The 62,483-nt window shown below is 40.9% G+C and overlaps 1 protein-coding gene across 3 annotated transcripts; it reads left to right on the top strand.

Moving 5' to 3' along the window:
* Nucleotides 1-8,001: 8,001 nt before the first annotated feature.
* On the top strand, nucleotides 8,002-33,236 carry DNAJC15 (DnaJ heat shock protein family (Hsp40) member C15). Of its 3 annotated transcripts, none has more exons than XM_059821185.1 (6): nucleotides 8,002-8,137; nucleotides 15,152-15,203; nucleotides 17,141-17,214; nucleotides 23,880-23,956; nucleotides 28,520-28,590; nucleotides 31,751-33,236. In XM_059821185.1, exons 1-6 carry the CDS (start codon nucleotides 8,036-8,038, stop codon nucleotides 31,819-31,821), a joined length of 447 nt encoding a protein of 148 aa, XP_059677168.1. In that variant the 5' UTR covers nucleotides 8,002-8,035; the 3' UTR covers nucleotides 31,822-33,236. The 3 variants fall into 3 exon arrangements, with proteins under 3 accessions (XP_059677168.1, XP_059677182.1, XP_059677176.1); XM_059821199.1 differs by lacking the exon at nucleotides 8,002-8,137 and adding an exon at nucleotides 8,363-8,403; XM_059821193.1 differs by lacking the exon at nucleotides 8,002-8,137 and adding an exon at nucleotides 8,993-9,009.
* Nucleotides 33,237-62,483: the final 29,247 nt, after the last annotated feature.

Raw genomic sequence — 62,483 nt, 5'->3', positions numbered from 1 at the left:
CCCTTCTCTGGACACGCTCCAGCACCTCAATGTCCTTCTTGTAGTGAGGGGCCCAAAACTGAACACAGGATTCGAGGTGCGGCCTCACCAGCACCGAGTACAGGGGCACGATCACCTCCCTACTCCTGCTGGCCACACCATTTCTGATACAGGCCAGAATGCCGTTGGCCTTCTTGGCCACCTGGGCACACTGCTGGCTCATATTCAGCTGGCTGTCAATCAACACCCCAGGTCCTTTTCTGCCGGGCAGCTTTCCAGCCACTCATCCCCAAGCCTGTAGCGTTGCATGGGGTTGTTGTGACCAAAGTGCAGGACCAGGGACTTGGCCTTGTTGAACCTCATACAATTGGCCTCGGCCCATCGATCCAGCCTGTCCAGATCCCTCTGCAGAGCCTTCCAACCCTCAAGCAGATCAACACTCCCACCCAACTTGGTGTCATCTGCAAACTTGCTGAGGGTGCACTCTATCCCTGTTGGCAGTGCAGTCTTTCTTTTTAGTTTCTTAGGGGACGAATTGGTCTCTGGGACATTTTTTAAGGAGCTGGCTCAGTTGGGGGGATGGATGCCAGCTGCCTTTTAGCTGCCTGGGCCATTAATCAAGAGCACTTGCTCACACAGCCCTTGTCTTTGTTTGGAAACTGCCCAGGAGGCCAGAGCAGGTTATAGTCCTCTTTGACCCATGTTGTTTAAAGCTATACGCTGTGGGCAAAGGAATATGTCTAGTTTGTAAGACACTGCTGGGTCACAGCTGCAAGGCAACTCTTGATGTTGCCAACATAGGCAATTTCTTGCTTCAGAGTGTTCCAGGCTGGTGGGAGAGAGCATCTTCTTTGCCAGATGCCTTCAGGAATTGCTAAAAGAGCAAAGCGCCTCACAGCCTTGGAGCAATTGTGCGGCCTTATTCTTTACCTCTGGTCTCTGCAGAGAACACAGACATTTTGTCCTGGAGAGTGATTGGGCTCTTATGCGAAATCAAATGCATGGCACTTGACAATCTGAGTCATCCCCTAAGTTGTCCGAGAAGGTGTTCAGGTAGGCCAGAAGGCTCGAGGTTTGCTGTCCTGCTTCATGTGGGCTGCCGCCTGCTAAAGGCAGGCCCTGGGGAAGATCTCTTAACCCAGGTTCCCCTTGCTCTTCACAAATACATTTTGGTTTTTTGTACAAAGTGCTGGCAAATGAAAGTAAGTATCAAGCTTAGTCCCTTATGTAGGACTGCGGGGTAAATACATAAGGTGTCGAGAGACTAGAGAGCACAAGTGACAGAAAAGTCATGTCTGAGGACTGCAAAGATTTGTGGGATAACAGCTGTGCCTACGGGCACCCTATTTGGTAAAAAAACAGCTTCGACATCTGAATTCTTCTTAACCCATACAGATTGATGTCTTAATAACTCATATTTAGTTATGAAAATGGATTATAATTAATGTGGCCACTGCTGCTGTATCTTCAATCCCACATTGTTATGTAAAATTCAGATCTAATATCTGTTTCCTGTTGAAATTTAGAAAGTTTTGGCTGCAGAGAATAACTGTAGAATCTAAGTAGTTTATGTCTACATTGCTCAAAAAAGAGGGATGTAAAATGAACCCAAGCACTAGAAGCTCAATTACTTACACCGCTTCAATGCTCTGTTTTAAACAATCCAAACTAACTCGCTCCAGGACAACGTCCAGGCCTGGCTCTGAGGATGCTTTATGTCACACATAACCCCCAGAAAGTCAGTGTGGATACGACTGTACCAGGTTTAGTTTCCTCCACCCTAAACATCCCTCCAGCACTGTCCCAGCAATCTCTGCATCTCAAACACATCCAATGTACCTCTGTGTCGTACTCCACAGTATGTCATTCATCAGCCCTTCAGTTTCACGCTACTAAAACACAACTTTTGATGGGCTGCAACACATCCCTTCATATTACTTCAGACACATTGAGCTGAAATATTCCCCAAAATAATAATTAAGTTTTAGGGTCACAGCAGTACCACCTGGGGCTCTCGGCACACTTGGAGCTTCAGTGTTAGGTAGGAAGGACACACATATTGCCTTCACTAGGCTTCTCCCAGCCACTTAGGCTCCTCCTAGCCTAGTAGAGGCCAGTCTTAGGCAGCATATATAGGAGCAAGTCTGTGCTAGCTGGATTTAGGACAAAGGATCAGTCTCTGGCCCTATTTTATCTAGCTTTGTAGATGCTAAAGAGTCTGTGCTTCCTAAGTATCAGAATGCCAATGTATTCAGCCTCTTGAAACATGCAAAGCCCCACCAAATCTCAACCCTTCCCAAATCCTCCATAAGAATTTTAACTCAGAACTTATATTTTTCTAGACGTACCAAATATTGGCTGTCTATTTTATCTGACAGTTCATGTTCATAGTTGTCTTACATCCCTAACTGGGTCAGATGCTGTGGTGCATTGGCCCCTGCTAGCAGCCAAGCACCCACACAGCTGGTGGCTCCCTCCCTCCCTGCCAGTGGGACAGGGGAGAAAACAGGGAAAGGGGTAAGAAAATTCATCTCTCAAAATAAAGCTTTTTTCTCTGTAAAGCTCTGTTGCCTCCAGCTATTAACAACATTTTTTTTAATTTTGTGGGAGGAAAATCCTTGATAGAAAATTATCTTTCTTTTGCTTTGAGAAAATCCTTCAGTGGACATATGAAATATTAAGAATCACCATACTCCCTCCCTCACCTGTGTTTTTCATGAAATTACAATAATAAACCAAAATAACTTCTGTAGAGGAACATTCTATATTGAACCTTTATTTCCAACTCAGCAGCACCATGAACTATACCAAAAATGAGAGCTATCAGACATCCTTTCCCACTATAAAGGATACTCAGAATTCCGGTCAGCCACCTCATCCTTTCTTTGGGAATGTCGGGTGGGATAAAACTCTCTCCTACGAAAGAAATACTATTAAAAAAGAGAAAGAAAATAAGTATTTAAAACAATGTCATGTCCCCCACCTCTCCTTCCCTGAAAACACCTGCTCATTCTTCATTATTTCACTGTTGGTTTATGGATTTTAAGGTTTTGCATTTTTAAGTTTTTTCCACAACCACAGACACTTTTCATTAAAAGCTAAGATTTTAATTTAATTCAAGGAGACTAGAAGCCTAAACCCTGAAGAACAGCATCAAACTGCAGAAGAGTTTTGAGAAAGACAGCCAGGACAGGCAGGCTAGCTTTCCTACAGCCCACTCTCTGTTTTTCCCAGGAGCCAGCAAATGGTATCAGAAGGCCTTGACTGCTCGAGAACTGCCTTTCCTTTTGCCGTCAGCTAAAATACTTAGTCCTACAGCTGAGTATGATGCTCAAGGGCTCACATGCATAGTTTTTTCCCTAGATACCTTGGCTAAGTAAGTAAGACACACAGCTGAATACACTACCGAGCATGTATGTGTAATTGATCAGTAGGAATATCTCCCTGTCTTTTAGGGCAATGACAAGGGATGGCAAATATACCTAAAAGCATATCTATAATTAGCACTGCATATAGTGTTTTTATACCATGATGGCACAGTAAAAATTTAATTTTTAAAGATGCATTTTACTTTACCAAGGATTTTCTGGCTGAGTACTCTAGCTTGCTGTACAACTAATTGTGAACAGAAAACCTTAGACTGGCCAACAAGTAACGTTCAGCTCGACTTTTAAAATACTTGATCTGAAACACACTTATGGTAAGCAAAACATCTGAGCTCACCGTATACCAAACCCACAAAGTGTTACTACGAATGAATGCTGTAGTATCACTTTTAGTTTTGTGCACTTCACATAAAATGTTCCATTAGGAACAAGATTGCTCTGTTTTAAGGACAGTGCATTCTGCAGGGTTGATAGCACTAATTGTTACAGCTCAGGATGCTGAAGAAGAGAAATTTCTCTGCTCCCTAGAGAGTTAGGCCCAGAAGGAGGGTGAAATGTCAACATTTGGCCAAGATTTATTCTTGTTTAGATCTAGGACTGGAATTTGTCAAGCTCAGCAGAAAGAATGCCATTAGCTTTGACAAGTGCGTGTGTGTCTGTGCTGGGTAATCTATTTAGGAGATGTAAAATGCTGCACACACTTCCCATTTTATTGCAAAAAGCTGAAATTGACGGTACCTGTCAAAAACTATCATCTTCCACTCTCCAAAAGAAAATTGACCCTTGCTTTCTCTGCAATATCCTTCAGCATTAGAGCGGGTCCACCTCTCCTTTAGCTAATACTACTTCAGTAAAAGAAAGTGGAGATTGAAAATATAATTGACCTGATGTCCAGAACTTGCTATATTGAGGTCCTGAAGTAGTGCCTGAAAATTATTGCTACATTTTAGGAGTATTCTTATGCCTGGAGAGTGCCATGCATATCTATATTGCTATATAAATAATACTAAATAATAAAGCAGGGCTATTTTAAAGGTCTGATGATACAAAACCAATCAGGACTACAAATGAAAGTTTTATACCATTAAAAATGTCTGCAACAAATCTATTGGAAAAGGCAAAATTAACTGGTAAACTATGCAAATACTATCAGAAACAAACTCCTCTTACAGCTACTGCTCCAGCATTGTGACCAGAAGGAAAAAGTCATTGAGAAGTCTGACAATATTAAAATAGTATTTGTAAAATTCCTGAATATATCTTTTTCTTAACAGTTTTTAAAGCAGAGGAGATTTACTTGCAATTAAATTATTTTAACATTCTTATTCACAACAGATACTTGAGTCTTTTGCTGTATATACCTTCTTCTTCAAGGAATAATTGTACTCTTGTGATTCCTGAAAGCCATGATTAGTTCCAGTTTAGTATTTTGTATAATACACTTCCCTGTGGTACCTGGTCAACCAAAGGTGTCATACAGATTATTATAGTATCTAGAAAGAACATTACATTCTTTATTATTTAATGTTTCAGAATACATTACTTAAATTAGCAGAAGTCCACAGCTCATGCCTCTTTTTGCTTTTATAGTATATTGTGGTAATTAAAGAAACATACAAATGCTTTTAGGAGCAATGAACTCTTCCAATGTCTAATCCTTGTGCAGTGGCTGCAAAGATTTATTCTTTATTCATTTGTATGCACGTGACAATTCAGCAAGGCTCAAGTACTGACTCTACCAATTTTGTATGATACGCCTTATGATTTCCTCGGTAACTCTCAGTTATACTCTCTTCTCTGCCTGACCTCAGAAACTTTAATCTTTGGCATGAAACTTTAGTCCCTGTCATTCTAATGTCATTGGTCAGGTGCCACACTTACAGGTACGTTGGAAATAATTGTCAGTGGTAAAGAGTAAATCCAAAAGGCTCCCCTCCTTGTTAACAATTTCACAAGCTTTACTCTGGTACCTGTTTCTAGATTCTCCTTCCTTCCTGACACAGACTCTTGCCAGCATTGATCCTGACTGCAATATGGAATACCGTTGCACAGACTGTTTAGGAAAGTCATTTACAGGAGAAGTATGCAGACAATTAACTTAAATGGCATAACAAATATGGACAACATTGCTACACATTAATAGCGACAATATGCTGGAACATACCAGTGTTTAGGATTAAATTAAAATGGTAATGGACAGACTGTCTCTACCAGCACCATCCCATGCATAGCGCAGCACACAGCTGTGCCATGCTGAGAGGAGCTTTGCGAGAGAACCACAACCAAAGACCCAGATGCTTTCATTCCTCCCCTCCCTGCTTCCAAGGGAAACAACCTACAGTCTTTCACTTCCAGCAAAAGATTTCTTTTCCTTGTATTGATTATCTGTTTGGCTCTGCTTAATCTATATTCTTCCTGAGTCTCACTGTCCAGAAAGTGGTACTAGTAGCATAGCTGGTGATATGAGGAAGACATTCAGAGCAATGCTTTCCATCTCAGAGCTTGCCTAGATGTATTTGGATGGACCATAGTATGGCCCAGTAAAGGCCAAATTTTGCTACCCTTACAATGACGTGTTTCCTGAGTGCATTGATGATAACTTCCTTGCAAAGGTGATCACAGAGCTGACAAGGGGAGATGCTTTTCCAATCTGATACTTACAAATGGGGAAGAACTTGGCTGCAGTGATCATGAGATAGTAGAATTAGGGCAAAATAGCAGATTCACAACCCTGGATTTAAGGAGAGCAGACCTGTTTGGGGGACTCAGGGATTTGCTTGAAAGGATCCCATGGGATATAGTACTGAAGAGGAGTCCAGGAGAGTTGTTTGATTTTCAAGGATCCCTACCTAAAAGCTTAAGAACAATCCATCCTGTCAGCAGGAAGTCAAACAGAAGCGGCAGGAAGGCAGCATGGATGAACAAGTTGCTCTTGACTGAACTCAAATATAAAAAGGAAGTGTACAAGAGGTGGGAGCAGAGGCACGTGACCCGGGAAGAATATAGAGCCGCTTCTTTTTATTTGCTGCCATTTCAGTTTTCTCCCCAAAACAAATAGAATGTTTCTTCTCTTACAGTTGATCATCTTTTAACAAAGAGCATTATGTCAACAGCAGAGACCTAGATTTTCTAAACAAGTTGCAATAACACGCAGAAGAGGAAAATCATGGAAAAACCCCTAAATTCCAATACTTTCAATTTATTATTTTTTAATCTGAGTTTGCTAATCAAAAAAGTAGTAAGTGACATGCCGTTCTTCATTACTTCTATGCAAAAAAATGAACAAAAAATGATTAGTTGGGGACATTTTTATTGATTTTAAAATAGGTTTTAAGATTACAAGAAATTCAGTTCCACTGAAGGTTTAAAAAATTAACCATATATGATTGTATGTTAAATGAAGAAGTAAAAAGGAATGCATTTCTTCCCAAATGGATCATCATTCCAATGACTTCTGTGCTGTAGAAAGTTCAATTTCTACATCTGCCTAAGATTAATGAAATGCTACATATGGTCAACTCACCTTTATGGTTAATAGCAGCTGTACTTTAAAAAGATACTTAGAGGTGAATTAAAGGTATTGCCTTTCAGTGTTATAGAATTGATGAGTATCAATCAGATATACAAAACCAGGACACGTGATCGGAACAATACCTCAGAAGAGCAATTGTTTGAAATAGGAGATGGTCACACCGCTTAGCAACCTGCAGATAATTCAATTCCATTGCCAGTACTACCAGGTAGAAGGAAAACCAGCATAATGGCAAAATAAGAGCTGTTAGGCTGCTGTACTACAAAGAGATTGAGCATTTTACATTTTGTGATACAGGACTAATGGTGATTGACAACTTCTCCATATAAGGTCTCACTTGAAGAAGATTTTCCGAAGGGTGAACTATGACCCTAAGTGTCAGCATTGTCAGGAAATCAAAATATAAATATACTGAAACATATATAGACATCAACCAAGGTGCAAAATACTAAAAAGTATTTTTAGTGGTTTTGCTTGGGTTTTTTTCTCCAGATGAATTTTGCTTTATCCTTTCCTTTACATATGTTCTCCCCCCTTCTTAAATCCTATATCCTTCCTTAAAATGGCAGGAATCATCTCCGTGTGGCCTTGCCTTCTCCCAAGTGATTTCTCTCCTTGTTCTTACCCTATCTTTGATGCATGAATCATCTCTTATCCCTTCACCTCTCCCTCGCCACCCCCCCGCCCCTTTCCTTCTTGGCTGTCTTGGGATTTAGAGCAAGCAGCCACCACCAGACTTCCAGCTCCTCAAACCAGTCAGGAGGTCAAACGAAGGAAACATCGGTCTCCGACCCAGCGTTAAGCCGGTGGGCTGGGAGGGCCTCTCTCAGGATCTGGCTCCTTCCCCGCCGTGGGGGCCTCGCCTCGCCCGTGGCAGATTCCGCCCCCTGCCACCGCCCCGCCCGGCCCGGCCCGGCCCGGCCCCTCACGCCGCCGGGGGCACCCCCGCCCTCGCCCGTCCCCCGTCGCACCGAGGCCATGACGCGCGAAGGAGGCGGCGGGGCAGGGAGAATGACGCGCCAGCGTTGGCCCCGCCCCTCGCGCGGAAGACTGGCCAGGGGAGGAGCTTCGGAGCCCGTCCTTCCAACGCGTTTGTCCCTCCGGACGACCTGTAGCGCTTTTCCTTCCCCCCTCCATCATGGAAGGCTCCGCGGCCTCCTCCGAGGGCCTGCGCTATGCCGAGTACGCCAGGATCCCTACGGGCGCCGGCAGGGGCCAAGCCGAGCTGGACCGAGGGCTGGTGAGCGCGCCGGGGGCTGGGTGGGGGAGGCAGCGCATCCCGCGAGTGGCGGCCGAGGAGAGGGGAGGACAACAGCCGGCTCTGCCCCTCCTCCTTCTCCCCACCCCCCCGCTGCCCGCGGAGCCGGGGCTGGGGTCGCGCCCGCCCTTCGGCCTGGTGCCGCCCAGGGGTGTGCCCCGTGGGCTCGGGTAGCGATTGGGCCTCCCCGGGCCGTGAGGCCGCCACCTGCCCTGCCTCCCAGCCCAGCGCTTCCACACCCCCGCGGGGTAACGTGTGTGAGCACCGGGGCAGCGGGTCGGGGGGTGGGGCTCCAGGGGCAGGCGTTCTCCGTCTCCTGCGGGGTGGGCAGGGAGGTCGGGGTGCTGGTGCCCGGGGTGAGAGGGCTTGTGCCCCCTCGCCTCGGGCCGTGCCTGTCCCTGGTGGCGCGGGTGGAGCTACGGCGTGGGCAGCGGGATACACGGGAGCGCCTCAGCCCCCGCGTGAAGCGCTGTGCTGCTCCGGCGTTCACAGGCATGAGCGGACAAGGCCTAAAATTTCGTCCCCCCGCCGTAAAGAGATGATGCCTGTGAAATTTTCACCTACTGTGCGAGTTTCCTTACCGGAGGCTTGAGCGTTAATGGTTGTGTAGGGCTCTCTTTCGGAGAAGTAATTCCCATCTCACAGTTCGTCGTGTGGGGGAGGCTGGATGGGTCTGGAGCAGAGGCAAAATGCCTCTAAAGTTTCCTATGCCGTACCGTGCTCTAGTGGGAAGGGTGCTGCAACTATATCCCGTTCCTTCGTCCTGGTCACTTCGGCTAGTTCATGGGACAGTGAGTTCTCTTTGGAAAAAAAGTTGGGAAAAATACATGGATCACTGCTTAAAGGACTGGATGGTGAGGATTTCACCATTTAAAAAAGCCTTTAAATATCTATTTGCCATACTTTATTGTGTGCATGCTGTTGCCTCTACAACATTTCTTTTTCTTTTCTAAAAAAAAAAAAAATACAATTTTTAAAATAATAATTTTCTAAGTTACTTATTCATTGTTACTACAGTCTAGGACTTTTTTTTTTTTCTCCCCAGGAGAGTCTTTCTGTGTATTTAGCAGCAAGCTGGGTAATCTTAAGACGTTTACTCTGAAACTCATTATTGTCACATCCATGTACTCTCTCCGTGGAATTCTAGCAAGGAAATTCCTAGTGAATTTTGTGGAGTCTTTGGGTCTTCCTACTTGCCTGGCATAAAAATTGCATCTGGGGTTAGTATGGCTTCCTTTGTTGGTGTGAGTTGTTTTGTCAGGTTCTTACTAAGGTCCAGAGACTGTGGTAGGTTTTTAGAGGACTGGACTCTGGATTGCTGCAATTGTCTATTGAAATTTATTCTTTAGCCAGGCCTTTCAATGGAGAATACAGTATTTTTCAGTCATATATACGTTGTAAACTGTTGGCATGTGGTTGGCAGTAGAAGCTATTTCAGAGTTTCTCTAGATGGTATTATGTAGATAGTTGGTGGAAAAAGGGACAGTGCCCTTGCTTATTGGATTCCCAACTAAGGAATTCAGAAGGAGGTCAAGTTGCATGTAACCAAATTCTAAAATTTTGCCAGAGAGAAATGGCAAGATCAACTGTAGTGCTGTGCATCTGTTCCTCTGACGTCATACAGGGTTAACGAGGCCTTCTTTCCACAGTGGAAGGGGAAAGGAGTAGGAGAAGAAAAGTCTAACAGCAGCATACATCTCTCTGGGCTGAAAGAGTTCTTCTGTTCAATATCCTACCCTGAATCTTGGTTGTGAGCTGCCCAGGATGTTAGCTGAAGTCACTTGATCTTGGTCACTTTTACTCTTGTAGTTGTGTTACAAAAGCATTTGGAGTTTGTAGTGACAGAAGAACAACAGTAGAAGCATAGTCTGTTCTCAAAGATACTCGTGAGAGACCTTTGTTAATTAATACATACCTAAGAAGATTGATTTGAATGCCTTATGGTAATGGTTCTATTAGTGAATCTGTTGCTCAGGTACTATTTCCTATGAAAAACTGTCAGAAACTTTAGGCATAGTTTTATATACAAACCGAAAGGCTGCTGTAAAATAAATGACACAAATTGACGTGGGGCTTGGGTGAGTACAGAGAACAGAATCTAGCTGAAATTACTTTTAATTCACTATTGGAAAATAAATTATATTTCATAGGAAGGTAGGACTGGAAGGAAAACATTAGATTATGAAATCAAAGCTGTTGCAGATAGCTTATAATATAATCCCACTTCAAAATGTATTTGGCTTCATATAGAGTTAATTAGGTAGTTTGCTCTGAAACAGTCTTCCAATAAGCTGTAGTACCTACTCTTCTGAGGAACAGAAGCCTTATTCTAGCTTCCATACCAAACAATGATTTATCTCAGGTCAAGAGTTTTTATTTAAGGGAAAAGGTAGTTTCAGAAATATTTTTGTACACTTGGTTAATATACTTGTGTATCGTACTTCTTAGCGGCGTATGGCACCTAAAAAAACAGCAGACCAAACCTTCCTAAAGCAAAGTTTTTAGTTAAGCAAGCAATTTACACTTGTGTACTTATTTCAGTGTAAGTATGTATTTCCTGTTTTACTGATCCATGATTAAGCATGGACTAATAACAAAATGCTATCTAACCCATCAGAACAAACTATTATTTTCTCTGTGCTTTTTATTCCATTACACTGTAGCTTTCTGAGGCAGAAGACAATAGAGCTCTTGCTGTGTGTCTGAAAGCTAGTCGTGAGAAGAGCAAAATATTTTCCATTTGACCAAGAAGGGTGTTTTCACTGATTGTGTTAGAAGAACCACTGTATAAAATACTAATCCTGTGCAAGCAGGTATGTTTTAACATTGATAAAGGTGGTTCTTGTAGCCTGTGGTCAGATGTAATAGTGTTGTGCTGGAATTCTAAAATTATACATTTGAAATTATTTTTAAGTTTAACTTTTTTCTACTTCATGGAAGGAGAAGCTGAAATGCCAGGAATTACAGAAGTTGTTATTTTTTTTACTGTGGCTAAGTTAGCAGAGACAGTGGATTAGAAATTTGCAGAAAGAAAATCTCATTCTTCCCTGTTTCTTCTGCTACAAAATTAAGGCTACTGGAAAATTGCCTGTTAAAGGATTAGGGCACAGATCTCTGTATGCTAACATGTATATGATGTATACCTCTAAACATACTGCATGTTAATTAATATGCTTTATCCTCTTTTGTTTGCCAAACACTTTGGTAAATCAGGTCTTGCAGTTGCCTTTCCAATGTGTGTGCTTTCTTACACACATTTCTGAAAAGAATTAAAAAGAAATCAGGTTTTGCAAATTTAGCAAAACTTTGTTTTATTGTTTTCTGTATCTCAGAGGGTTTGTTGCTGAAAACTGAGCTACATAGTAAAATTAAAACACTGAGATCAGCAGAATAGCATAGGGTTGATGACTAACCTTTGGGAGCTGATTCATTGCATAAAGAAGGGGACAGATGTTACTTTTTAATCTTCTATTTCTTTATTTTTCCTTCTTGGATCTTAATAGAATACTTTCATTTAAAACCTGCATCTTAGAAATTTCTTAACGACATTTTTTTTTGGGGGGGAGGATCAATTCTGTCATAATTGAAAGTAAGTATTTTTTAGCCTTTACGAGTCTGAAATAAAAGGCATTTTCAAGCGATGGGAGCCAAAAATGGTCATGGTGGTAGTTGTATTAGCATGCCATACATGAACCCTGCCACAGTGGTATTAGCATGCCATACGTGAACCCTTCCACAATGGTACTGAGTTGCTTTCATTTAATATTGACGTGAAAGGAGTGCATTTAATTAAAGCTTTGCACTTTGTACTCCACGTTTCGAAGCACCAGACTAACCTTGACTTATTCTTCTAAATAATCAACTGAGTTAAGTGAGTGTGGAAAAGGAAACTGAGTCAAGCTGGACTTGAGTTACTGGTTAGTACTTGAAGTTGCCACTACTTTTATGAGAGAGGCTGTGTCAGTAAGAGACAAACCATGCAGTCTTTCTTACATCGATTCAAATCCAGTTTTTATCACATGTGTATAGTTAGGATGTATTCACCCATGACAAACATTCAGGGTGCTTTGGTATGGTGTTATCACTTCTTTGCTACTATGTGGCAAGTGATTCTTCTTTAACTTGGTCATAATGCAAATAAGGTGAGTTACCGTAAACCAGTATTTCTCAGCTTTTCTGGTGGTTGTACCTCACTTCAAAATGTGGACAATCTTTCATGCCTTTCTGGCTTGAGCTTTCCATCACTTTAACCTGGCTTTCTGGCTTGTCTTCATATTCCTGTTGATTCTGCGTACTGCTTCATTCCAGAGCTTTTTACCTGCTGTTTCCAGGCAGTGCTAGCTTTCCACTGAGATTGAAATAATGCATCCCAGTGGACATGGCTGACTCTGTCAGAGGCCCTCAGGGATCTTTACATTGTGTTCCCAGACTACTGTGCAAAAACACTTAAACTATTTCTTCACTGAATTGACAGAGTCCAGGTATTATTTGTTAGCCTGGTCTCTGTGCTTCACCTTACCTGTAATGAGGTGTCTGCTGCTAATGCCTTGTTGCAACCTGCATACCTTGTTGTAAACTGCTGACTTAAACCACCTTTTTGGTGGCAAAGCAAGTATAACTTAATTTGGACAAGCACAAGCTAATAAATACTGGGTTTTTTTTTTTTTTTTTGCCAGTGTGATCTATTTCCCACATTATTGAGCTCTTAATTGACTGTAACGACTTAGTAAAAGATTCTCGCTGTCACTCTGAACAAGTCAAGGAAAGTCTTGAATATAAATCCATGGTCACAAACCACAGAACAGAATAATACAGAATTTCTATAGGGTTATGATATTTTCAGAAATGTTGTGGCTGTTTCTGGTTAGTGTCTAAACAGAGGAATTAGAGGAATTTTTTCGAAGGTTTGAATATTGAGATCCTGGGAAAACCGATTTGTGAGAAGACACGAAAAGAGTTTAGTGAGAGGATGAACTGTATGCTTCGCTATTTTATATTTGCTACCATTTAAGGTAACGTACTTACATTTTTTCATGGTCTAAAGATGAAGGGAAATTTTGTGGAACTGAAAGGAACAACAGATATAAAACTACTACATTATTTTTACATTCAGAAATGAATGCTGATATCGAGACTAAAGAGTACACTGAAATGGAAGAGTTAGGTTACTAAAATGGGACAGACAGGCAGATTTTTAAGGCCAGAACTCCCCCAGTCTTAACTTTGGAGCTCCACTTTCAGTATGTTTAATGAGTCTCTTTTTTTTCTACTAGAAACCTTTAGGCAATTGCAGTATTATGTTATGCAAATAGCTAGAATAGCCCCATCTGGGTAGGTGGGAGGTAGGTACTTAGTTAAAATGCATAGGATGCAGAAGCTAGATATAGAGGAATACAGCTTCTTCTAGATGAGCTCAGAGCAGGCTACCACTTTTTCTGTACTGACCTCAATACTACAGGCAGCAATCACAGCCACTTGCCTTCAGAGCCGAAGCCGTTGGAGCCGCTGGGCATGGTGGCAGTGCCTACATCTTGTACAACTGTCCATTTGCTGGGAAGGTTGTCGACCTGTGTTTTAGCCTCTACTAAGCCAGCTCTAGAAGACTTTAAAACCTGTATTTCCCAACTCTTTCCCTGCTCCCTCTCTGTCTAGAAATGGTACAATCAAAGACAGAGAATTTTACCCCCCAGAATCTTAGTAGCAAAGGCAGCTTGGCTCCAAAGCCAGTTATTAGGGCACTCACATTGAAATTTGGGCTTTAAGTCCTGCTGTCAGGCTTGTTGGTAGAAAATGTGTAAACCACTTACTGGATAAATGCAGAAGTCAGTCATATATAGAAGAGACAGTCTGGTGATAAAAGCATTTTCACTGTTGTTATGTTTTGTATTCAAGCTAAACAGGCCTAATCTGATTTCTCATGTTTCCTGAGGGAAAGTTCAAGGCATTATTGAACTATCATATGATAAGACAGGTAGATCCACAGATGACTTTATTTCATTTGTTTCAAAGATCACATGTAGGCTTTTCAGAAGTGGAGACGTGCCCCCAACAATTGCAATGCTCATTACCTTTCTTGAATTCTGCAAACGTGTGAGAAGTCAGTCCCTTCTTCAAGGTTTACTACATATCTTTTGGCAGCTTCCTGTTCAACATGGAGATACTTATTGTCCTTCTTGAGATGCCTGACTTTCTTCAGGCACTGTGCAGGAAAATACATACACCTAATCTGGGGGGTTTGAGTTAGTAAAGGTAGGAGTTACTATTGTCTAAATCGGATGTTCAAGTCTTTTTTGTGCGTTTGGTTTCAAGAGCCCAGTTAGACTTAAAGCTAATTTTAGCTGATAATAAACACTGTCTGAAATCTGTCAGAAGTCTGCCTATTTACAAGTATTTGTAATATAAGATAAGAGTACAGCCAGTGATTGACACTAAGTAATGAAAAGAGGTTACTGGGCTTCATGTCTTTATTGGGGCTTCCAGGAGTCAAAGCGTGAAAGATGGAAGACACTAACGTGAATTTGTGGCCGTAGCATCTAAGTTAATATTCCAATACCATTTTCAAGCAATGTCGTGTTGAGATTCCCAGCGAAGGGCTCTGCAAAACAGGTTTTTTTTTTGCTGTTCGTGTTTTCATAATAAACCGATTACTTACTGTTATGTGTTGAACTAGTCTGCACAGATAATTTCAAGTAATCCTGAATAGTTGTCTGCCTGTGTTTTTATCATTACATACTGTGAGCAGCTTTGTCAGTGTTTGTTCACTGATTTGATAATGGGTAGTTCCAAGTTAAACCTGGTGCGTTGGCATGGGTTAATAGGACTAAACTATAAAATCTAACGTAGCCTGTGGAATGCAGAACTTACTTTTATCTTTCTTGTAAATTATATATGAAATGTCCATGTCAGACATTAGAAATACTCGCTGTTGAAGTAAAAGGTGCATATATTTCAAATTAGAATGTGCATGTTATTCTGATTCCTGTTTTTCTGCTTTAGGCCAGAACTATGATAGCTGTTGGACTTGGTGTTGCAACTGTTGCATTTGCAGGTAAGCGAAATTACCAGCTGAGTGTGGAACTGTAACTTGTGAGCTGCTGTTTCTAAAAGGGTTAATGAAGTTTTTACAAATATAAATAGTGGAAAGGTCACTTAAGAGTAATATGGAGAATTGTGTCCAGTTATAGTTCCTGTCCCTTCAAAACTCTTGACATATTTTCCAAAATTGTTTTTGAAAAGTCACAGCTGGAGAAACTAATTTTATGGGCTGCAGCTAAAAGGTTCCATCTGCCTTTTGTCTGCAAAATGTAATGTGAAAAGTTTACTTTGTTTATTTAATAACATATTGCAAGGTGGAGGCTCTTTCATACAGAAGAGTGCAACAGGATCTTGTGATGTGAAGGTGGTGCTTGACAAATTCAAACAGAGAAAAATAGAAGGTTTTAGTGGCTACAGTGATTTATCATACTGAACTGTTCCCATAGTACATCATTTGTTACCTGAACTCTTTGCATCTGGACTGTATGTTCTTCTGAAAAATAGGTTCTACTCTGAACACAGGGTATGGGCTTAACATGATTTATACTCTGGGTTACTCTGACTAGATAACTGTGGTCTATTCTGGTTTTGAAATATACAAATTGATTTCCATTATTTTCAGCACATAAAAGCAACCATGGTCAGCTATGTGCAAATGCATACACCAAGAACAGATGCAATAGATGAACAAGTTGCACCAAGCTTCAGCAGGCATTTGGTGGGTACAGGTGTGTTGTTTTTTTGACTAGGGGAAGGAAAGACAAGATCTTTGATGTACACCCATTAAGCAGCTTGTTTATCTATGTGTTTGTATAGAAGCAGAAGAGGAATGTCCTTAGAATTTCTTCTGCTGGTTGAGGTGAAGAATTAATGGCAGCTAGCAAAGAAGTGGTAACAGAAAGCATTAAGAAGGAGGTGAGGTAATATATTAGTACATCACAGCATTTCAGCAGTGATACTCTAACAGTGGTTTTAAGTTCTATGTTAACATAGGCACAGGCTTAGATGACTAAAATAACCTATGAACACATGGCGTATTTTTAAGAATGAAAGCAAGATGCTATTTAAATGAAGCAGAGCCACATTTTATAAAAAGTTTTTCCACTGTATATAATAGTAAGTTATGTTGCTAATGAATAGTTAATCAAAACAGTAATTGGGGAGAGAGGACTTACAGGGAAAATCCTCCAGTAACATGGCACAAATCATGATTCTGAAGTTGACAGATCTGCTTTGTACTTCTGAGAATGCAGTCTAATAGAGTTCCCTCTAGCCTTTCCTAGCTATAGACGTTCACTGCCAGTGGGGAGTTGAATGGCTCTGAATCCCAGAAGATCCTCTCTTTGTAACAAAATAAAAAATGCAGTACTTACAAAATGTGTGATTAAGCATACAATATCACAGCAAGAAACGTGTAGTACATAGATTTCTTTTTTTGAAGACATAACCTTTGAACAGTATTTAATAAATAATGTATATACAGAGCTAATGTTTCATACTGCCCTTTTTCTTAAAGTTCACAAGGCAGATATCTTCATTTATCATATTGAAATGCATTTAAACCTATTTATTTTGTGAGCAAACACAATGGATCATTGCAGTCCATGATTAGGTTTTTAGATGAAGTATACTCAACTTCTTCCCCTCCCTCCCCCTATAGTACAAAGATTGAAAAAAGTAAACCATAGCAAGTTTACTGTTGGACTTCAGCTGGGCAGGATCCAAAAATGGCTATTGAGGGAACATCTTGAAAAGCAGTAAAGCGCACTGGTGCTTGTACAGCAAATAAGAGACAAAAAGATTAACAAGGAAGGACTTTGATTTTTTTTATTTTTTTTTTAAAAACAAAATTCTTTCTGCTGTAAGCTGATGAACAGAAGTTGGAGACTTTTTTTTTTTTCCTTTCAGTGAATGTTGGTTATAATTTCATTTAACTTCATTCTTTTTCAGGTCGTTATGCTTTCCACCTTTGGAAACCATTGGAGCAGGCAATTGCAGAGACAGCAAAGCGGATTTCAACTTCTGTAAGTTTAGAGGTTACTTTATGCTAAATTTATTATTTTATATTTCAAGTATTTAGAAAGGAGACTTTTTATGTTAAATACCGTAAGTGCCATTTAGACTATTTTTTTCCAGGAGAGGGGTGCTCCTTACTGTGTATGTTCTGGCATATTGTCTGGTATATTATAAATAGCTGTGGATGAAGCTATATCAAAAGAAGTTTGTGAGTTTGATAAACAGTTCTGATTTTCCTGGTGATGTTCCATGTTTCAGAACTCTTTGCTAGGAATTGTATGATAAATTGTTGAAGTGCGCTGTGAGAAAATAGCTAATTCCTAGAGATTACCAAGTGATGACATGCGGTTTCATTTCAGGAGGCTAAAAATGAAAGAATTTAGTCATTTTTCTTTCAGATGCAGTGTTAAAAATCAAGAAGACAAATTGATAAACTTCTAGGAAAGGTTGCCGTAGACATGGGGGAGCTTGTTTTCTTGTTCACATATGAGTCGTCTTTTTTCCTTCCCCAGCTAATTTGAACTTTTAACAAACTTTTTTTTTCTTTGTTTTGCCCTACATATTTAAAAATATAATAATGAGGTAAAAAATCAAGAGGTAGAGTGTTGTGAGAGGAGCGTATGCAGGGAATATTCAAGAGCGTTTACTTTTTGCTTCAGTGGCTATACTGTCCTCTGGTAGATAAATATGTTCCATTCCTGTTTGTTTAAAGTAATTCCCAATGAGGTAGAATTCTGCTTGTGGCAGTGTATTCTTTCAGCGTTCATAGTCTGTGAAGACTTATCCACAGTGGAAGGAATACAGTTCCCCTCTTGATGCTGGTGGGTGAGGGTGTTGAGGGAGTAGTTGTTGCAGATTATTATTTCCTGAAAAATATATTAAAGGTAGTTGGTTTTGGTTTGTTTTTGTTTTTTTTTTTTTTTAAAGTGATCATTAGCACTGTACCTATTCATGTGAGGACGGTTGCAACACAGAGCCTGTCTGCAGTATATAGACAGACGCTAGAGTCCAAATTCATTTGCCATTTGTACTTCGTGTTCATGTGCTGAAGGTGCAAGCTTGGTCAATGCAAGCTTCCTGGGGAGGAAGCATTTCTTTTATCCATTTGTAGATACAGGCTAAAGAGTCTAAATTCAGACATGTTCACATAAGAAAGTAGGCAGTGACTCTCTTTAACACATTGAAATATGACATGCTACTGCACAGAGAGGTGTCTGTTCTAGGAAACTGTACCCCTCAATACTGGTATACTGACTGAGCCAAGCTCATTACAGGCCTATCTCATTTTTACCACAGTGACTTTCAGAGTACTGCAGAATTCATGAACAACCATAAAAAGCAACGCAGGAGCTTCTGCATTCTTACTGTTCCTAGTCCCTGGAGCAGCATCCTCTGTCTGCCTTTACATCCTGCCTTAGAGACCAGAATTGTATGTTGATTTCCAGTATAGTATCTCTCTTCTGCTATTCTATTTCTGAACTTGAAAATACAAGTTTTCAGTGTAAGACGAGATCTGCTGAATGCAGTAAAAACTCTTTCTTCCTGTTTGCCATTAACTCTGTGTATTTGTCAGCTTTACATTTGTGAGGGTAGTGATAATATTTTTCTTCTACAATCATAGTCCAAATTTAAGACCCTTGTATCGTTCGTAGCCAAGATTATTTGTTCTTTACTACTTTCCAGCTACTACTTTCTTGGATTGTATTTTTTCCCAAGTTTTTTTTTTCTTCTCCCCTTAGCAATCAGTTATTTCCTTTTTATGATATTTCTTTAAAATAATAGAGAAAACATTAGGTAAAAAGATCCTATGTAAGTGCTTATTGTCCAAACATCTTATTTTAGCGGATTTACATGATTTTGTTTGGGGAATTTGAAGCAGCTGAGTATAATCTGTGGATTAGCATTTTCATCATGTTTCTTTACAGCATATTGTCCTCTAAACTATATTAACAAAGGAAGTTAAGCAGTTAGTACTTCTACCTATGCTTCCTGGAAAAAGCATCTCATGTGACATTTAGCATCTAGGCTTAGTGGTACTTTGCTGGTTTCGTCTGGTGTTTGGAGGCGCCTAACTTGGTCGTTATAATTTTCAGTGGTTACTCTAGCTTCCTAGAATCAAACCCTGTCCCTCATCACCTCCTTTTTTTGAGAGACAGTGAGACAGCTGCCTATTTAAAAGCTAGCTTGCTCTCTCTAAGCCCCCACTCTTCCTGCCCCCATTTGCAATTCTCCCCTCCCCGCCCCTGTTTGCAGTAGAAATCACAGTTCATGTTGGTTGCAGTCACACAAAGTAATCCAGATGTTGTTTATCATTTCTTCCTGCTCACTAATAAATGACTTGGGTAAGGTCAACTTGAGCAATTACGAAGCGAGCATTTAAAATGCCTGCTTGCTGTATCTTGAGTATTTGACACTTTCTATTTACTTACCTAAGTAAATAACATGTACAGTCAACAACTGCACTCATCTTTTAGTCAAAAATAGTAAGTAAAGGCAAGTAGAAGAGTTATATTTTATTCTGAATTTCTACTTCTCATTTAACTTATGGCAGTTAAATATATATTCTTAAATATGAAGTGTAAATGCTGCTGTAATTTAGTCCTTAAGTTTTCTACCATCTTTTTTTCAGTGTAGAAAGACATAGGAGGAAACATTGTCATTTTCTCTCTATGACAAGTCATAATGCTCGTTTCCAGAGAAACGCCTTTTTAGTTTGAGTTTTGTCACTGGTGTCACAAATGCCAGTGACACTTTTGTTTTTGTGTATAGTGACAGAGACAGTCTGTTGCCAGTAGAAGGTGCATAGCACTAAGTAGTCATTTGGCTTTTCTTCCTCAGACAGACCTTAATGCTGTTAATTATAATGTTAAGATTTCCTTAAAATGTGAAATAAAATTAAAAAAAAATCATCTCAACAGCATTCGTTACCTTTCTTTGTTGAATCAATGATATTGAAGGTTTAAAGATAGATAGAAGATACTGAAGATAGAAACAGCAATTCTAGGCAAAATGAACTGTCATCTGATTTGTGAGAACTAGCATCCCACAATCCTGAAAATTCTGTGTTCCAGAAGAAAAGGGTGTCTTCTATAGCACTTCATTAGAGATTTTTGTATTGTTTCCCTTATTTGATCTGAATCTGCTCAGACTCGTAGAGTTCTGAATTAAGAGGTAAGGGTAGCAACCATCTCTCTTGTCCTTCATTGAAAATAAAGTTTCCAGAGAACAATGCAATTTGCAGTCCATTTTATAATTTTTTTCCTAACTGAAGTTAAGGAAGTTCAAGTTGATCTTAGCAAATTGTAGGTTATATTATAACACAGCTTCTAAATAGTTTGTTATTGTTATTTGTGTGGTGGGTTTTTTTCCTTCCAGTGTTTGTTACCCTTTCAATGGAGGACTGTATTGGTGGTGGAACAACACATTAGAGTTTTTAGAAGAATTCACTACTTTGTGTAATATGATGGATGGTCTCAGTTACGGAGTTCTGAATCTCTTACCTGGCACGGAAGCAGTGATTATGCTTTCCCTGTGCTATGCCAGGAGAAGTATCTTGAAGATGTCATGGCCCAAATGGATTGGATTTTCTTAGCTGACTGCTTTTGTGAAAATTTACAAGAGTGAATAGACATTTGCAGAGCAAGTCCAGCCATTGTCTGTTTCCCCTCCCAAACCTATTAACAGCATTTGTTCAGGAAGCAGAATTTGCTTACATAAGTTGCTAAACAGTACCAACATGCAAGGAAATGAAGTAAATTAAATGATAGCCCCTCCCCCCAAATAGTACGAAGAAATGGAGAGCTCATTTCGATGATTTTTCCAGTACAAAATCTGTTTGCAATAGCTGGGATTAATAAATAATCAAGTGTCTAGAACTGCCCGCTCATCGAGGAGTCCTCATAACAGAAAAATGTCGTGAATATTGTTTCATTTCATTGTGGCCATTACTTAGAATTTACAACTAGGGAAAAAATACTGCTTTAATTTGAATAGCGTGCAAAAGGTTTTTCATTAGGGAACTAGAAATTTGCCAACATGTTTCCTAAAATGAGACTCAATGTTTCTTCCCCTTATTCTAACCAATGGGAAAAATGGCTTTTATGTGTAGTTTCCTTTTGCTTTAAGTTCTGTTTAGGATCAGGACCTTAATTTAAGAATTGATTATTCTTGCTATGTACTTCACTTCTGAGAAGAAAATATTTTTTTCTTGATGACCAATTCAACAAGCTGGTTTTGCTTATGTGCTAAAGGACCCAGGCAACAGAATTTCTTTTTTCATTCCTCTTGGAAGTGAACTGAATCAAGGCTATCTGAGGTTAGAAGAGTGTCAAGGAATTAGGTTTTAAAAACATGAAAAAATATTTCTGAATTTAAGCCTATAGCCATCCCTCCCTATTCTCTTATTTCAAATAGTATTTTAGATTAAATCTATCAAGAACAGAGACAAGCTGTGTTAGAGATAATTCAAATACTGCTCTTTTCTACATGAATAGTGAACCAGTGTCTTCCTGTATTAGAGTTGAAGGGCAGAGAAGAATTAACCTCTTCAGAAATCCATCTGCGCCTAAGCTGCTATGGGAGAAGTTCTGGAAAATCTTTCAGAGGACATTAAAGTGTGCTTTTCTCTCCTGGCTGTAGTAATTGGCATTGTTACAAATTTTTGTGCAGTTCTGCCTCCTCGAGGGTGTTATCTGGTGGCCATTAAATCATTAGCATGGTTTCCTCTTGGAGGACTGGAGAAGCCCTGTGTGTTCCCTTAGTGTTATATACTCTAACCTGTAATGTCGGTGTGCACTATTACAGACCTGTTTTGTCTTACCCTGTAGCTACAGAAGCAGTTCCTCAACAGATTTTTGTTGTAGGCATGACATGTCCACAGTTGCTTCAGCTTTTGTACTTGTAGTGTTACGGTAGTGGTTATTTTGTGTATGGTTTGGGGTGGGAAGAGGAAGATAAAATTAGTTTCAGATCATAGCACACCAAAAAAATCTTTTCTATCGTTGTGTGTGACTTCATGGTAGCAATAGGTGAAGTATTTCTGAACTATGCTTTTGGGTGAATGTCGCTCCTAAGCTTAACTAAAGGCTTTGCTTAGATACCATAGACAGAGCCCTTTAAGTCCTTTAATGCTTTTGAAATTAGGTAAGAGAGCATTTGTGTAAACGTAAGGCAAAATGCTCACTGAATGTGAGTGGATATATTTAGTGAGAAAAGTGTTTTATTAAGGACCAGGCACATTTTTACTTGGGAGGTAAAAGGAACACTTAAAAACAATCTCAAGTTTTCAGGCCAGACTTCCCTTTGATAGCAATAAAAGAAGCTTATTTTTCCCCAGTCGGTAAGTTTTGCATTGAGGAAAGAACTTCAGTCTTGTTCAGTGATTTCTGTGTGCCAGTTCCCAAAGGCAGGCTGTCTTGGAGCTACATCTGCCTCTGGGACTATTATTTGTGCAGCAATGGGCTAGTCCCTATTCTTCTTATAGAAACATTTACATTGAGGAGATCACTGCTGACCATCAGTGGTGGTTCAGTAACTTTTTTTTTCTTTTTTTTTCTAAATTTAAAATATATTTATGGTTGACAAATACACTTTCAACCCATTCCCTATGACAATTAGTTGTTGTAATGATTTACTGTCATCTCCATCTCCTTTTTAATGTTCTTTTCCCACTGGTGTTTTTTCTCCCCTTCTTAAAACAGTGGCTAAAGTCTCACATGCCAATGAGTTTAAAAAAAACACCTAGCCCCAGATCCTGTATCTAATCATCATCACTCATTGGTGTCTAGGGAAGGATGTAAAGGCAAAAGTTGGTTAGGATTTCCCCATATACTTTGCTACTTTCCGGTGTTCTCTCTTTGTTCAGGGAACGTGTGGGTGAGGCATTGTGGGACATGGTTTAATGGGCATGGTGGTGTTAGTTGATGATTGGACTTGATGATCTTACAGGTCTTTTCCAACCTTAGTGATTCTGTGATTGTGATTCTCCAGCTCAGTGATTTCCTGAAATAGAGGTTGTGGCTTTATGCTAAGCCTTCTTTTTTTTGTTTGTTTCTTTTTGTTTATTTTTTCAGGTTTTCTTCAAAGAACTCTTGATATATTTTTTTGATGTAACTTTCCTTCATGTGAAAAAAACATACTGACTTTTCATCGGTATATTGTATTTATCTGTTCTTATCCTTTTACTGTTGCTTTACCTGCTTTCTTTGCAGAAATATCTGCACTTCCCAGTGATTGTCCATAATTCCTTAGATGCCAAAATATTGTGACTTTTGCCATTTTCCATTGCAGTGGTACCAAAGCTGTTCCAAACAAGTTTCCCCCTTTCCCTCCCCTGCCCTCCCCAACACACACACACACTGTACCACTCTATGCTAGTATGTACTTTGATTCTGGACTTTTTTACCTGAAGGCAGGATTTTAATCCTTGTAGCTATTAATATCTCTTATTAGCAGTAGAAGATTGTAAAAACAGAGTTATTTTTAAGTCATTTTTTCTATGTGTTAACACTCAGGAGAAGTCCTTTCATATCATCTGGTTTATAGTCACTCCATGCTTTTGAAATAAATTATAGATGAATGTAATGCTCTGAATGAGGTCATGTAAATACAATTTAGGTCCTGGGACCTTGTACATGAAACTAATTATTGCTTGTTTTCCCTTTCTTCTTTTTAGAGTCTTTCATCATACTATAAAGGAGGATTTGAACAGAAAATGAGTAGGCGAGAAGCTAGTCTTATTTTAGGTGTAAGGTAGGTGTGTTGCATTAATATGTTTTTGTTTGGTAAGTATTGAATGAAGAAAATGCATGTTGTGAGAATGTGGAATGCTCTTGCCAAAATCATAACTTTTTTTAAAAAGACTTGTAATGGCTTATAAACTATTATAATATTCTGCTTAAGCTAAAAAGCAAACAATAAAATGCTAATAAAACATGTGACTTGTGTTTGGCCTGAAGGCATGGTAACATATTGCAGTGGAGAATTGGTGCTCTAGAAATAATCAGAATAGCACATACTGTGCTAATTAGTGCGATCACATGGCCTGGTCTCCAAAAACCCCTTGAGATAAGTAATATTGTAGATTATATTAATAAACGAGGAAAACAAATCAATTTTGCTCATTTTTTCATGTCAGTAGTATTATTTTTTTTCTTTCTCCCCTCTGATTTGTTTGGATTTAAAAAGTTGTGGCATATTCCAAACAAAAATACTTGGAGAGACCTGTCACTTAGAATAGGTATGGGAAATAATTTCCAGGCTGAGTATTCCATGGATTTTTCAGTGGATCTTTTAAAAAACATTTGGATAGCCTATGGTAGCACACACCTTAGTTTTTTCTGTACACCAGCAGTGAGTTTGAGGGCTTTCCAGATGAGAGGAGCTGATCTGACCTTAGGTAGTAGATTTCTTATTTATGGTTTAGATCAGTTCTGAATTTTAAGGTTTAAAAAAAAAAAAAAAAAAGATAAGGAGGATGGTTTTAATTATCCCCAGAAGAAATTAGTTTAGATGGTGACAACTGAGAATTAAAATCCTGTTCAGTGTGCTATTTGTTTTTACTTCTAACATAATGGAAATTATGCAGATTTAGCATTCATTTTAAGAAATTGTAAAATAAAACATTACATTTATTTGAAATATTTCATACTTGCACACTGAAGAAGAGATTTATAGGAATGCTCTTCAGAAATATTTCCTTTGGCCTTTAAGTTTGATAATGTATTAACATTTTCACTTTATAAGGGCAAATTCAGCGATACTCTAGAGTAGCACATGGCAGCTCATTAAAGTGTGTTTGCAGAGGCAATGCCTGGCCTGAACGCTGCTCATGTACATGTCTGAAGTTTCATCAGATCTGAAATCAGTCCCCTTTAATTTTTAATTTTAATAGTTTGAGTCTGCACTGGGAACAGTGACACTGCTTGTTGTGTTTGGACTGAGTCTTGCAAATATCAAGACTTAATCAGATTTGAGGAAAGTTCTTAATGTCTAAAGGCAAGCAAGTTTTAAAGTGTTACGGAAAATGCCAGGGTATGCAAAAATGCACAAACTAGATCTGTCTACACCCTGATCTTATTATTGTAACACTTGTCATTTGTGTCATCACTTTCAAGTCATATTAAATTTTGAGGCAAAGACTTTCTTCATTAAGTACCGAGTATCCATGGGTAATATAAATACAAGCCATGATAAAGGTGAGCATTTAATGGTAGCTTTTAAATTTCAAATATATTGGCCCATTACACATTCCAGATGTTATTCTCTAATAACCATCTTGTAAAATTGCAGGGATTTTGGTAGAAACATGCATGTGCATTATTTGTATTTAAACTATGTAAAAGGTATCCAAAGCTACAAAGTACTGTATTGGAAATATTGACTAATTTTAAGTTTTAGTGATCTTGCATTAGTTCTAACGAAGTAGCACTGATTCCTGAAAGTCAGTATAAACGTAGCAATAATATTAACAACGATGTACTCTGTAGAAGGAACTGCTGATGGGAGAGATGGGGGAATGTCTGAGATGACATGGGAGGTGAAAATGTTAGGAGTGTTTTCCAAACGTTAGACAAAATAGATGCTAGCAAAATATAGCTGTCCTAAGTATAATGGTTTACAACTATCAAATCCCTAACGCTGACCTTCTGAAGTTAGAAAATTTGTCTGAACATCATAAGTAAAAATTTTAGATAAAAATGAATAAAATTTTCTGTATTGTACCATTTCCTCTATGAAACAAGATCCATACTTTTCATTTCCATAGGAAATATTTAATTGTTTGTTAATGGACAAAATATATGTGTGCATTAGTTAAAAATGTTTAAATCATTATTCTTAAAATATAAATGACGTAACAAAAAATAGGCTATTACATTAAAAAAGCATATAGTATGTGGTATAAGTGTACAAACACAAACGTATTTAAGGTTTAATCATTGTGGGTTTGAGGGGTTTTTTACATTCATTTAATTTTATCTTTAAACACAGCTTACTGCACAGGTATATCATATGGTCGTAAGACCACTCAAGTTGGGAGGGACCTCAAGAGGTCTCTAGTTGTACCTGCTGCTCAAAACAGGGCCACTAGTGGGGTCAGAGCAGGTTGCTCAGGACTTTAGCCAGTGGGTCTTGAAAGACTCCCAAGGATAGAGAATGCACATCCTCTCTGGGCAACCTGTGTCACTGCTGGGCTGTCTTTGGGGTGAAAAAGTATCATGTCCAGCCCACACCTTCCTTTTCAATTTGCGCCCATTTTCTGTCACCCTCTCGCCATTTGCGCCCATTTTCTGTCACCCTCTCGCCATGCGTGACTGTGGAGAGCCTGGACCCATATTCTTTATGACCTCCCGATGGATGCTGGGGAGGCTGTCGTGAGGTCCCCCAACAGCCCTCGCTTCTCCAGGCTGAACAAGCCCCAGTCTCTTGGCCTCTCCTCAAAGGGTGAGTGCTCCGGCCTCCGACCATCGTGGTAGCTTTTGCTGGACCTGCTGTGGTTGGCCAACGTCTTTCCTGGACAGAGGTCCCAAAACTGGATGCAGCAGCTAGATGTGGTTGGCCGAGCAGAGAACAATAGCTGCTTCTGTCGACGTAGTGACTATGCTCCCGTTCATACAGCCCGGGAGGCTGTTGTGCTTCTCTGCTGCCGGGGCACACTGCTGGTGCTTGCTCTTGCGGTGCCCCGGGTCCCTTTGAGCAGAGCTGCTCCCCAGCCCGGCGTTCTCATGCCTGTAGCACCGTGAGGGGTTCTTCCTTCCTTCCCAGGCGCTGGGCTCTGCATCTGTCCTTGTTGAATTTCGTGAAGGGTTCCTGTCACCCCATTCCTGCAGCCTCTCCCCCTGAATGTTAGCCCTGCCTTCCAGTGTGTTGACTGTTGCCACCAAGGTGATAGACTTCTCAGCCAGTTGGTGATGTTTGAAGGCAGCATGACGTTGGTGTGACTCAGGTTGTGAGGCTGTACCAGTGCAACGAAAATGTGATTATGACGTGAAAGGTTTTTTTTCATAGTGATTAGGAATCTTTAGAGACCAGTCTGACTGTGGGATAAGCAATATCTCATAAACTAAGCAAATTTGATGTAAAACACCATTTTCACAGTTGCTTTTTAGAGTAGAACTGCATGATTTTCCATAATATGCAACTGCAACTTTTCCACAGTTACGCTTTGGTCATCTGAGTTTCTAAACGTGGTATATCAACTTTCATTTTTATTATCAAACAACAGCTTTACAAATCAAAATATAGATAATTGTTATTTTTCGCTGTGTGATAACAAATTGTTTCATTTTTTTTATTTATATAGTTCAAGGCCTTTCACCCTCTGTTTAATTCTTACTTTCTGGGTTACTTTATGTTCCATTGCAGTATTCTTTTCTTACGCAGTTCTATGAACTATTTTTGCAACATACCCCAGTTTCCTTGTGACAGAATAATTATTAGAGGTTGTTTACCTCAGAAATGTAGTTAGGCTGATACCTTGCCTTCAAACTGTATCGACAAAAAGATTAATTAATTGAATCATCACTGATTAAGAAGTCACCTGAAGTGGAAAACACTGCTTCATTTCTGCATGCTAACAAATTACAAAAAACTAAACCATTCAGACTATCCTTTTGCATATGATAGCCTTACTGTGTTGGCATACTGCATCCATAAGTGGTTATTTGTCTGGTAAGGTACATATTTAATTTAGGCCAAGTACATATTTTATGTATCTGTCATTGCAGGAAACAACATTATGTAGCACTTGTTAATCAGCATGTCCCTGAATGTAACACATTGAACAGCTTTGCAAAAATAACAAATACAGGGGTTTTTTCAGGCCCCAGCAGAAAGAAGAATTATTTATAGCAACTATAAAAATATTTATTGTAGAACAAAATGTGATAATATTAAATATTTGTTGTTTTGTCACTGGTCATATAAATACTTATTTTCTAGGAGGAAAAAATGTGTTTTCTGCATTTAATGATAAGAATAACCAGCTAGATACACCCTAGAGCCGCTGTGTTTTTTCCTTTTTTTTTGGTCAAAATTGTTTTATTTTAAATAAGTGGATGTGTTGCATTTAAAAAAAAAAAAACAAAACTGAAAGTTATTTGTATGTGTCAAATACACAGGCTTTTTAAAAATGTCCTTCTCATTGTGTCTTGCATGCCTTTGTTATTGTTACTTCCTCGGAGATGCAGTTTTATGTTTTGTCCACAAGATGGTGAAAATCTCAAGTTTTAATTATTTTTGAAGCCAGTATAAACTGTTAATTTATAGCCTGAGCACAGTGGCATTTATGGTAAGCACTTCAATTTATTTTTGCAGTCCATCTGCTGGCAAGGCCAAAATCAGAACAGCCCATAGAAGAATCATGATTTTGAATCATCCTGATAAAGGTAAATAATTATTACTTTTCTTAACCAGACCTGGAAAGGAAGAGGCTTAAATGAGATCCTTTAAGTTTACATTTGCACTCAGTGTGGTTATTCAAACAATCAGTATGTTGTTTATTTGTAGACTTGAGCTTCTGTGTGTCTTCTCTCAGATAAACTAGGCTTTATGAAGCACAGTTTTATCCATCTTTCTTTAATATTTTTTCTAGACTTGTGCTGCTTCAGCTAAAACTATGAGCTCAGGAACCAGTCTTCCTCACTTCTAAAAAAAATTATTCAAAAATAAGAAAAAATTAGCTATAACATTTTTACATTAAACTGACATTCCTGTTTTGAACTGAGACGGACCAGTCACATGTATGAAAGTAACTTTCTGGGGGTAAATGTTCTGCAGTCACTAAGTACATCAGTGATGAATTTCAGACTTTCTGGAATTCACTTGAAAAAAATGTAGAGCTGGGCACTGTTGCTTTACTGGCTAGGTTTTAATGTAAATTTATCTTACAGAAAGGGTACTATTATAACTTTAACTACACTACAGCTGGTTGAGAAAGAAAGCCCATATGTTCATTGCTGTTTGTACGTTAAAATAACAGATGGTGAAGAGTTGCACTGTATTTCAGAAGTCAAAAGGGGAAATCAGAGGGTTTTTATATCTTTTTGACAGAATTACAGGGCTCCCTACCAGCACCCCACTCTAAGAAAATGAAAAAATAACTGTGACCACTGGCCATGGGAAGTGTTTAGCTGATGCTTTTCTTTGCTGTCTTCACCCCTCGGTTTAATTCTAAAGTTGTCCCGCTTACTTGATTTCACACTTTCATTTTTTACACTTTTTATAATTTATAAGCTGCACAGACATAGAAAAGAAATTATTTTCTGCATTTCTAATACATTATGATAGTCAGAGGCCTCTTAACCACTAGAGTACCTGTTAGGTCAAAAATTTTGATAACGAACTTCTAAATTTGTTTTAGCAGTACTTAGAGACGTGAGCCAGAACCATGAATCTCTGTGTGGGTGTTGAGTAGACCTAAAGAGGCAGTTCCCTTTACGAAGATCGTACATTTTAACGACCTGCTCTTACAGCTGTAATGCACCTGCAGCTGGGTACAGTGTAGGTTTGGATGGATGTAGTGAGCCCTCCCGTGTGCTATTAAGATGGAGCATTTTCTCAGTAGGAACACCAGTTGAAGGGATTTTTGCCTCTGTGCTGCCCCTGCAGCTCTTCTGGCATGGCTGTAGAAAAAAAAACTCTTGTGTAATGTCTTCAGCTGCAGAGCTAGGGCCTGGAGTAATCTTGAACATGTGGCATCACAGAGAGACTTGTTTGCTTATGTATATATCTTGATTTCTTCTGACTGTGGGTAGCACAGATGTGCTTTTTAAAAATAATATTCAACATTAGAATGCTATTTTAAAATATTATTTTACCAGATGGAGTTGATAGAAGAAAGGGCAATAATTACAGATTTTTTAAAGTTACATATGTTATCTAAGATCCCAAACGTTGAAGAGAGAATTCTTAGAAATAAATAAATAAGAAACATATATACGTTTCCATAATAACATCCCCAGTGAGTGCTACTAAAATGGTTGCTTCTTAACCTTTACATAGTTCAGTTTAAAAGTGTTTTTATATTGATACATTGTATGTAATTTATCAGTTACTAATTTTATGAAAGAATATTTGCTCATAGAAAAAGAGGAAGAGAGAAGCCTTTTGGACTTGCCCTAATTATAAACAAACACTTAGAAAACGCAATCTCGTGATGGTCTCTCATTGGAGGACTACAAAATTAATATGGCACTTACAGATGTAAATGTAGTGAAAGCACTTCCAGCAGATTTGAATATACTTTAAGATCCTGCACTCTAGACGTGTAGAAAATCAATGCACATCTAAAAATTACTTGGGATACATTTTTTATTGCAGTTTTTAGTCTTTACTGTTTGTTTGATCCTTCTTGTCTACTCTTTCAAAGAAGCAATACTCAATGTAGTAAATCCTATTCCTGGCTAAAAAGTCAATTGGTTTAAAAAAAAAAAGAATAAATTAGTTTTCCAGTAGCCAATTCTCTTCCCTTCCCCTGCTCTGCCTCACTTTCCTCCTGTGTGTCTTACCTATTAAGGTTATATTCAAACAAAACCAAAACATGAACAAGAGAACTCCATGACTTTTTCCAGTTGTTTTATTACACCATGAAATGACTTTACAATGATTTGGATTCCTGCAGGAATGTCCTAAAGAAGTCTTTAAGCAAGCCTTGCCACATGTGTCTACAACTACTTCTATGTGTTTCTTCTATCGTTATCTTTTCTGATGAATTGAATAGAATAGAATGAATTAAATGATGAATGAAAAATTATGATTGAACAGATGCCTTGGAAAAGGCTGTTCAGTACATAGTACTGCTGGAATCATATATTCATGTAAAAAATATAGGTGTATTATAGTAAGCGGTAAGTTACTGATACAGACCTTGCAATGTTGTTTTTGGTAAATGTAGGCAGATGGTTGACACTCAAGGGGAGAGTAAAAAAAAAAAAAAAAAAAAAACAAAAAAAGACCGCTGAACTGTAATCAGATTATTAGATGGAGCGTAAAGCAATGATAGCATTCAGGACTAGAAGTTAGAAGGTGTACCATGTTTAAATAGCTTTGATGTGATGTTTTCTGGCTGGTAATTCCAGGTATCTAGCACAGGAGAGGCTTGGTGGGGTGTGTGCATGTGCACACACTTACTGATTCTTTGTCAAGATTATTTATAAAATTTTACCTCTTAGTTTTTGGGGTGGGTGGAAATAATAGCTATTAGCTTTGGATGAATGTTCGACAGCTGACCTTGCGTATGTTTGCACCAACAATGCACTGCAAGTCTAAATCACACCAATGTAAAGTGATTTCAGATTTCTGTCTTCTCTCTGAGACAAATTGTTCAGCGTTACTGTTCAGTGACTTAAGCTTTGATTACGTTTCTCATGTTTCCTTACCAATTAGTTTACTTCATATTAATGTCATTTTTTAAGCAGTTGTAGGAGAAGGATCTATTTAGGAAGGAGGAGCTAATAAAAGTGAGTAATAAAGGGATGCTGCAAGTGAAGTAGTTTGGTACGTAATACTGATGTGTAAATCGTATTCCTTTTCTCTTTTTCTTCTCAGGTGGATCACCTTACTTAGCAACAAAAATAAACGAAGCAAAAGACTTGTTGGAATCCACTGCCAAAAACTGAAATCCAAAGCCTCGGGTCATAAGAAATTCAGCAGATACATTGTGCAACAGCTTTCATATCTACTTGCTCTGCACACTTTCTTAACACTGCATTGATTGTTGCTATTTATTGTCATAATTAAAATTTTAAGATTATTTAAAAGCAAACTGAAATATTTTACAGTTATGTGAAGTTATGTACAGTTATGCTCCTGCAAGGAGCCGGGAGTTGGACTCGATGATCCTTATGGGTCCCTTCCAACTTGAGATAGTCTATGATTCTGTGTATCAATTTTAGTGTATTTTTACTGAATTATGATCCGTTACAAGCTTTGAAAATGTTCTCCTACTGTCTGTGTTTTTCTTCAGAAGTAGTTCCTTCTTTCATTGAACTTTTGGAGCTTTTTAAAATTTAAAAAATAGTCTTAAATATAGGGGGTTTTTTTCTTCATTGATGAAGACTTGACCGTTGCCGGAAAATCTGTGACAATGCATTGAATCACAGGAAGTATGGCAGACCCCATACAGCAAGTTTTCAGCATCACCTTGCACTTGAATCTGTTCATTTGTGAAATAGTAGGGTTCATTCATGAGTGCAGTTTGAGAGGTGCAACTCAGAACAAAATGACTAACAGGACTACAGACTGCAGTTTCCATTAGCTGTATCTATGGGGCTTGGAGATATGAAGGAAGAGTCTTGATTTTGGCTAGGTTCTTTTGCATATTAAAAGATCTCTGAAATTGTCAAGTAATTATTTGGACACGCTTTTACTTCAAGTCACAGAGTACGTTTACTCTGTAGCAGCTGGGGTGGTGCAGGGGTTTTCATGGCAGTGGGACTGAAGAAGGTAGGTCCACGTGGCATGGATTTTATAGGCTGCGGTTGTCTAGGTCAGTCCAGTCATGTCAGCCTGGTGTAGGACTGATATAGCAGGGAACAGACAGGACTGTACGCCTGATGATAGTCACTTTGCTTATGGCTCTGGGTGGACTTACTGGGTTAGATCTCCAGTAATTCTCACATCTCTGCATTATGCTCCATTTCCTCAAGTATCATACACACCTCCTTGTATAGCACCCTAGCAACCTGGTCCTGGCTTCGGGGAATACTGAAGCCATGGATCTCTGGCTTTAAAGAGAACACATTTTAATGGACAGCTGAGAGTAGATGCTATTTGGGGCCCTTGGCTGCTGCAAAGTCCTACCAGTAAGTTGGCTGCAGATGAATTAACTCTCCTAAGAGGATAATGATGAGATGAGACACTCTAGTGGTGTGCTGGTTTTGGCTGGGATGGGGTTAACTTTCTTCATAGCAGCTAGTATGGGGCTGTGTTTTGGATTGTATGGGGCTGTGTTTTGGATTTGGGCTGGAAACAATGTTGATAAAGCAGGAATGTTTTAGTTACTGCTGAGCAGGGCTCACACAGCACCAAGGCCTTTTCTGCTCCTCACCCCACCCCACCAGCGAGTGGGCTGGGGGTGCACGGGAAGTTGGGAGGGGACACAGCCGGGACAGCTGACCCCAACTGACCAAAGGGATATTCCATACCATATGACATCATGCTCAGTATATAAAGCTGGGGGAGGAAGAAGGAAGGTGGGGACATTCGGAGTAATGGCGTTTGTCTTCCCGAGCAACCGCTAAGCGTGATAGAGCCCTGCTTCCCTGCAGATAGCTGAACACCTGCCTGCCGACGGGAAGTGGTGAATTAATTCCTTCTTTCGCTTTGCTTCTCCGCGCGGTGTTTGTTTGCTCTACCTATTAAACTGTTTTTATCTCAGCCCACGAGTTTTCTTACTTTTACTCTTCTGGTTCTCTCCCCCACCCCACCTGGGGGGAGTGAGTGAGCGGCTGTGTGGTGATTAGTTGCTGGCTGGGCTTAAACCACGACAAGTGGATTCATTGCAAGACTGAAAAACTTTCTAGTATCCATTCAAACTCGTATCATTTGAGGTACAACAGACAACTCACTGGCGCTGGTGAGGCCGCACCTCAAATACTGTGTTCAGTTTTGGGCCCCTCACTACAAGAAGGACATTGAGGTGCTGGAGCGTGTCCAGAGAAGGGCAATGAAGCTGGTGAGGAGTCTGGAGCACAAGTCTTATGAGGAGCGGCTGAGGGAACTGGGGTTGTTCAGTCTGGAGAAGAGGAGGCTGAGGGGAGACCTTATCGCTCTCTAAAATTACCTGAAAGGGGGTTGCAGAGAGGTGGGTGTTGGTCTCTTCTCCCAAGTGACGAGTGACAGGACAAGAGGAAACAGCCTCAAGTTGTGCCAGGGGAGGTTTAGGCTGGATATTAGGAAAACTTTCTTTACTGAGAGTGTGGTGAAGCACTGGAACAGGCTGCCCAGGGAAGTGATGGAGTCACCCTCACTGGAGGCATTCAAGGGACATGTGGACGTAGCATTGTGGGACATGGTTTAGTGGGCATGGTGGTGTTGGGTTGATGGTTGGACTTGATGATCTTACAGGTCTTTTCCAACCTTAGTGATTCTGTGATTCTGTGAATTATAAAATTTAGATACCCATTTCCTAGGTTATTTAGCCAGAGGAAAGTGGCTAAAAGCAGTTAAATAATTAAAGCATCCAACCTCATATTATCCTCTGGAATGTGCATTTGTATGTTCATTCAGTGGTGGATGTCTAGATTATATGGATTTTTCCTTGAAAGGAAGAAAGAATGTGATTTTTTTTTTTTTTTTAAATCCGGTTCTTCCCACTTCATCACAATTCCCTTACTTTTCATTAAAAATAGATTTAAAAAGTTTAAGTTGACCCTGAAAGCCAATACTAACTTTAGGTAAGGGAGAGATTTCTTGATAATTAGAGTAGCAGGACATATGACACAACTTGACTGAATAAAGCAAAAAAGGCTGCAGGGAAAAACCTGCCTGTGAACAGGCATATGCTATACAAGAAATACACTTGTGACATTTAACTAATGCTCTAATACAAGGAACTTTAAATTAAAGATAATGGACTTTATTCCTATGCAGTAGCCTTAACTTTTTTGTTAAAGGAGTAGCCACCACTTCATGCACGTTTAAGGATACTTATTCCTTTCATTGGTATATCAGTATGTATTAGCAAAAAAAAATCATTAAGGTTTTCATTTTGGGAGGAGACAAGTGAGATGATGGGGTTGTTCCTCATTTTCTTAGGTGGAGGGAGGATAGTAAGTGATCTGAGTCATTGTTCAAAAGCAAAATTGATGTGTGTGGTAGGTAGCAAAAACACTCCCTGTAATGATTTTGAACTGACTAGCTGTTGTTTTCGTATGGTCGCCTTTTTTTTCCTGAGTAAAATGAGGAATAAAGAGCTATAAAGTATCAGTTGAAACAAATGCATTAAAGATGGCTACTTGTTATGTTCTTAAAAATTAACTTCCCATGTCTTTGTAGGAAGTACAGGTTTTATTTTTGTGAGACTGTGTTGCTGATAATTTTCTTCCTGATCTAATTATTTATATCTGATTATTTTGGAAGAAACACTTTTTTCTGGCTTTCAATTATGAGAGATGTTGTCTTCCTTAATAAAAAGATTTAAAACCAAGTTCTGGTTCTGTTTTCTCCCTCTTCTCAGAGCAGAATACTGACTGATTAACAAATTTGACAAATTAACAAATTAAAAAATTCAACAAATTAACTTTGGCCAGTCGTATCTCTGGAAAATGCTGTAAAATGAGTGAAGCTAATGAATAGTGGTTGTGAAGGCATCATTATTGTATGTCTGGTGTGTTATGGTTTAATCCCAGCCGACAACTAAGCACCCCACAGCCGCTCGCTTACTCCCCCCCGGTGGGGTGGGGGAGAGAATCAGAAGAGTAAAAGTGAGAAAACTTGTGGGTTGGGATAAAGACAGTTTAATAGGTAAAGTCAAAGCTACACGTTCAAGCAAAGCACAACAAGGAATTAATTCACTACTTCCCATGGGCAGGCAGGTGTTCAGCCATCTCCAGGAAAGCAGGGCTCCATCATGTGTAACAGTTACTTGGGAACACAAATGCCATCACTCCAAACGTCCCCCCCTTCCTTCTTCTTCCCCCATCTTTATATGCTGAGCATGACATCATATGGTATGGAACATCCCTTTGGTCAGTTGGGGTCAGCTGTCCCAGCTGTGTCCCCTCCCAACTTCTTGTGCACCCCCAGCCCACTCACTGGTGGGGTGGGGTGAGAAGCAGAAAAGTCCTTGACTCTGTAAGCACTGCTCAGCAGTAACTAAAACATCCCTGTGTATCAACACTGTTTTCAGCACAAATCCAAAACCTAGCCCCATACTAGCTACTATGAAGAAAATTAACTCTAGCCCAGCCAAAACCAGCACCCGGTGTCATAACATCACACATACAATAGCGTAAGTATGATCTGTGGAAGCAACTAATTTTTCTAAATTATGTTTGCAAGGATGAAGATAGGACAGTGAAAGGAAAGAAGTAGTCAAGCAAATTGTGTAAATACTCAATTTGTTGTTGCTGATAGTTAGTGTTGCAGGATAAGGAATGTCTTTGGAGACTGCTTTGCAGAACAGCACCTGGTTTGGACTAGGAAGGGCAAGATAGTTTTTTTAGTAGCATAGCCTGTTAATTTAACCTTATAAATATTCAGCCTCTTCAGATTTGTCAGATGCGGAAGTTTTTTGTGTAAGAAAACTGCATAGAGGTGGATTTATTCTGGTGCAGTTTCTGTCCAACCATAACACCAGCAATAAACAAAGTCATTTTCTTGTGTGTGTGCTGTAATGTTCAGAAGGTGTTCATCTGTAACTTCTTAGCTCTGGAATTCCCAGGTAGTTTTCTACTCACATGAGAACCGGGCCCAGGTATCCTCTATAACTTCGTAAGTCGGGCAGGACTGAGTGCATTCATTTGGCATTGCTGTGGGTGATTCCCAGTTTACTTAATGAAGCACAGCTCGCTCATCTGCCGAGTTTTTGCTCTTAGTCCGTGGAATTTGAGATTTCATTCTTTCCTTTGCCCTTGCCACAGCAGACTTAGGCATAGGTCCACAAAAAGACTCAGTGGAATCTGGTCATCTGCTTGCATGAGTGCAACTTGCAAAACCTTTGCTGGCCTAGAGTGGGACTTGGGTAGAGTTGAGACATACAAATACAAGGGTACAGTTCACAAAACCTTTGCCTGATCTCTTAAGGAATTTTAAAGGTAAAAATTTACTCTCCTATGTGCTTATATTTGTGCTTCTGAATAGGTGTAAAACTACTTCTTTTTGCCAGGTCTTTGCTCAGTTTTACACTTTTCTCATCCTTAAATCAACAGATTAGGTGTCTGGTGTCTTCAGTGCCCTGAAAAGCCTGATCCGATAGCTGTGGTTGTAGGGTGCCTCATCAGCCTGATCCTGATACCTGCCCTGCTATTCGAATGAGCCTGGTGACTCGAATGAGGAGCTGATGGCACTCGCTCTGCTTCTTGCTGAAGTTGTGCCTCGCTGCAGAATGGAAGGTTCATAAATCCTGCAAGATCCCAGGGCCAGAGTACCGAGCTCCGTTCAGTTTAAAACTTTTGAATGGTGTCAAAACAACTTAAAGAAGTTCACCAGCAAAGGTATTGCTAACTTCTTTAGGAGCCTCAGGTTCCAAGCGTTGGGCGTTAGGGTCTTTCCTTTAATTCACACTCTTCTATGAGCTTCTGTCTGTCTGTCTCTCTGTCCTTGACAAGCAGCACGGTAGACTGGCACTAAATTGCCAGTTACAGCTTCCAGAACTTCTTAGTTGAATGGTGATAAAGTCAACATTTTCCTTGGGTCATCAGCAGCACCTTTTGACATGTAGGATGCCAAGACACATTTGTTTGTGAATCGGCATTATCAGTGATGCCAGCACAATCTCAGGACTTTTGAGCTTTGTCATTTTGACGATTGCTCTCAAGCAACAGAATGTGTGTGTATGTACATGTATGTATAAGCACACATGTGTTTATACACATACACTCCACTTCTCAGGACCCTATGAGGAATTTTGCATCTGTACTGGGGCGTACTTTTAAAATAACGTTTTTTGACTTAATTTTCCAAATCAGATTATTACAATTTGAGAGCGAGAAAAACTTTCCTCCTCATGGGTATATGCCATTTCTGACATACCTCTCATTATTTTTAAAGATGGAAAATATAGTCTTAATTATTGTTGCATAAATAGGAAGCCAATTAAAAAACAAACAAACCACACACTACCCAAACATCTCCAATTTATGCTTCTTATTGAGTTTCTTTATACTCAGCTTTGCTCTGGTATGAATATATACAATGTAGTTATGAGTCTTTTAAAGAAATAGTGGCACTGTACTTCTGCCACCATCATACTGTACTTGGACAAGCAATTTTTTTTACAGATTCATGTTCCTAACCTTTTTTAAATGAGGGGAATATAAAACTTTCTGGAAAACAAAAAAATGCTAGAGCTTTTGGGGATGTTGCCCAAATAAAATTTTCTACTTGCAAATGATTAAACTTTCAGCTACATTTAGAATATGCCTTTGTATTTTACTTTCTCCTGTTTTGTAAGTTTATTCACTTGCTCAGGGCATTGACTAGGAGGGAGAGAATTTTAGATCATTATTTGATGTCTTACTGACCGTTGATGATCCATGAACCACAGGGTGAGAAACTCCTCTCATTAATAACTTGAATTACCAGCTTAGATAGCAATACACCTACTTCTTTAATATTAGGAAATGACAAAACTGTATTTAGAATGACAAATATAATTTTGACAATGGTAGCATTGTCCGATTAATATTCTTAAGATTTTTCAAGAGTTAGTCATGGTACACAGAATAATTGCTGTACAGCTTCATGTGACATTAAAACACCCCTACTGTGCTATTACAGTTTCCTTATTTATATACTAACTTATATGAGGGGAAGTTAATTAGTTTTTTTTAATATAGCAGATACTGCATCTAATAAACTCTAGTTTTAAATAGTGGCAAAGTTCTTCTCCAAAATAATTCCTCTCCAAAATGGTTGTATGATTTAAACACTGCATACAGCCTGGTTCTGGATGTAGTGATTTCTCGCGACTGTTGGCATTCATGTGGGCAACTTGAATGTTCCTTACATCTGGCAGGTGAGTGAACAGTTTGTGTTGCAAAGAATAGTAGAGATCCTAAACATCGCAGTGAATACAATATAACGAATACAATATAATGAAAGAAACCTAAGCAAAGTTCTAGTGGACAATTCCATGGGTAAAAGGTTGTCTGGATGGCTGGGATCAGAAGGTAATGGTTAAGAAGTTGTACCCTATCCAGAGGCTGATCTGTCCTGGGAACTCTCCTGTTTAACATTTTTATCAGTGACCTGGAGAAGGAGGCTCCGATCAAGTGCACTCTCATCAAGTTTGCAGTAGCCACCAAACGACATGAACCAGTAAATACGCTGGAGGGCAGGGCTGACATTCAGGGTGACCTGGAGAGGCTGCAGGAATGGGGTGACAGGAACCCTTCACGAAATTCAACAAGGACAGATGCAGAGCCCAGCGCCTGGGAAGGAAGGAAGAACCCCTCACGGTGCTACAGGCATGAGAACGTCGGGCTGGGGAGCAGCTCTGCTCAAAGGGACCCGGGGCACCGCAAGAGCAAGCATCAGCAGTGTGCCCCGGCAGCAGAGAAGGACAACAGCCTCCTGGGCTGTATGAACGGGAACATGGTCACTACGTCAACAGAAGCAGCTATTGTTCTCTGCTTGGCCAACCACATCTAGCTGCTGCATCCAGTTTTGGGACCTCTGTCCAGGAAAGACGTTGGCCAACCACAGCAGGTCCAGCAAAAGCTACCACGATGGTCGGAGGCCGGAGCACTCACCCTTTGAGGAGAGGCCAAGAGACTGGGGCTTGTTCAGCCTGGAGAAGCGAGGGCTGTTGGGGGACCTCACGACAGCCTCCCCAGCATCCATCGGGAGGTCATAAAGAATATGGGTCCAGGCTCTCCACAGTCACGCATGGCGAGAGGGTGACAGAAAATGGGCGCAAATTGAAAAGGAAGGTGTGGGCTGGACATGATACTTTTTCACCCCAAAGACAGCCCAGCAGTGACACAGGTTGCCCAGAGAGGATGTGCATTCTCTATCCTTGGGAGTCTTTCAAGACCCACTGGCTAAAGTCCTGAGCAACCTGCTCTGACCCCACTAGTGGCCCTGTTTTGAGCAGCAGGTACAACTAGAGACCTCTTGAGGTCCCTCCCAAGCTGCGTTGTCCTGTCCTATGAGATCCAGTGGGAAAGTCAGATGGCAGAGGTATAATAGCAGAATAGCCATGTTGGGGAAGAATCCTGTAATATTTACTATGGGTGGGTTTTGTTTGCTTGCTTTTTATAAAGTCTGAAGTACAACATTTCTGGCCTCAGCTGATCTTAGAAGCATAGTTAAAATAGTATTGAATGTTTGGAGAGCTGCACAAAAAAAAATATTGGTATTTTAATACCACTCCATGGTGGTGTCCTGGAGCCAATACTGGAGGACTCTGAGTCTAATTTTGGTGTCACTTGTTGGGTCAGTCCTTTGTTCTCAATAGCAGCTGGTAAGAAGCCTTCTAGTCTCCACTGGGTGGAGAGCAAAGACATTCTGCTTTGTAAAAGTGCCAGTGGCCTAAACAGACAGAAATATCTCCTCAAATCATGAGCACCTACTTAGCAAGTTCAGCAGCCAGCCAGCCTGTAATTGTTTAGTGCTTCCCTTGCTGGCGTCAGTGGGAATTCCTGCGGTAGGAATTGCTGTAGGGGACAAATTGATCAGCTAAGAGAGGCTTAAAGATCTGAGTGCTGAAGTTACTGACAGCAGTTTTGGTTTCCCAAATTAAGTAGAGGGCTACAAGATTCCTAGTTAGATTTTCTTTACTCGCATCTAAGGAAGAAGCAGTGGGATTCCTCTTTGAGAAAAAAGTCCTTTGCAAGCTCCTATTTGTTATGTTTCTCCTGATCTTAGTGTATTATTTAACCACCAGCCCACATTGCTCTCAACAGCACATAGATACCATTTCAACAGGGGCCTTAAACACCTGGGAGAGCGAGCTGGAAGTCAGGTGCTGTGCCACAAAGCATCGTCTTCAACTTGTTTACATGCTTGGTTGGCATCTCCATATGCTGATATTACACATTTAAATATTTCAGTCTTTGTTGAGTCAGCTTTGGTCCACCACCCCCTTCATTAAGAATACAATCCTACAGATGTTTTCAGGGCTCCTGTCTTCCCTTCAAACCATCTTCCCAGTAATGGTGAAAATGCCCTCGCTATCCATCTTTTTCTCAGTGCAGCCACTCTACCTCCAGTCTTCAATAATTCATAAGCTTGCAGGAGGTGCATCAAAATGATTTTAGCTACCTCCAACTTTTTTGGACAGAAGGATAATAAAAAGGATTTCACAGTAACTAAAGTAAGTCAGTTCATTGGTGAAAGCACTTAAATATAACTTATTAGCTATTCAGGAGGAAGGTTTCACTAAAGGTACAATGCATTTATGTATTAAAGTGCAGCTCAGCTCCTGAAAAATGACTACGTAAATAAACACTTGTCACACCTTATTTTTGTTGATTTTTTTGTTCTTCTCCTTCTAAATTTGTTTTCTGCTGTTAATTGTATTGCTGTCATGATTTTAACCGTGAAGTAGCTGGATCCTAATCCTAGTGGAGTTAATTGCCAGTGAGTTACACGCATGAAGCCGTGTTACAGGCATTTGTTCAAGACAGAAGGCACAAGTCAGTGTCACCCATGGCACAATCTGACCTCAGAAACTTTTTGAGTGTGATGTTTGAGATGAAAAAATCAGGCTGTGATCCAGTTTTGTAAGTCTGGGAAAAAATTGTTAACTGAGAATACTGAGATAAATCCACAAGATGTCTTAAACTCTTAATTTCCACTGGACTTAACAGTATAGGTGCCAGAATGTCCAGAATCACTTCGGCTCCAACAGCATCCATATCTCATCTAATTTCCTAGTTTCTTGATGTCTGTTGGGCATAGGGGCAGTTAGCACTAATAGACTTAACTCTACCAATGTCCAGGCAAAACATAGTTTTGGGGAAACAGAGGTTAAATCAAGCAAAAATATAGCTGCAGTACTTTTCAAAACTGAGGTGAAGAAACAGCTGTGGAGGGGTTTCTAGCGTACTAATCTGACTGCAGACATCACAATTCAAGTTACTCAAATGTTTGGCTCCTTTTATCTATTTTGGATCTGGCTGTTAGCACCTTGGTACTTATATACAAAGAATACTTGATAGCACAATCACAAAAGCAATAAACGGCCTTACAAAGGCATGTATCTAAGGTGACTCCTTCAAGTGGAATCTTATTTTAAGTATGATTTCAATGTCACGTATCATAATTGCATCTAATATTAGAGACTGACTTAATGCAACACAATGTCAATGACAATATAAACGCAATCACGAACAGAAAAGATAACTTAAAATATTTGGGGGGATGGAAGGAAGGATTACACTATAATGAAGACTTCTGTAGACTTTACAAACCTTTTTCAGCAACATTCAGAAGGTTTCTTTTTTTCTCCTAAGCTTCTGGACACTTTACCCCTGTTTCCATTTTGATACTGGAATCTGCCTGGAATCTCTAAATATGATTTATTTTAGGGTTGGGTTTTTTTTTCACTTCCTCACACTTGTGAATCTATCTACTGCTAAGCACTGAAGTTGCATATGTAAAGCTGTTTAGCAAGTTGATTAGATTACCAGCTGCTGAGAATTAAATAGGAAAGGGTTTTCTTCTTCCCCTCAGCAAAAGCCTGCCCCTCCCAAGGGATATGGCTTAAAAGGTGTGAAGCTACACTCTTTTGGCTCTATTGGAGTCTGAAGGCAGAATGAAAATGTCAGAGCATTTCCTAAATGACTAGGAGTCTCTGTCAGATTTGCTGTGGACACAGATTGCAGCAGCATGACCTGCTTATACCAACTTAATAGCACATAGGTACTGAAGGCACCCTTGGCTTGCATGTGGTTTCCCGCTGCATTAGCACTTGTGATGGGGCTGTAATTTCGATGACCTGCGTAACCACATGGCCTCTGGCTTGCACTGATGTGAATGCGTAGGGGCACACAGCGATGCTGGAGAGGAGCTGCCTTTGGCAGTGGCACATCTTAGATCTGCTTATTCCAATCACAAACTAGCATCCTCCCTGTGCTTCAGGTTTGGCTAGTGTATAACTTCTCCTCTGCCTCGAGTCCCCCACCAGAGCAATGGACGCTTGCCTATTTATACTCAGCTGAAATTCTGAAGTGACAAAACTAGAGATAGCACCTTACAAAAGCCATGTAACCAAAGCAAATGAAGAACCTCTGCAGAGGTTAATGCAGCAGCAGAAGTGAGAATGGCATTAGGGGTTAGGCTCTGAAACACAGAAGCTTGCCTGGACTTTTTATATTCATTTAAACAGCTTTTTCCCCCCCTGCAAAAAAAAAGCAACCCAGAGGTCCAGACAGCATCAGTTGTACTCCATTGGTTGGTAATGACCGCCAGGTTGCTGAAGCTGAAGCTGAGGAAAGCTTTAAAGGTGACCCTACTGGAGTCTAACAACGCCTACGTTGTCAGGATCTCCTGCAATAGATATGAATTCCCTTTTTTTTTCAGTGGGCTACAGTTCTAATAATGCTTTGAATGTCAGCAGTGATAACTATTCCTAATTAGTCCTTCCACTTCTGGAAGGAAGGAATCCATAATACGAAACGAATTCTAATGAGGGCTAAAACTCTCTTCCTAAGAAAAAGTGCTCCAAGAGCCACAGAGACTCGCCCCACTGGGACCTGGCTGACACTTTTGCTTAACGCTGGAGAGTTTAAGTGACCCTACAGAATATAAATTAGCTTATGCTACTTCAGCATTAGCTGCTGAGCAGCCAGTGCTTGGGAAAGTTGACCTGTTTATTCAGGTTGACTTGAAGATTAGCTGAAAAAACACCTGGGTTTTGCTGGATTGAGAGTGGAAGTGGGGAGGGCACATAGTTTGGTTCTATATTTTTTAAATCTTATCTCAAAAGCCTGTCCACGGATGACAAGGAAACAGACAAAGCAGAGAGGGCCGAGGTGTCCTCGCTGCCTGGTGAGCTCATGGTTTTGAGATGTGCCCAGGTGAGGATGCTGAACTTGTAAACAAATGACGTTACAGCCCTGAAAATGAGCCTTCTAATACAAGGTGATGTTACTGATGGCCCTTAATAAATACGCCAGCATAGTCTTTTAAAGACCAGTTTAAAAGTTGAAAAGACAACAGCTGGGAAGCAATTAATGATGCCAATTGCTAGTCCATGTGATTCCGGACCAAAGAAGAAAAATGCCATAGTAAGTGAGCACTTACAAAAGGGTGGGGGGGAAGGCAACAACATTAGTTTACAATATGCACCGAAATTCAGAAAAAAAGTGTGAATGTAAATGCTTTCAAATTTTTGAATGATTCAGTATTTCATAAAAATATGGAGGAAAAAAAGACTTCACAAAAGACAAAGGTACCATTTCAATTAAATAACTAATCCATGCCTGGAAAAGCCACCCTCTGATTCACATTTTCCTCTACTGTACCAGTCCAGCAGAGGTTGGTAATGATTCTGATTGCAAGTATCTAGTTTTACTTTAGTCAATAAAGGTAAACTGAAGAATGTGGGTTTTTTCCATCAACCTTTGTGCCTGCTTTTGTATCCCTGCTTGCACTTGTGAAAAAGCATTGAACGGACCTAAATGCTCTTCATCTCTGATACCTGATAGCCTATAGCTATACCGATGCAGCCTAGTAGAAAGAAGGCTGCCTTGCTTTTGTTGCTTTATGAAATACTCTGCTTTTATTTTTAGTTTTTCTGCAACTAGCAAATTGCTAATGCCTCTGACTGGCAGGCAGGATTGCCTGATCCTCATTGCCATGGTTCTGCTACCAATGCCCAAGGCTGAAGAGAATTTTTAACAGCATGAGAGACAGGCTGAATGTGACTAGGCGGTAGATTTGGGTTTGGATTTTTTCCCCCCCCGAGGACTTTGTTTCACTTTCTTTCATGTCATATATTATTTCTAGGCTTGAGAGGGAGGCAAAAATAAGTGTTTGTTGTTCTTTTAACTTTTTTTAAAGACAAATTCTCTTCTCCCTTCAAAAGGGATTGACATGTTGGACCACACTTCCAAGGGGGATGTCTCTTCAGTTTTCTTTTGTTCATCAGCCTGCTGGGCACCTTTGCGGAGGTTCAGAAAACTTTTGTTTCCAGTTAAGCAGTGTGGCAACAGCTGCATATATCTGGAAATCCTAATAACTCACTCCAAGTTACAGAAGGCAAACTGCACAAAAATTAACTGAGAATTAAAGCTGTGGTGTCTCCTGTATTTTACATCGTTTGGATGTGAAAAATGAAAACCAGCAACCATCACTCTTAACTGTATAAAAAGTGTGCATGAGCAGGTAAGCACTTTAAACAAGAAATATACTGCCAAAGTCATCTCTGCTATAACGTCCTCAAATTCACTGGAGTTACAGTAGGGATTAATTTGCTTCATAATGTTTGAAGACTGGCGGAAAAAATGAGTTAAAGCTTTCCGCCAGAAATTCCAATCAGTGCTGAAGAGAAGAGGTGAATGAATACTACTAAACATAAATTTAAAAAAAAAAACAACCCTTCTCTTACCTGCTTAAAGGTTTAAATGGACGTTTTAAATCTATTTTTCCTCTCTGTGCAGTGGCTTTGCTTACTGAAAGTTTTACTAGCACAAACAGTTTGGAAAAATGAACTTTACAGCCATGAACAAGTGTTAAGAAGAAACATTTTTTTCTATTCATACGTGAACATTTGCATGAACTGTGCAAATATATATATCCACTGAGATAGTGGCAACAGAAGAGCTATTGTGATTAAACTCAGCTCAAATATTCTGCAGTAACTACTTCTGCAACTATGGAGTAAAAAGAAATATTAGTGAAATAAGTAGAAAAAAGGAAATTGCAGTCTGCTTATAGTTATATTTTTGAGAGCAAAAATAGGAACTAATTTGTACACTTGAATTATTCACTGTGAATTACTCACTTAGATTTGGCCCACTGTAATGGACTAAGATGAAGAACAGAGATACTGTTATAAAATGTGTGCTCTCATTTGAAACCTATTCCAATCAAAGTGGAAGTATTTTGAATTTTTCTAAACATGTCAATTATGAAATCTGTGGCCAGTTGCCTGATGCTAAGTGAGAAATGGGAAACCTTGATGATTAAGTGATTTGTGAGTACAGTACAATAAATTATTCAGCAAACCATTTGCAAGATCTGTAAAGGCAACAAGCCTTCGTTTCTAGCCTGATGCTGTGATAAAGAAAGTGCAATCTTCTGTATTGTCCATCTCCTATAGATTCCTTTTTCGTGACCGTAATTGAAAAAATTACTGTGAATTGCTTCAGTTTTGTCTTTCTGGGATTGGGTTTTACCAATCTGCTGAATAATTTACACTGAAGTAAGTGGTTTCTCTAAATACTTTTGACCTTTAAGGTGAAATAACCCCATACATAATCTTCAATGCAAATGTTTATAGCTCCTAAACAATTTTCCAATGCAGCTGTCCGTTTTTATATCTTGAAAAACTAGTAATGATACAAACGGTTGATTATGGTTTACAATGGCAATAAACATCTCAGTATTGGTTGTTACCAAAATAAACTGCCATTCTGTTAAATGTTAAATAACAAGTCATAAAGTGCTGAAAACAACCAATTTCTTGTGGATTATTGCCTGAATAAATTTTAGTAGAAAGTGCAGATCATGAAGTTGTGAGCAGCAGATCAGACCTAATGAAATTTTATATATTTTAAAAAGCTGAAGGGTCTCCAGAATATGATGCGAATGGTAACGTACATGAAATGACAAAAAATTAAATTGCCTGATACTTTTTTTGCAAGACTATTGTTATCATCAGACACAAGCTATGGCTATTTTCCATTGTTTCTTCAGGCGCTGAAAAACCCTATCAATACCAGCACACTGAGCCCACCAAGAAGGCAGAGAGGAGCCTGTTTAGATACAAAGCATCTATATGAGAATCCGCACAGAAAGAGATGAGTTAGTATCTGCGTTGGAATAATTGCTATTGCTAATCTTGAAAGCAACGCTACCATCAAGCATTCATAGCACAGGCGCCATCTTCCCAACAGTGTATGACAGAAGACGTCTTCACCATAGCAACGAGTGTTATCTCCTAAGAATAACATTAACCTCCCTTGTTACCAGTTTTAAATCCTTGAGTATAAACAGCAGTTGCAAGGCATGTGTGCCTTGATTGTGCATTTTCATTACTTAATGCCTACCGAGAGTGCATTAGCTGAAGTAAGACTAAAAAAGACATCACCAGAAAAGGAAGCAATTAAAGGGCTGGAAATACAACCATTAATAATCCAGGCCTGGAAACGTGATCAAGGACAGGTCTCCTGTTCATGCTCATGAAAATCAGCCCTCTCCACTGAGAAGCCTGGCAGAGAGTGCTCTTCAACAGCAGCATCCTCCTCCTCGATCCTCAGGTTGATTTTGAACATCAGAGACTGGTGGGAAAAGAGAGCAAAAGGAGAAAGAGAGAGAGGGTTATTTCTAATTCTCTCCTTTCCCTTCTGCACCTCCCTCCCCGCACACTCTTTACTCAGGCAGGGCTGAAATCCAGGAAACTTGAACCAAATATTTTAGCTATTTCAAATTGCTGCATTATGCATTTTTTTCAGAATGTCACCAAAGCTTTTTTGAGTAAAGCAGATGAAATTCCCCTCATAACAGCCCTGTAGGATATGGTGATATCCTCGGAATGCCATAAAGATGCCATTAAGAGACATTTCATTTTGGCCTCCGGAGGCTCTACACTTATCTATTTTGACTTAAACTCTTTCTTCCATTTCTGCAAGAGAGGAATATGACACAGGAGTTGCACAAAATGAACTCAGATCAGGGAAGGAAGATTGTAAATCGAGACTTGCTAGAGCTAAATCATGTTCTCTCTCTTGATCTCTTATCTGATAACTTTTATCCAAAAGGGTATTGAGGAAGTTAATTGCAACTACTAAGATGAATCTTTAGGAAATATTCTCCAGAGCCTTCTCTCCCACACTCCCCAAACCCTATCTTGTGGTTTTCTTCAAGGCTTCAGGTATGAAACAGTTATCTTGTGAATTTTAACCTCCTTATCCTTTCCTATAGAACTGTTCAGATGCAGAAGAAAACTGTAGCTTTTCATTTGCAAGATTTAGGAATCCAAAGAAGCAGAGCACAAGGGGGAAAGGAGGTGGCTTTCTGAATTCAAACACTGACGGTACTTGGCAAGCTAAAGACAAAAGTAAAAAAGGATGTCTTATGTTCAGAGATTGAAGTACTATAGAGAGTCTTGGATTAGAAACAGGCTGAAATTCCTGTTGTAAACTTCTAATTACCTTGTGTGGTTTGGCTTCTAGATACACTGTCTTGCAAAGATGGTAGAGTTGTGAGTACATGTTAAGACAGCTTTAGGCATATAAAGAATAGGTATTGATAAAGACTCCGGGAGACCTAGTAACTCTCTGGAAAAAGGTATCATAAAACTCGGGGTGGCAAAACATTGCAACCTATCCTTTGCCAGTACATATTTTAATATTCTCAGGTCACCAAACTAACTACAGAGCCTGTTGTTACTTAACTGAAAGAGCATAGGCATCAGCTGACATGTGAATGGTTGAAGGAAGACAAAAATGTGACCAATAGCTGTTGGGAAACGTCAGGTTATATCACATTCAAAAGGAGCGATCTTCCCTCCCAGATAAGACAGATGGGTAGGAAGGACATTGTAGACCATGCAATCCATTGAAAATCCCACAAGGCTACTGCTAGTTTAAATGTGAGTGGAGGTCTGTACCTACAATATGGACACGTTGAATGGCATTGAGACAAGCCAAGCTCAGATCCTAGAAACCTCCGCTCTGCTACCGCCCTGCTCTGCAACAGGCACAAGGAGGCTGCACACAGTGGGTTTCCAGCACTGAAGGTCTTTGGTGCTGGAGGCATTGCATCCAGGTGGAACCAGAATCACCTACACCCTGGCAGAGCTTCATAGGCCAGCACCAGCCCATCAGTGAAAAGAGCAATGGGTGGCCTTTAACCTTTCCCTCTTTCCCCCACGAATGACTTTGCATCTAGAGGGAAGGGAAAATCCTCTAGAAAATCCAGCTGCAGGGCTCTAAGTTCCTGGCCAAACTCTGAGTACAGATTAGGTGTTCTGTGATACCAAGGGTCTTCACTGCAAGATGTGCTTTGAGGATGCCTAGTGGATTGGGTGCAGTGCAAAACATTTTGGCAGGATTCGAGGTGCGGCCTCACCAGAGCCGAGTACAGGGGCACGATCACCTCCCTGCTCCTGCTGGCCACACTATTTCTGACACAGGCCAGGATGCCATTGGCCTTCTTGGCCACCTGGGCACACTGCTGGCTCATCTTCAGCCGGCTGTCGACCAACACCCCCAGGTCCTTTTCTGCGGGGAAGCTTTCCAGCCACTCATCCCCAAGACTGTAGCATTGCATGGGATTGTTGTGACGAAAGTGCAGGACCCAGCACTTGGCCTTGTTGAACCTCATACAATTGGCCTGGGCCCATCGATCCAGCCTGTCCAGATCCCTCTGCAGAGCCTTCCTACCCTCAAGCAGATCAACACTCCCACCCAACTTGGTGTCATCTGCAAACTTGCTGAGGGAGCACTCAATCCCTTCATCCAGATCATCTATAAATATATTAAACAAGACCAGCCCCAAAACTGAGCCCTGGGGGACTCTGTGACCGGCTGCCAACTGGATTTGACTCCATTCACCACAACTCTCTGGGCTTGGCCGTCCAGTCAGTTTTTTACCCAGCGAAGAGTGCACCTGTCTGAGCCACAAGTCGCCAGCTTCTCCAGGAGAATACTGTGGGGGACAGTGTCGAAGGCTTTACTAAAGTCCAGGTAGACAACATCCACAGCCTTCCCCTCATCCCCTTGGTAGGTCACTTGGTCATAGAAGGAGATCAGGTTGGTCAAGCAGGACCTGCCTTTCATGAACCCGTGCTGGCTGGGCCTGATCCCTTGGTTATCCTGCACGTGCCCCGTAAGCGCCCTCAAGATGAGCCTCTCCATAATCTTCCCTGGCACCGAGGTCAGGCTGACAGGCCTGTAGTTCCCTGGATCCTCCTTCCGGCCCTTCTTGTAGATGGGCGTCACGTTGGCAATCCTCCAGTCATCCGGGACTGCCAGGTCCTTAGCTCAAGGGGACTCACGCCCAGCTTTTGCATGTCTTTGAAATGTGCCACAGAATATGTCCCATGTCAAGGAAAGAGATGCGAAGTCTTGGGTTTTGTTCTCTGCTCCAAAGACTGTTTGCTTAAAACACAGCAATGACCCTTGAAACAAGAAGAGGAAACTCACCTTCCACCACTCGAGGAAAGATCTGCCTCTCGTTTGTATTTGTTACCTGCACAACACACTGGCATCTCTCTGCTTTGCATGAACCTGCTGGGAAGCCCTGTTTGACCCATCATGTGTGATGGGGGTTCTCCATGTAGGTTGCAGTTCTGCTACACATAGCGTGCATCTGCAAAGTGCTTGATTGTGGCGACGCACAAATAATTTTGTGAAATTAGCTTTGGTTAACCAGCAATAGCAAACCCTAGCAATATGCACGGGAGTGGTTGGTGTGCATGCAATGTGGCGGGCTAAATACAGTTCATAGGAAGCAAGAGGCCCCATCTGCTTTGACACCAATGCAAGCACAGCTTCTAACATTTTGCCCACTTAAAATCAAGTAAATTACCATCTTGCTGACAGCTTCAGCAGCATCATCAAAGCTGATTGTATATAGCATCTGAATTTGTGTGTTATCTGCTTCAACACCAAGTGATTTTATATTTTAGTAAGTCAGAGAAATGGATGAGTCTGGATACTGAGCCAGCAGATGTGTAAGGATCTTGATTGCTCAGGAATACCTTACAGTTATGTATGGGGAGGGAAAGGCATTCCTAAAACATTTCTGGTATGTGGCACAGAAAGAGGGTAAGAAAGTATTCAAAAGTACCTCTGGATTCAGTGATCTAGTTTTTCTCTTCCTCATCTTTACACTGTGCAGTTAGAGGCAGTGGCTGCAGAAGAAAGCATCAGAGCTGGTGCAAGGCACGAGAGCTGTGTGAGTGTCTGTTCAAACACATCACATCCATGGAGAGATGTGTTAATTGCGTACATAGGGAAGCACACCCATTGCATTCACTGATCCCAAGTGGAGCTCTGTAAAAGTCATCATTTTTTCCTAGGTGCCACTGTAGTTTGTATATTCACCTCCAGTATCCATTTAATCTTTGAACTCTAGTTGTATCTGGCATAGCTACTGATGAGGCGTTAAACAGCATGGCTGGCGTCCACAGTACTTTTGGGCAAGAGCATGTAATTGTTTATAAGCCAAGTAAGATGGCTTGTCCGCAAAACCAGCAACAGGTAGGGAGGGTGTGTGGGAAGCAGAGGATGGTGTGTAAAAAGTAAGCAGTGTGAAGCAAGAGAGAAAATAAATCTTTTTCTGAAGACACATTTTCTAAAGGAGAAAGAAGATTATCTAACCTTTATTACAAAGAGTTTTCCTTTTGGTGTTTTTCTTTTTGCTGAGCATGGCAGATTAGAGCTTCATTGTGAAATTTAGCAAAAGAAGCAAGCTTTGAAGGCAGGTAAATGTAATATTTTGTTTACTCAGTGTATCAAGAGATGTTCTAAGACTAAGGTTAGAGGTCATTAAAAAAAAAGGAACCCGCATTTGTTTGAAAACACTTAATGGCACATATATTTTATATTTTGCACTGATAGTTTTTTCTATTTTGTATTTTGAACTGACAGTTTCTTCATATAAAGCAATCAGTACTTTGGATGTGTATTTCTTTACATGCAAGTGCAATCAAGACAAAAAAACAAAGTCACAAAAAATGCTTTTACAGAGTTATATTGTGCTGCAACCCTGGCAGTAGCAAGTGGGAGCTCTTTGGGAGGAAAGCACCCGGAGAGGTGTTAACATCATAATATTTTCTGGCCGCTGTTTTCTTCATCACTTTGAAGCAGATAGACGTTGTTAAAAAGTGGGGTTGCTGAGCCAACTGCATTTTCCTCTGTATCTGCAAGTAGACAATAAAAAGCATCGTCTGGGGTATGTGTGTTTCCCACCACACTTTAGCTTTTTTAGTGGCTAGTTTGCATTCTTCCTGTAGGGCTCACCATCCTTTATATATGCAAGGATGCTCCATGCTGTCTCAGTGCCATGCCACTAAGCTCGTCCAGTTGTAAATTCATCTTTTTATGCCCCATCCAAGGTAGGTGAGAACCCTTGGAAACTTGCACATCCACTTAGGGGCTCCTGAATTCGTAAACACAGAGCTCAGAGGGCAGGTGTCCCACCAAACTGAGCCAGTGGTCCTACCCACCCAGCCTCCCATAATGGTACATGTGTATCCCACAACTACATGCCAGGCAAGGAGGCAGCAGGCAGTGGGTTTCCAATGGGGTCCCAGTAAGCAAAGGGCTTTGCTTTGGAAGCCAAACCTTATATCCCTTTTCTTTTTTCATCCATTTGCTCTCTCTACAGCTGTTCTCATTATCTTTATGAATGCCCCATTCCAGTGCTCTGCTGGATTTCAGAGTGTGGCTATGGAAGAGGTCTGACATGTCCTGTGGCACACAGGACAGGAGCAGAAATGTATCCTCAGGACCATTCCCATATTATCCTCATTTTGTGAAGCTATCAGAAACCACAGTAATGGCCTTGCTGTGGAAAGGGAGTTTTGAATGGCAGTTTGTTTTATGACTCCTAATTTATTTCTCCTTCGATTGTTGATCTCATGACTGACTCCCCCTTCCCTCTCCCACTCACTTTGTGCAGTGTGGCTCTGCAACAGCTTTCCTTACATTTCACTGTACGCAGCTTCATAATTTTTGCCACTGTGAAATGCTTTGGCATATAGGCAGTGAGGAAAAATCTGTGTAACAAGCCTGATGCCTTAGAAATATTTTGTGTCTTCCTCTACAGAGGACAGAAAGTGTTTTTAAGGGAAAGTATTCAGTGGAAAAAATGTATTGCTGTATGTCACATGAATGCTGTTTGAGAGTTACAGATTCCTGCACAAAATATAACAAAACATAATAAACAACTGCCCTGCTAGCAACCTACATGAGAAGCCACATCTCAGCTGCCATGAGGGTTGAGGCTTGGTAGGAAAGGGACAGGGAGGAGAGAGGGAGAAAGAGAGGAGCCCTCAGACCCTTCCAAGCAGAGGGCATCCTGCCTTTCTCATTCACATGCTGGGACAGTGTGTGACACAGATATCCCTGCAAACCCTGAACCCATGCTTGAATGAAGCAGCAAGCTGTGATGGAGATGCTCCTGCTTGGCCCTTTCCCAGGCTTTGCTTGGAAATGCTCTCCTGCAGAGACAGCTGATGCTGAGCCAGGGTGAGATGATACCCACTGCATTGCCTGCCTGATAGGGGTGCCACCATGGCCACCCTGGGGTGGGGAAGGAGGCCTGTCTCCTAACTCCCCTCTTGCTGTGACAAGGTACCCACCTTTCTCTGCACCATACCTGCCCAAATAGCATTTTCCTCAGGGAAAAAAGGTGATGTGGACAATGGAAGTAGTTGTGGGCTGCCTTTGAAGTGTCCTGAAGCTCTTAGCTGGTGTGAATGCATGTCTCGCTCTCCCATCAAATGATGGGAAGGGAGGTCAAAAGAGCTCAGTTCAAAACAACTGCCAAAGATAGCAAATTCTGACAAATGAACATGCCTTTTGAGAAGGAGGAAGACAGTGCAATTTTGATGAGAAAGGCTGCTTTCATTTTGGGCTTAATCATGCAGGGTGCTGAGTGCCTTCAGTTCTCATTCATGTTGATGGGAACTGATTATCCTCAGGCTACCTGGCAGGCATGGTTGCTAGGTCAGTTCTCATTCCCCTCTCCCCCACAGTCTGTCACTTCACTTCCTAAAGAATGTCTTGTTTGATGTCACCTGTCGCCCAGGGAATTAATGAGGTTTTCTTTCAGAGTCTTCCCATTTATCCCCGGAAAATCAGAGGGACAGATATTTCCCTCTGCTAGAAAATAAACCCCTAGGAAGATGAAGGAAGAGAGCTGTTTGGATGCTTGTACTATCCCTTTCCCTTAGCGGGGAGGGGTTTGGACCTGCTTTGGGTCTTTGCAAGCTATGCTGGAAAGAAGGGTCAACTGCTCGGTGTCTGACTGCCCTGATGGGCTGTGGTTCTTCTTTCCTGTTTCAAAGCATTGCTAATCCTCAGGGAGCACCTCTGAGCCACGACCTTGCAGTTCCTCAAGAGATGGATGCAAGGCACGCTTAATGTCAATGACATCTTAATCACATGGTCTTTGAAAAGTGAAAAGGCCAGGACAAGTACTTCTGTTAGCATGAGAATGATAGTATTTGATAAATAGGGACTGCATGCATCTACTTAAGATGCTTGTATGCTGAGCTGTGCAATTCACAAAATGTAAATGGGGTGCTTATCAGATGGATTATTTTCCAAAAGCACAAGCAAAATTACAGTAATTACTTTTCCTCCTGCTACATTATCTGTATTCCCAAGAAACTTTATAACTTCATAGAGAAAATAAATAAATATTTACTTAAAAGATCAGAACAGCTGAGTAAAGGTTCCCTTCACTTACCACAAAATCAGCGTTTCTCATGAACAGAAAACTGTTCTTGGCAGCACAAGCTTTTCACGGGGGGTTGGGGAGGAACAGGTATTGTCAGTGAAAACTTTTTTCAAGGAGATCACTAGCTATTAATCTAGATTTTCAAGAAGCTATAGTTTTCCTAAATTTCCACTTCTTTGACATGCCCTTAGATGAGAAATGAGTTATCCCTACTCTTCTTCCTTCAGCAACTGAGTGCTTAGACCCAGCTTCTTAGATATAGCTACCAAAGGTATTGCCTAGGAATAATCAATCTGAAGCACCCACCATTTTAATATGAAATAAAGATTCATCTACTTTGTCAAACCACAGCACTTTTTCTCCCTTAAGCCTGCTCATATACGTGCATTTGTTTATATTTTGTGATTCACAAAGAATAAGTCTAAAGGACTAGCTTTAACATTAAAAAAACCCCTAATCTGCCAGGGCTGGTCAGCTCATCAAACTGTGTAGATCACAGTGTAATTCTAACACCAACTGGTTCTACAACATCTCAGAGCTCCGCAGACAAGTAATCAGCAAGCCTTGTAACACTCCCCCATTCATCCCAAATGTAAGCATTTTAACCTGTTTTAGTTACTTTTTTATTCTCACATATGAAAAGCAAAAAAAATTCTTGGGCACTTGTGTCCTTTGTTACTCTAGCATGATAGTCTTCAATGTGTTTATCCTCAAAATTTCTACCAAATGTGGCAGAAAGTGCTGTTTTGTTATAACTGAGAAACTGAAGTGCAGGGAAGTTAGATGACACTTCTCATGGCCACCTGGGAAAGTCATAAAGGGTCAAGAGCTCAAGACATGAATTCAGCCAGGACCTTCTCACTTCCTTTCAAGCTTGCTTTTCAGGAAAATGGGTCACAGCATCTTACATCTCTGACCTGGGAATAATGCGGTGTCCTCATGGGGTATGTCTGGATCTAAGATAACCTAGCTGACTGTACACTGAAACAGCCTCAGAGTGTTCAGCCCGTTCGTCACACTGTTCACCATGAGCTGTGAAGATGGGAACAAGCAGCGGGGTGGTGCTACATGCTTTAGCAAAAAACCCAGAAGGACACCTATTCCCTTAGTGATAGCACCAGGATCTGAGACTACCTCCAATTCCTAGGACTGAAGTGTTGCAATGGATGGCTATAAGCTCTTCAGAAGGGATAGGCAAGGAAGGAGAGGCAGTGGGGTGGCTCTGTATGTTAGGGAGTGTTTTGATTGTACAGAGCTCAACGATTGTGACAACAAGGTTGAGTGCTTATGGGTAAGGGTAAGGGGGAAGGCTAACAAGGCGGATATCCTGCTGGGTGTCTGTTATAGACCACCCAACCAGGATGAAGAAGCCAACAAAGCATCCTACAAGCGACTGGCAGAAATCTCACAGTCGCAAGCCCTTGTTCTTGTGGGGGACTTCAACTTACTGGACGTCTGCTGGAAATATAACACAGCAGAGAGGAAACAGTCCCGGAGGTTCCTGGAGTGTGTGGAAGATAACTTCCTGACACAGCTGGTAAGGGAGCCTACCAGGGGAGGTGCCCTACTTGACCTGCTGTTTACAAACAGAGAGGGTCTGGTGGGAGAAGTGATGGTCGGAGGCCATCTTGGGCTTAACGACCATGAAATGATAGAATTCTCAATTCTTGGCCAAGCAAGGAGGGGGGTCAGCAAAACCACTATGATGGACTTCCAGAGGGCAGACTTCAGCCCGTTCAGGACACTGGTCGAGAGGGTCCCTTGGGAGATGGTCCTGAAGGGCAAAGGGGTCCAGGAAGGCTGGACTTTCTCCAAGAAGGAAATCTTAAAGGCGCAGGAGCAGACAGTCCCCATGTCCTGTAAGAAGAGCCGGCGGGGAAGATGACCGGCCTGGCTGAACGGGGAGCTTTTGCTGGGACTCAGGAAAAAAGGAGAGTTTACCACCTTTGGAAGAAGGGGCAGGCAACTGAAGAAGAGTACAAGGATCTCGTTAGGTCATGCAGAGAGGGAATTAGAAAGGCAAAAGCCCAGCTAGAGCTCAATCTGGCCACGGTGGTAAGGGATAAAAAAAATGTTTCTATAAATACATTAACAACAAAAAGAGAGCCAAGGAGAATCTCCATCCTTTACTGGATGCGGGAGGGAACATTGTCACCAAGAATGAGGAAAAGGCTGAGGTACTTAATGCCTTCTTTGCCTCAGTCTTTAATAGCCACACCAGGTATCCTCAGGGTATTCAGCTCCCTGAGCTGGAAGACAAGGATGGAGAGCAAAAGAAACTCCCCATGATCCAGGAGGAAGCAGTTAACGACCTGCTATGCCATCTGGACACTCACAAGCCTATGGGGCCTGATGGCATCCACCCAAGGGTGCTGAGGGAGCTGGCGGAGGAGCTTGCCAAGCCACTCTCCATCATTTATCAACAGTCCTAGTTGACAGGGGAGGTCCCGGACAACTGGAGGCTCAATGTGACGCCCCAAGAAGGGCCGGAAGGAGGATCTGGGGAACTACAGGCCTGTCAGCCTGACCTCGGTGCCAGGGAAGATTATGGAGAGGTTCATCTTGAGGGTGCTCACAGGGCATGTGCAGGATAACCAAGGGATCAGGCCCAGCCAGCATGAGTTCATGAAAGGCAGGTCCTGCTTGACCAACCTGATCTCCTTCTATGACCGGGTGACCTGCCTAGTGGATGAGGGAAAGGCTGTGGATGTTGTCTACTTGGACTTTAGTAAAGCCTTTGCCACTGTCTCCCACAGTATTCTCCTGGAGAAGCTCACAGCTAAAAAAAAAAACCTGATGATCTTACAGGTCTTTTCCAACCTTAGTGATTCTGTGATTCTGTCAAGGAGTGTGTGGACGTGGCGTTGCGGGACATGGTTTAGTGGGCATGGTGGTGTTGGGTTGATGGTGGGATTTGATGATCTTAGAGGTCTTTTCCAACCTTAGTGATTCAGTGATTCTGTGATTCTGTGACACTGCTTCAGCCTCTGACTAACCTTCTTCCCATAAAATGCAAGCATGCACCACACATGACTTAACATGTGGGTGCTTGGTAGGTGGGCGGAGACCTTATAATAGGAGCTATGCCATCCCCAAAACATCCATTTGAGCCTGAGTAAGTAATGAACATGGAAGTTCAACCTCATCCAGTTCAGTCCATGCCTTAAGTCCATGGAGGTGTCATGAGAAATATTGCTGTCCTGTATCACATGGGTGCAAACAGTTGGAAAATAGCTCAAAAGATATCAAGTAGATAACTGAACACCATGACTGCACCACTGCATAAACTCCTTGAAAGAGCAGCAAAGGGTGAAAATTGCTGATGGCAATTTCCACAGTAGAGTAATTTAGCTCAGAGGCAAAGAGAGTGGTGAAGGAGAGAGAGAATATATATGTCAGCGTAGGAGAGGGTGAATTCATACAAGAGGGAGTGCATTAGAGTGTGTGCGAGTGTGGAGGAGGGTTAGAAGCGAGTTTCTCAGAATTAGGGCAAATTCTGCATTCATAGTAGACCTTGCAGAGAAGCTGTGTGTGTGCATATGTATACATGTATACATATGCACACATGTGCATGTATACATATGCACACATGTTTGGGCTCGGTCATCTCAGGGTCTTTGGTGTTTTTTAAGACACTTCTCTGGAATATATTTCCAGTTCTTGTAAGTGTAGGGAAAAAAACCCTTGAAGGTGGGACTGAAGGCCAGTTGAAGATGCAAAACCCAGGAGATGTAACAGATCTAGAAAATATATATAGAAGTAGCAAGATCCTTTCTTTTTTCAGAGAGTGGAAAGGTGGAGAGGGGGAGATGGCAAGGGGGGACTGTTGCTATAATTGCCTGCTGGAAAGAGGCTGGCACATAGGCAATATTTTTCAAAAGAGGAAATATGGGGTGAGTGGGCATTCCACCTCCACCACTGGGTAGAGGAAGACATGTAGACGGTCCTTTGTCACTGAGAATAAGGAGTAGGAGTTAAATTGTCACAGATTCCTCCTTCCTCCCTCTTTCACCATACCAGTGTGTTCAGGTAGGCAAAAAGAAGATGTTGTTTGCTATAACTCAGGGTCATTGGATGCACACAGGAGCACACTACTTCTAAGAAATCAAAGGTTGAAGCAGCAAGAAATGATGTTCTACAGCAATTTAGTAGAAAATACCTCTTCACTGAGATGTGCAGTGAAGTAAATCCAAGGTCTTTATACACACTGCATCTCTCCAAAATATATGCCAGGCAAACAGAGTCAGATGTTTAGGCTCTGGTTCCTACTCATTGCTGGTTTCCCTGGTAATCCACTCCAGCAGTATTCCAGCTTTGAGACTCCTAAACACAAATTTTTGGGCTCATTTCCAGTCACTTATCTTTCCAGTGGGAACAGTCTATTTCTTACTTCTCCCACTTAGGCACAGCCATTTATACTTCTGATTCATGCTGTGGAGGACTGAGGGGAAGGTTTTATAGTGGTAATACCAATTGTCCCCTGTCCCACAGTAACTTTAAAGTGCTTAGCAAAACCTCAGGAGGTGTGTGAATGTGTGACAGGAAAATAAATTGTTCATGTAAGTATCAGAATTGCCCTTTACATTTCCCTTAACCCCCCAAAATCATGTTTACAAAGCCAAAGTTTCTTCTAATTAAGAAAACATGGCAAGGATTTTGCCTTTAAAGATGTTTCCTTTACCTCCATTTCTGAAAGCATCGTAGAATGAAGCAAATATATTGTCAGTGGTCATTGATCACAATAAGTCATTGATCCCTTGGTCAGCAGCTGAAAGACTTTTTTCTGACTGCATTAAATTATGGATGAATCTATCTAAGTTATCTGTATTTCCTTTTCCCTTGCAGTGATTCAGTGCAGCATTGGCTAAGGATGAACAACATTTATTAGGGCAGTTTGTGTGGAATACCTATATTCCCCAAATTTTCCACAGTTAGAAACTCCTAGCACCAGTAGTCCCTACAGCCAGTGTTAGGATCACGTAAAAGATTAAGAAAGCCCTGATTTTGTCCTTTTGTATTACTTCTATACATGAAATGGAACACAGTCCTGAGATTTGGGCTGGCTGCATGCTGACCTTATAGTGCACAGCCAAATTATTGGAGATGAATGTTTCTCTCAAGATGCTGTTTTCTATTACAGTCTTCTTTAGGAGTGGAAACCATTTGGGATTGACTGTTCAAATCGAACTCAATTTCTAGAAGCTTTACAGCTTTACTATGTGCATGTGGCAATAATTACTTGCAAAATAAAGGTGTGTGGATTGTGTTTTACCAAAGATTTAGATATTTGTGATGGATTTCCACCTGTTCAAGTTTTGATTGCCAGTTCACTCTATGCAGGAAAAATCTAGGAAAGGATCAACACAGTGTAACTGAGGTAAACACCTCTTGATCTCCCAAAAGCTGCTTAATTGTTTCCCATTGTTGAAATGTCCTCTTGACTATGGACTATCACATACCTCAACATATGAATTTTTAAATTGGTTCAAAGTATTAGGCCACAAGCTGCCAACATCTCTTTGGAATAATTTAATGGTAATGAAGTTAAAGATAGCACTCAAAATAACCCCTTTAAGATGCCAAGTCATTAACACAAACTTGCATAAATTCCACTTCCAAATGAAAGCTTTTACAAGATTCCAAAAAGTTTTGCATGTTAGAGTCCAAGTACGTTCATGGACGAGAGAGACTGATACTGTATAAGATAAAGAAGTGATTGAAAAGTCATCAAGGCTCATAGGCCAAAAGCTACAAGAACCTCAAAGCACTTTTTGGCTACGGATGAAGTTAGTATTTTTATAGACTGGAGAATTAAGTGGGAATTCTGGGTCTTAATTTCCACCTTGGCTCTGGCAGGCAGATATGGTCCACGTTAGCCTAAGCTAAATCCCGCACAAATGAACTCGTAGGTGTGTCCAATGGGGATGACTAAACTGCTCTCATACTCCAGGTGAATGAAGTCTAGGGACCTACTCAGCTGGGTGGATACAGGAGTGTGTACCTCTCCCTAAAGCAAGCATCTACATCTGGGTAGCTGAATAGCCCTGCAGACACTCTCAGCCTAGGTTAGTGACTAGTTTTTTCCACTGCCTGTAATGGGAACACAGGCACTCTGCTCACACACCAACCTGTACCTTTGTGAGTGTAAACTAGGGCCTCATCTACGTGTCTTTGAGCTAGGTCAGCAAAGGCTTCTGTTGTGTCTCTGTGACTCGCTCCTTGTAGACAGAGATGGGTTTGGAGATCACCTGAAAGGCATTGCAGTGCGAGAGAAACTGAATGCTGTGCCATGCAGTCCCCTTGGCCTGACTGCTCCTGCGCAAGAGAGCACTGGGCATTAAGGTTCAGGTCCTGAGATCCCTTTCCAAGGAGAAGGGAAGACGCAGACCTGCAAGCCTCCAGTCTTTGTCTCAAGGCTGCTGAGCCACTCTGTGATTATTTTGCAATTTGATCTAGGCAGGACAAGCTGCTCTGTGCACATTACTGGGCTGGATTGCTGGGCAGTCCGTAGACTAGCTCCAGCTCAGTCCTTCAGAAGAGAGCTGAGGACTTCAGAGAGCACTGTGTCATGAAGACACTTCTGAGTTGCTCTGTGACCCTGGCAAGAGCTTCATGAGTTTCTTCCACAGTTCTCTCAGCCCACTTTTTCAATTTTCCTCACTGAAGTGAGAGATGGCTTCTCTATTGAGGGACAGTGGAGAAGGATACCAACTTCTCTGGCAACTAAGGTCTGACCCTTATATGTGGATATATTGGATCCTTACAGAGCTGTTTGCTTTACAATTGATTGTATATTGGTATTTTAAGAAAGGAAACATTGAGTCTATCATCTTGCATGTTGGGACTAGTTCAAACAAGTGTGTTGATAATGGTTAGGTTGTGATCAGCCTACTTAGGAGGCAGTAACTTGACACTGGAGTTAGTGCAACCAGCTCTGTAACAATTTTTTTACATTGATCTACCATGTCTAGTTACATCCAGACTTGCCATTAAAATCATATTCATTGATCAGACTGTCGTTACCTGGGATGACACTGCTGATGCTCGGTGGAAGACCTCCTTATCCTCACAGAGATGAGTCATTGCTGGTGCACATGTTCTGATGTAAAAAGCCTAAACCTTTGGCCATGATGACTGCGTGGAGCAGAAGCTGCTGAAAGTGACTGAAGCCTCTCTGCAGCTGATATATGAGTGCTAAGATTCATCTCTAGACCATGTCTATTAACCTATTAATCCTCAGACTGCGTAATGAAGGAGTGATCACCACCCACTCCTTCCAGCAGCACATCATCAGCAAGTCTCTCTTCAATGGATGCAACAATATCACTGCTGTAAGAGATCATCACCCTACTGAGGGCAAGAAGGCTGTGCTTGGGACCTCTGCTTTTGCCAAGGAGAGCTGCACTCCACCAAGCTGTAAGGCTGACTTGGAGCATGAATTTTGACAGCAGTTCAATGAGCAGTCATTATAGCAGATTTGGGTAGATCAACCAATTTTGAAGTCTTTTCCTCTTTCAATACAAGTAGGGAATATCAAATTAAACTGCCTGGTTCAAAACCAAACTTCTTCACGGTGAACCGTCTAGTTGTGTAACTCCTTGCTGTATGGCACAGCAGATGCCAAAAGTTTGCATTAGTTCCCAAAAGAAATGGAATAAATTAAGGGAAGAAAAATTCATTAAGGTGTAATAAACACGTGGGCATCAGCTCCGGAAGTCACTACTCGGTATGGGTCCTGGGATGGTTATGACTTGGTCTAACCCATTATGTCTGCTTTTACAATTCACCCTCTTTCCCATTTTGAGAACAATATTGTCTGTAAACAAAGCTACATTTTGGCCTTGCAAGATTTTACATGATAAACTTTTTCCAGTTTCCAATATAGAGAAAATGGAAACAAGGGAACAGTGAAGAGCAGTATTTGTCTGGCTCCAACACCACAAACCCATTGCTGCAGGGCACAGGCAAAGCAGATGCCAGATTTAGAATTACTGCTGCGGCTGATGCATCACCATCGCAGCCTGAGAATGAG

This window comes from Gavia stellata, chromosome 1 (genome assembly GCF_030936135.1).
Source record: "Gavia stellata isolate bGavSte3 chromosome 1, bGavSte3.hap2, whole genome shotgun sequence".
NCBI lineage: Eukaryota > Metazoa > Chordata > Aves > Gaviiformes > Gaviidae > Gavia > Gavia stellata.
The sequence above is the reverse complement of the archived record's forward strand: the minus strand, read 5'-3'. Positions and strand labels throughout refer to the sequence as shown.

Bases quoted from the DNA above. Each gene is read 5' to 3' on its own strand.
- DNAJC15 (XM_059821185.1), top strand. From the start codon at position 8,036: ATGGAAGGCTCCGCGGCCTCCTCCGAGGGCCTGCGCTATGCCGAGTAC. The intron at 8,138-15,151 runs GTGAGCGCGCCG...TTTCTGCTTTAG, and splicing joins CCGAGCTGGACCGAGGGCTG to GCCAGAACTATGATAGCTGT. The intron at 28,591-31,750 runs GTAAATAATTAT...TTTTCTTCTCAG, and splicing joins TTTGAATCATCCTGATAAAG to GTGGATCACCTTACTTAGCA.